Below are 72,089 nucleotides of genomic sequence, written 5' to 3'. Positions count from 1 at the left end.
TTTGCATAATTGGCCATGTCGCATGTCATTTTTATGGATGCTGTGTTAAGACAAAAAGTTTAAAAAATGTTTTTTGTTTTTTTTAATATATATAAATACATTTAAAAAAAGACTAAAAGTGAGCAAAAAACATGAAAAGCAAAACAGGTTTGTTCCATATGGGGAAAGGGCTCACAGCATGACCCGCTGCTCGTTGAGAAGAGCAATATGTGCGTTCGTCTCAGTCTCCAAAAGTGTCCTAAGACCGGTCGCTAAGCATAGCAACATAGTTGCTAAGTTGGCAACATGGATCCCTCCTGCTCCATCTTCCTATTCTCTGGCAGACCGGGTGCATACTACACCCTACTGTATGGAGCTGTAACAACAAGACACTGTACATTCTCACAGAGTCCCGTTATAATGTGTTTATGAGTGAAGGCAAAGTTTTGTTAAATATTAATATTATGAAAATATTATTACAGGTTAATTCTTAAATGCTAACCTCAATGAACCCAAAAATACCTTAAAATAAGTATATTCTCACTAATAACAACTGTACTACTATATGAGTACGCACTTTCTATTGTTTCATTGAAAATAAAGATGCATTGTCCATTTGGCTGTCATCTGTTTTAATATGAGACACAATTGTGTGAAAGTCATGATTTTATTTTTCATGCTTGAAATAAGAAATTATTACTATTATTATTAAACATTTTTCAAAACGCTTACAAAAAAGTGGGACCCCATTTTTATCATCATCATCATTTCTTTTTATTCCTTTCATGAAAATGCATTTTTACAAGCCATATACAGTTGACACTTTCATTGTTTTTTGTTTCTTACTAGGGATGTCCGATAATGGCTTTTTGCCGATATCCAATATTCCGATATTGACCAAACCTTTAATTACGGATACCGATATCAACCGATATATACAGTCGTGGAATTAACACATTATTATGCCTAATTTGGACAACCGGGTACCGGTATGTTGAAGATAAGGTCCTTTTAAAAAATAAAAAATAAATAAAATAAGATAAATACATTTAAAAAAAAATATTGAATAAAAAAGAAAGTAAAACAATATAAAAACAGTTACATATAAACTAGTAATGAATGAAAATGAGTAAAATTAACTGTTAAAGGCCTACTGAAATGCGATTTTCTTATTTAAACGAGGATAGCAGGTCCATTCTATGTGTCATACTTGATCATTTTGCGATATTGCCATATTTTTTCTGAAAGGATTTAGTAGAGAACATCGACGATAAAGTTCGCAACTTTTGGTCGCTGATAAAAAAGCCTTGCCTGTACCGGAAGTAGCAGACGATATGTGCGTGACGTCACAGGTTGTGGAGCTCCTCACATCTGCACATTGTTTACAATCATGGCCACCAGCAGCGAGAGCGATTCGGACCGAGAAAGCGACGATTTCCCCATTAATTTGAGCGAGGATGAAAGATTTGTGGATGAGGAAAGTGAGAGTGAAGGACTAGAGGGCAGTGGGAGCGATTCAGATAGGGAAGATGCTGTGAGAGGCGGCTCGGACCTGATATTCAGCTGGGAATGACTAAAACAGTAAATAAACACAAGACATATATATACTCTATTAGCCACAACACAACCAGGCTTATATTTAATATGCCACAAATTAATCCCGCATAACAAACACCTCCCCCTCCCGTCCATATAACCCGCCAATACAACTCAAACACCTGCACAACACACTCGATCCCACAGCCCAAAGTACCGCTCACTTCCCCAAAGTTCATACAGCACATATATTTCCCCAAAGTCCTCAAAGTTACGTACGTGACATGCACATAGCGGCACGCACGTACGGGCAAGCGATCAAATGTTTGGAAGCCGCAGCTGCATGCGTACTCACGGTACCGTGTCTGCGTGTCCAACTCAAAGTCCTCCTGGTAAGAGTCTCTGTTGTCCCAGTTCTCCACAGGCCAGTGGTAAAGCTTGACTGTCATCTTCCGGGAATGTAAACAATGAAACACCGGCTGTGTTATCCGGCACAACAGTCAAGGGGTGCATTCTACGGCGGGGGTGCGTTATCCAGCACAACACCTGCCGCAATACGCCGCTTCCCACTTACAGCTTTCTTCTTTGCTGTCTCCATTGTTCATTGAACAAATTGCAAAAGATTCACCAACACAGACGTCCAGAATACTGTGGAATTTTGCGATGAAAACAGACGACTTAATAGCTGGCCACCATGCTGTCCCAAAATGTCCTCTACAATCCGTGACGTCACGCGCAGACGTCATCATACCGAGACCTTTTCAGCAGGATATTTCGCGCGAAATGCCGTATTGGCATGTGTTGCAATGTTAAGATTTCATCATTGATATATAAACTATCAGACTGCGTGGTCGGTAGTAGTGGGTTTCAATAGGCCTTTAAAGGTTAGTACTATTAGTGGACCAGCAGCACTCACAATCATGTGTGCTTACGGACTGTATCCCTTGCAGACTGTATTGATATATATTGATATATAATGTAGGAACCAGAATATTAATAACAGAAAGAAACAACCCTTTTGTGTGAATGAGTGTAAATGGGGGAGGAAGGTTTTTTGGGTTGGTGTATTAATTGTAAGTGTATCTTGTATTTTTTTATGTTGATTTAATACAAAAAAACAAAAAAATAAAAAAAATAAAAAAATGATACCGATAATAAAAAAAACAATACCGATAATCTACTATATTACATTTTAAAGCATTTATCGGCCCCGATATTATCGGACATCTCTATTTCTTACCCAATTTTTATGACTTGATGGGTCCCTGGGACCCCATTTTGAAAATTCCTAGCGGAGAAAAAATGCTTTATTTAAAATAAATATATTATTTATAAAGCAAGTTTGAGTATCATTGGCAACATTTTCACCTAGTCCCGGCCTTGGCGTGCTGCCCGCCTTGGCACTCATATATGTGTCCTCTTTTTGGGATTTCACAATATGGTCATCCTACCAAAGTATTTAACATACATAACACTAGTAACACTAGCATAGCTATGTTAGCTACAGTGCTAACATTACCCTCACATTTTAACAGCAACATCACACTAGGTTAGAATATTTACTGAAGAAGAACAACATGATCAAACAACTATCTGGCTGATTGGCGGCGAGTTGGCAGAAAAATGTGGTAAGTTAATTCACTTCAGTATGACATGTTGCTAACTCAGTGGTTCTCAAACTTTTTTTGTCATCCCCCACTTTGGACAAGGGGGAGTTTTCAAGCCCCACCTGCCCCCATCGCTCCAACAGAGCGCTAATGCCAAGCTTTAACATTTTCAAATTTATTGAACATCAAGTTGTATACATTCAAACTCAATAACATAAAATAACATCAAGTTCAATGATAAATAAAATAACTGTGCAGCTGTGGTACAACTTGCATCAAGTTCAATAATAAATAAAATAACTTCCATCAAGTTCAATAATAAATAAAACAAAAGTGTTATAATTTGCATCAAGTTCAATAATAAATAAAAAAAAGTGTTATAACTTGCATCACGTTCAATAATAAATCAAAAAAAGTGTTATAACTTGAATCAAGTTCAATAATAAATCAGATAAGTGTTATAACTTGCATCAAGTTCAATAATAAATAAATAAAAAGTGTTATAACTTGCATCACGTTCAATAATAAATCAAAAAAAGTGTTATAACTTGAATCAAGTTCAATAATAAATCAAATAAGTGTTATAACTTGCATCAAGTTCAATAATAAATAAAAAAAAGTGTTATAACTTGCATCAAGTTCAATAATAAATCAAAAAAAGTGTTATAACTTGCATCACGTTCAATAATAAATAAAAAAAAGTGTTATAACTTGCATCAAGTTCAATAATAAATCAAATAAAAGTGTTATAACTTGCATCAAGTTCAATAATAAATCAAATAACTTGCATCAAGTTCAATAATAAATCAAAAAAAGTGTTATAACTTGCATCAAGTTCAATAATAAATAAAACAAAAGTGTTATAACTTGCATCAAGTTCAATAATAAATCAAAAAAAGTGTTACAACTTGCATCAAGTTCAATAATAAATCAAATAACTTGCATCAAGTTCAACAATAAATACAATAAAAGTGCCACTTTGCAATCTTTTAAAAAAAAAAGGAGGAGCTATGCATTTGGCAAGACAGGGCAAGTGACAGCACTTTTCCCCGGGAGAGCCACCTTGCTTCACTGTGAAACAGCACGGCTGTATGATCAGCTCCCATTTCCTCACACAGTGCAGAGAACAGTCGCACTTTCAGTGGTCGTGTTTTGATCAAATTTACCGCGCTCACAACATCTGTTAAAACCTCATTGAGTTCGGGGCTGAGCTGCCTTGACGCGAGTGCTTCCCGGTGAATGACACAGTGTGTGCCCGTCACATTTTTGTTTCTCTGCAGGCGCTGGCTCTGGCTCGACGACCTTTGAGGTGCGAGTCACAAATGTATATATTTGTGTAATTGTGGTCCACACATTAGCCTGCTACCAATCCGCGCGAAAGTTTGTTCCGCTTAGCCACGCCCCCATTAGTTACTGTTGCTATGTCTGTCAAACTTTCGCTCGTACCGAGAAATATAAAGCCTACAGTAAAAATAAGTACCGGTAATTTCCATTTATTTATATAGCGGATTTCACAGACAGAATCACAAAGTGATTTACAGTGTGTATAGAAAATGAAAGCATAGTAAAAAAAAATAATCTAAGAATATAATAATAAAAAAAAATTTTAAAGTGAAATTTCCTCCCGTTCCTCGCGCCCCACCTGTCATGTCTCTATTCCCCACCAGTGGGGCGCGCCCCACACTTTGAGAAACGCTGTCTAACTGCTCTGCTAACAAAAGAGTAGCAACTACCAAAACATGTAAATGTACTTATTATTAAAATGTGGAGTCTTACCAGCTGCCAGCAAAATCCCAACGTGGTATTTAAAATAATCTTATGATATGAAGGGGTGGTTACATTTTGGTGTTGGCTCCCCAGTGTTGTGTGCATCAATGTTTATGTCCCAGGGAACTAAGCAATATATAATTGGTTCCACCATGTCTGCCTAGTTCCTAGGGCTGCGAATCTTTGGGTGTCCCACGATTGATTGATTGATTGAAACTAGGGATGTCCGATAATGGCTTTTTGCCGATATCCGATATTCCGATATTGTCCAACTCTTTAATTACCGATACCGATATCAACCGATACCGATATATACAGTCGTGGAATTAACACATTATTATGACTAATTTGGACAACCAGGTATGGTGAAGATAAGGTACTTTAAAAAAAAAAAAAATCAAATAAGATAAATAAATTAAAAACATTTTCTTGAATAAAAAAGAAAGTAAAACAATATAAAAACAGTTACATAGAAACCAGTAATTAATACAAATTAACTGTTAAAGGTTAGTACTATTAGTGGACCAGCAGCACGCACAATCATGTGTGCTTACGGACTGTATCCCTTGCAGACTGTATTGATATATATTGATATATAATGTAGGAACCAGAATATTAATAACAGAAAGAAACAAACCTTTTGTGTGAATGAGTGTGAATGGGGGAGGGAGGTTTTTTGGGTTGGTGCACTAATTGTAAGTGTATCTTGTGTTTTTTATGTTGATTTAATTAAAAAAAACAACAACAAAAAAAAAAACGATACCGATAATACAAAAATCGATACCGATAATTTCCGATATTACATTTTAACGCATTTATCGGCGGACATCCCTAAAAATCAGAGTCTGTTTTCCTTTTAATTGTCATTTGCATCACGATGTGAGACATTTGTGTGGGGTTAATGTACCAGTGGAATGCAGGTTTCCCTGTTCTTCAGAGGATTCTTCAGGAAAATCCCCTGAAGAGCAGGGAAACTTGCGAAACAGGCTTGTCGGGATGAAATAGCCTCTGTGTTTTTTCCTGACCTAACGTATATTTCGCTCTACTCCGGTATTGAGCACTGTCTAACAGCTAAACTACATTAACCTCAACTATATATAAATATATATATATATAAATATATATATATATATATATATATATATATATATATATATATATATATATATATATATATATATATATATATATATATATATATATATATATATATATATATACTGAGATAGGCTCCAGCACCCCCCGTGACCCCGAAGGGAATAAGCGGTAGAAAATGGATGGATGGATGGATATATATATATATATATATATATATATATATATATATATATACACATGTTTATATATATATATATATATATATATATATATATATGTATTTGTTAGGCATAATTATAGCTTTTTTAAAATAATATATGATGAAGTTGCCAATGATTAAGTATCCGTGCTATAGAAAGAGAACATGGATCTTCTTTAGAGCAGTCAGTGTACAGCTTGTGCAGCGGTTTAGTTTTGCACAAATGGTTTCCGTGTCGATTCACTTTTCGTGAAAAGTGAATCTGCACTTGTACAAGTGTACAAAGCTGTACACTGACTACTCTACTTTCTTAAAGAACCGAACCAAGGCAGACTCTGCCCTCAGGCATACTTGCCAACCCTCCCGGATTTTCCGGGAGACTCCCGAAATTCAGCACCTCTCCCGAAAACCTCCCGGGACAAATTTTCTCCCGAAAATCTCCCAAAATTCAGGCGGAGCTGGAGGCCACACCCCCTCCAGCTCCATGCGGACCTGAGTCCGCTTTCCCACAATATAAAGAACGTCTACAGTAAAGCCGTCCGTCTGCCGTAAACAGCAATGTTGTGACACTCTTAAACTGGACAATACTGCCATCTAGTGCATTTGATGAAAGCACTTTTGTGCGTGCCACACAGAAATGCAATCAGAGAGGGTATTCAGCATGGTTAGAAAGATAGTGACAGAGAATAGAACAAGGATGGACAATTCAACCCTTAACTCAACAATGAGTAGATGAGTGTTATGTGTGTGTATATATGTAAATAAATGAACACTGAAATTCAAGTATTTCTTTTATATATATATATATATATATATATATATATATATATATATATATATATATATATATATATATATATATATATATATATATATATATATATATATATATATATATATAAAATAAATACTTGAACACTGAACACTGAAATTCAAGTATTTCTTTTATATATATATATATATATATATATATATATATATATATATATATATATATATATATAAAAGAAATACTTGAATTTCAGTGTACTGAACACTGAAATTCAAGTATTTCTTTTATATATATATATATATATATATATATATATATATATATATATATAAAAGAAATACTTGAATTTCAGTGTTCATTTATTTACATATATGCACACACACATAACACTCATCTACTCATTAAGGGTTGAATTGTCCATCCTTGTTCTATTCTCTGTAGCTATATATATATATATATAGCTAGAATTCACTGAAAGTCAATTATTTCTTATATATATATATATCCATCCATCCATCCATCCATTTTCTACCGCTTATTCCCTTCGGGGTCGCGGGGATATATATATATATATATATATATATATATATATATATATATATATATATATATATATATATATATATATATATCCATCCATCCATTTTCTACCGCTTATTCCCTTTGGGGTCGCGGGGGGCGCTGGAGCCTATCTCAGCTACAATCGGGCGGAAGGCGGGGTATACCCTGGACAAGTCGCCACCTCATCGCAGATATATATATATATATATATATATATATATATATATATATATATATATATGAAATACTTGACTTGGTGAATTCTAGCTGTAAATATACTACTCCGCCTCAACCACGCCCCCCGCACCCACCCCCCACCTCCCGAAATTGGAGGTCTCAAGGTTGGCAAGTATGCCCTCAGGATGCTCTCCGCCGCGTTTGCTCTCCTGTCTGCCGGCTAACATTTTACTGCGGCATCCAAGGGTGCAACACTTGTTGTTTTACTTGCGCACGTACACGCACTCAAGCGGACAAATCAATAAAAACTGGACAAGAGCGTGCTCAGTCAATGGAGACACTCGTAGGACAGTTAAGAGCCTGCTGTAATTTATGCCCTCCCGCCCCTTTGAAAACGTCAGCGGTGGCACCAGTTTTTGGTGCTACAGCTGTTTTTACTGTCACGGCCATAAAGATCTCCTGGGAAGGACGAGAGAATGGAAGACAGGATTTGTAGACGAGTAGGGGTCATGCTTGTGTGTTTTCAGAGGGGGAGGGGCGGGGTCACGGCTTTAAGTGGCAAAAGGCAGTCAAACTGTAAACATCAGCACCTCCATTGTTGCTTTTCTACACTCCAAAGGCACATTAACCTGATTATAAATCCTGTCACATTAAGGGAAGCCGCCAAAATCCGAGCGAAAGATGACTCAAGTCTGCCACCTCATCCAGTAGCTATCAAAAACTAACTAAAAAAGCTCTAAAACAGGGGTCCCCACACTTTTTGACTCGGGGGCCGCATTGGGATAAAAAAATTTGGCAGGGGGCCGGGCTGTATATATATATATCTATATATATATATATATATATATATATATATATCTATAGATATATATACAGTCATGGTCTAAAGTTTACATACACTTGTAAAGAACATAATGTCATGGCTGTCTTGAGTTTCAGAGTGATTGGAGCACATACTTGTTGTTGTTGTCACAAAAAACATTCATGAAGTTTGGTTCTTTTATGAATTTATTACGGGTCTACTGAAAATGTGACCAAATGTGCTGGGTCAAAAGTATACATACAGCAATGTTAATATTTGGTTACATGTCCCTTGGCAAGTTTAACTGCAATAAGGCACTTCTGGTAGCCATCCACAAGCTTCTGGTTGAATTTTTGACCACTCCTCTTGACAAAATTAGTGCAGTTCAGTTATTTTTGTTGGTTTTCTGACATGGACTTGTTTCTTCAGCATTGTCCACATGTTTAAGTTAGGGAAGGCTATTCTAACACCTTAATTTTTTATACATTAAAAAATAAAGCATAAAATTAAAAAAAATACTTTAAATGAAAAACACTGTACCAATTTTGTACCAATATTGAACCAATAAATGACAATACAATTGCCTTGAAATAGTCATGAGATTTTCAGGATAATTTAAAAAAAATTATGAGAATTATCAACTTTTTTTCTTAAAAAATGATCTAAACTAGGGATGTCCGATAATGGCTTTTTGCCGATATCCGATATTCCGATATTGTCCAACTCTATCAACCGATACCGATATCAACCGATATATGCAGTCATGGAATTAACACATTATGCCTAATTTGGACAACCAGGTATGGTGAAGATAAGGTAGGTACTTTTAAAAATAAACTAAAAAATAAGATAAATTAAAAACATTTTCTTGAATAAAAAAACAAAGTAAAACAATATAAAAACAGTTACATAGAAACTAGTAATTAATGAAAATGAGTAAAATTAACTGTTAAAGGTTAGTACTATTAGTGGACCAGCAGCACGCACAATCATGTGTGCTTACGGACTGTATCCCTTGCAGACTGTATTGATATATATTGATATATAATCAGTGTTGGGTTAGTTACTGAAAAACAGTAACTAGTTATAGTTACTAGTTACTTCATTTCAAAAGTAACTCAGTTACTAACTCAGTTACTTACACCAAATAGTAATGCGTTACTTTGAAAAGTAACTATTTAGTTACTTCTTTTTTTCTTCTTTTTTTTTAAAGCTCCAATTAATGCCCTTTTAGCCTTCATGTCAGTACTGTTATTGCACTGGAGAATAATACAATCTGTTGATCAACTTGAGATACATTTGTATCACTGAACTCTGCTAAGCAATGTGGTCGACATACAACACACAAAGACAAAGATATGTTACAAAGGCCAATTTGTTTCTGGCCAGAACAAATTGACAAAACTATGTTAAATAGCTGCAACATAACATACATAAGTAACAAACAGCATAATAACAGCATAGCTGTAAAGCAAGAAAGGCACACATACACAAAGCCTAACCAGGCATTTTTTCCTCAAGAAATTCTGACACAAAATCATGTCTGAAGCCCAGATCACTCTACACAGTTTTAGTTTAGAGATAAGGAAAGATTGGCCTGGCCCACTAGGATCCCTCTTTATGTTTGTGAACTTTATAGTCTATACATTTAGAGTGATGTGATAATCAAACACTAGAAGTCTAGAATGAAAGAGTATATAAGAGAATTGACAGCAACGTTCCCTCTCAGGAGCGCACCTGTGCAATTGCGCACTGCTCAAGTGTCCTCTGCGCACGACAAATCTATGCCATGCACAAAATCAAATAAAAAAATAAGCGCATAACAATTTTCGACACGACACGGACACGACAGAGAAAACCATTTTCGTCATCATTGTTCAAATATTGTAACGTCTGTCGAGACGCTTTGAGGACATGAATTCCATCCATCACTTTACTGAGCAAAACTCTTTACTGTCGGCCATAAACACATCACCAAAACATTAGTAAAAAAAATGATATCTAGCAAAACTGGTCATTTTCTGCAGTACAAACCAGACCAAAAGCAACTTTGTTATATCAACAGCAGCCGCTCGCTCTCTCACATGCGCCAACACTTGCACATATGGCACTTAGCCAGTGATGCGTTTACAGCCACACAAAAAGTCGGACAACTCCAACACCACACATAAAGTGTCATTCCAGGTCGTTACACTATGATTTACCAATCAAATGTGTGCTTATTCTAGTGTCATTTATTAGGAATCTTAATTTATAAATATTAATCATTAAATGCTGTTAGTATATTAAATAAATATTTTTTACAAACAGGAAGTTGCAGGAATGTACACATGATCCCCTGCTTACATCTCATTGTGCAACATGTGAATGTTTTAATGGGAACTAAATGCAATGTCTGAAAGGGGTACAAATTATTTCCAAAGCAGGACCTCCACCCAGACAAACAATACAAGTACACAGTTCATGAAAAACAATATTTTTTGTTATTGTCATTATAAGTGGGCCTAAACACTTATATTAGAAATGGAAATGACTGCTGTCATTTGATTATAATAATAAGAGAATGTTGTCTGTCTATCTGTGTTGGCCCTGTGATGAGGTGGGGACTTGTCCAGGGTGTACCCTGCCTTCCGCCCGAATGCAGCTGAGATAGGCTCCAGCGACCCCGAAAGGGACAAGCGGTAGGAAATGGATGGATGGATGGAGATGTAAGTTGTTATTTAGTGAGGTTTGGGACAGGTGTGCTGCTGGTGTAGCCACAGTGTGCACGTCTAAAGTTGCTCACATGGACTCCACTCAATGCTCAGGGAGTTTTTGCGTTTGCTCACACATGAACAATTAGAGGGAACATTGATTGACAGAGTGTGTGTACCTTCAGCGGTGAATGGTGGTGGTGGAGGAGGTGAAGTGGCATCAGAGTCTCTGTCTCTCTTTACTAGCTTCGTCGAAGCATGTTGCTATGTAGCTTGTTTCAGCAGATTTGAATTGCTGTTTTGGGCAGTAGATGGCATCTTTGATCCAAAGCACAATTTACATTTAACTAAAATGTTATTTTCTTTGTGCTCGACAAAAGAAAAGTAGTGAAAATATCTCCATGTTAGCAAACTCGGCTCCTGGCTCCGCCATGACCAGACACGCCCCCCCCCCTCGCTCCCCACACTCACACTCAGACACACCCACACAGAGCGCATGTCTCTCTCTCTTCTCCGGCTTGTGACACAAGAAGAATCAGCTCAGCGCGCCGATAAAATACACTTTATACTACATAAAAAGTAACGTAAAATAACGCAGTAACGCATCATGTAGTAACGGTAACTGAGTTACTGAATATAAAAAAATAACGCGTTAGATTACTAGTTACCGCCGAAACTAACGGCGTTACAGTAACGCGTTACTTTGTAACGCGTTAGTCCCAACACTGTATATAATGTAGGAACCAGAATATTAATAACAGAAAGAAACAACCCTTTTGTGTGAATGAGTGTGAATGGGGGAGGGAGGTTTTTTGGGTTGGTGCACTAATTGAAAACAAAAAACAAAAAACGATACCAATAATAAAAAAAACGATACCAAAAATTTCTGATATTACATTTTAACGCATTTATCGGCCAATAATATCGGCAGGCCGATATTATCGGACATCCCTAATCTAAACATAATGTATGCTAATATAAAATACCCAACATAAAAGAAGACAGAATATATAAATCAAGCAAAACTAATTAAAACGTAAATTTAAAATATAGAATAGGTTAATATAGTCACACGACATTTTCAGGGTAATAAAAATATTTTATATTTTTGCTAAAAAGAGGATTTTAAAAAATTGTCTGAAAAAAATATGGTAAACAAAACACAAATATTAAAAAATACAAATATTTTAAGGAAGCAAAACTCAAACATTATTGAACATTTGATATTTTTGCAAAAATTGAGGATTTAAAAAAAATCTAAATATAATATACAGTGTGCTAATATAAACTATATATTTAGTAAGCAAAAGTATATAAAACTTGTACTGTATTAAATACAGTGAAAATCTAACATTGCTGTAATAAACCCCGTAAACTGAGCCAATAAATCACAACTGAAGTTTTTGAAAATATTTTTGTTTATTCCACATGAAAATTTCACATTAGTCATATTTATCAAACATTTTTTTTATATAATCTTCTATTTATTTACATATCATACACTTGTGTTACTTACACATGTACAAAAAAAAAAAAAAAAAAAGTCGGTAGCAAGTTTTTATTTTTTTGCTTTTCTTAAAAAAAAAAAAAACCTAAGAAAAACTTCATTGGTCGGCATTTGTGTTGTGCTTCGTTGTTCCCGCCAGCCTGTTAGGGGATGATGCGGATGTAGATGCTATGGTCAAATTAATAATCTAAATAGTGGGGATAGCTTATAATTTTTTTTTAGCTTTAAAAAAAATAAAAAAAATCAGCCAACAAAGAGAGAAGGCCAGCCTCTCTGTTTAAAAAAAAAAAAACACAAGTCAGTGTTTACTTTTGGCAGTAATACATTTTGTCTTACCACAGCTCCCACACACACACACACAAACACACACACACATCCGTATGTTGGTATTTACAGTAAACCTCCCAAATGTCATAACTTATCTTCACATCACGTTTAACAGGTTTTTCTAAGGGATTCAGCTGATGATGCGTTTCTTTCTCCATGTGTAGTGCTACAGTATTGATGGTTGTTGCCATGGCAACAGCTTCCAAGTCTGCTACATAAAAATAAAAAAAAGTCATCACTTATGATGTCAATGCCACGTTACAATAATAATAACAAACACGAGTAGTACACAATAGTGGTGGGTGGATTTAGTGTACAAGATGGAGAGATGACCAATCTTTGGCTCAAAAGAGTTTGATCGAGTCCTTTTCCGGGGTTATCTCATTCAGTTCTTGATTGTTCTTCAGGCAGGGTCCTCAAAAAAAACAAGTGTCCCTCAAGCACGTCCGTCTATTCTCCGCCCCGTGGCCGGCACTGGGCGACATAAACTTTTTTGTTGTAGTCCAGTGGTTTGGTCCCCACAGGCGGTCTTCATGCTGCGCCCCAACATCAAGTCCTAGTGCAGCAGGAGCAGTAAGGACAAGGGGGAGAGTAGCCACAGGATGCAGAGCGAGGACGGCGCCGTCGCCGACGAGTTGGTCCGCACGCTCTTCTGGACCTCGGGGAGGCTGACCACCGGGTCGTCTGCTGGAAGGCGGAAAAGAAGAGCGGGAAGTTAGCGCCACGCAGGTAGTATGGTACAGTTTGGTTTACACAGGTGATGCAAAGATTAGTAATCAGTAATTGTAGATTTGTTATGCATGGACGGCAACTGTGGCACAGTGGAGTGCAGTACTGGGCTGTGACCAGCAGAGGCGCTGACAAGCAAGATGCTTTGCATTTTCTACATTACACCAATTTGTCTTATCATGGGCCTGCTGCAATGCATTGCAAGCAGCCCATATTATTATTGCTCATACTTCAACTTTTATTATTATTATTTTTATTGTTCTGCTCATTTTTCTTATGCCTAATACGAGACGAACCGAGCAACAAACCCCCACATATGTCATACCAGGGGTATCCGGCCTGCGGGGGCCGCATTGGGTAAAAAAATTAAATTAAATACAATTTTTTATCATTATTTTTAAAATCTATCCTTTCATATCCATTTTCTACCGCTTGTTATTCTCTGTGTCCCCCGGCCATTTTTTTTTTAACCCAAAGCGGCCCCCGAGTCAAAAAGTTTGGGGGTGTGTTATACCGCCGGAAAGGTCCCGTTCCATTTTGGTCTAATTCCGCAGCCATACACCTTACAGTCATACAACTTGGTATTTCAAACATGCTAACTCTATGCATGTTTACGTTAGTATGCTAGCACGCTAACATTAAAGTGCTAGCTTTTTGAGCTAATTTTGCAATTGTTTACCCTAGAATTCGGCCCACAAGTGCACAAAATCTGGCACACGTGAAGTACCAAGTTGAATTAAAAAAAAAAAAAAAAAAATTATATATATATATATATATATATATATATATAAAATTATATATATATTATATAAAATTATATATATATATATATATAAAATTATATATATATATATATATATATATAATTATATATATATATATTATATAAAATTATATATATATTATATAAAATTATATATATATATATATATATATATATAAAATTATATATATATATATAAAAAATTATATATATATATATATATAAATATTATTATTAAAATGGGCAGCACGGTGGTAGAGGGGTTAGTGCGTCTGCCTCACAATACGAAGGTCCTGAGTAGTCTTGGGTTCAATCCCTCTTTCTGTGTGGAGTTTGCATGTCCTCCCCGTGATTGCGTGGGTTCCCTCCGGGTACTCCGGCTTCCTCCCACTTCCAAAGACATGCACCTGGGGATAGGTTGATTGGCAACACTAAATTGGCCCTAGTGTGTGAATGTGAGTGTGAATGTTGTCTGTCTATCTGTGTTGGCCCTGCGATGAGGTGGCGACTTGTCCAGGGTGTACGCTGCCTTCCGCCCGATTGTAGCTGAGATAGGCTCCAGCGCCCCCCGCGACCCCAAAGGGAAGAAGCGGTAGAAAATGGATGGATGGATGGGATATATAATATTATATATATATATATATATATATATATATATATATATATATATATACCGTATTTTTCGGACTATATATATATATATATATATATATACATATACCGTATTTTTCGGACTATAAGTCGCAGTTTTTTTTTCATAGTTTATGAAAGTTGCATAATATTTTTTTCCTTCTTTATTATGCATTTTCGACAGGTGCGACTTATACTCCGGTGGGACTTATACTCTGAAAAATACGGTATATATATATATCCACACCTCTTATTTGTAAATTAAATCTGTACAGCAGATATGGGCATCTACATCAACAATATGATTTGCCTAAGAGGCTGGACAGGACAAATAGAAAAAATAAAAAAAAAAGGTTTTTGATTAAGAATCGTTATAAATAAGAATTGCAATTCATTGGAAAATCGTTTTCTTTTTTTTTTTTTACACTCCTAGTAATCGCGTAAGTGCGTTGTTAAGTTTTACTTTGGTTTCAACGTACGACATTGCCATTGAAATAGGAATTCAAAAAGTTCAGACAGAGAGCAACACTTAAAGTAAAATCACAAAAATAAACTATCCTATGAAATCCTAATGTGGTTTGTGTTGACCTCTATTGTTCCGAACAGTAAGGTGTGTGGCTAGCACCAAAAAATTCTGAATATTTCAACAAAAATCTGACTTTAATTACAAAAAGTTAACACCTTAGTTCTACGACCGAAAAACTAAATGTGGGCGAACAAATTTGTTCCAATCTGGCTTTTCCAGTTGGAAGACGAAAACATTTAACGTGTATTTATAATCGGAAAACGTGACATAGGATATAATGTTTTAAAAGAGAATGTGGCCGACAACCTGAAGTTAGCACGTTTTGATGCGTAGTAATAGTTTAACTGGAATGCCTAAAGAAGCTTAACGAGGGTATATCGACACAAAGTGTCGTGGAAGCAAATATTTTGACTCGGGGGTCAAATTTAAAGAAAAAAATGTGTTTGGGGGCCGATATATCAATTTTTAGGATTGATGTCTGATTGAATGCTAAAAACGTTATGACAGACCACCCTAAAAATACGGAACATTTGAATTTTTTTTAATGAATGAGACACCCACAATGTCCATTAAAATAAAGAATGTGGGATTTACAACATTAACTACGAACGATAAAACACTGAATATTGACAACATATGAACGTCACACTCCCTCTCGATCGACATATTTTACAATCAAGCGAAACGCAACAAAAATGCAACAAACACAGCGAAATATAAACGCGAAGGGTAAAAAATAAACCCACCTACAATCTGATATATCACTAAGCTTTCAAACTTTGCTGTAAAAATCTCCGTCCACGTCTGTCCTGACACCCGCATTTCAGGCTGCCCGCTCTGGAAACACTCTGTGGAAACGCTCCCCACCCACACTGCTTGGTGCCTTGTCTGAGCTGCCGTGACTTAGATCACCATAGTAACTAGTATACCGTATTTCCTTGAATTGCCGCCTAGAATTACTGCCGGGTCAAACTCGTTTCGCAAAATAATTAGCGCATGCTTAGCATTACCGCCGGCTCAGGATTAACGCCGGGTCAAACTCCTTTCGCAAAATATTATACTTATTAGCGCATGTCTAGAATTTCCACCTGTCATCATTTTCAAAATGGAGGAGGCTGATTTCAATACTTTAAAATCGCATAAAGGGAAGAAGATTAAGAGCTATTCAGTAGGATTTAAGGTCCAAGCTATTGAGTATGCTAAAAAGAACAGTAAGCAGCTATGTTTTATTAATATACCGTAGCTTGTTGTGTCAAATATGAGTCATTAAATGACTCCCGCCTCCTGGTGGTAGAGGGCGCTAGTGATCCTTCTTGAGACTACTCGGCTGCAGAAGAAGTGACAACAAGCAGCAACAGTTAGCAGCGATCGTTTATTTTTTCCTCTCGCTTGCACTTTTAAGGATTACATATCTAAAATAAAACAGTTTTCTAAACTGGACTTTCAATCGAAGCAGGAGGTAATAATTAAAGGAAGATCTCCATCGAGACAGAGAGACTTTTAAAACTGAAGAAAGATAAGGAAGACTTCTATAAACAAGTTATCGATGCTTTTGGTCAGTAGGAGCTGCGCATGGACTTCATTTATAAGTAAAGGTAAGACCATAATAACGTTTTTTTTTATTAAATGTGCTTTTCATGATTGTATCCTTACATCACACTCAAAGCGCAGGCCTAAATTTACCGCATGCCTTTGGTAAGCGCCGGAGTGAGAAGAGGTTTTAAATTAATTACCGCCCTGGCGCTAATTCAAGGAAATACGGTATCATGCAAAAGCGCAGACTCCAACCACTGAAATACTTTGTATAGTTCAAGACTTACGGTCATTTGAAAACATCACTGCACATCATAATGGCGGCTACAGTTTCCATCTTAAAGATCTAAAAAAATAATTTGGGAATGTCCGGCAGGCCTTAATCTGCCCAGGTCTGGAGTAAGGTAAGCCTCTGGTAAATGTGTGTAGAATTAAACTTGTTTTGATGTTTCTTTTATCGCTTTGGACAATAAAACCAAACTGCTTGTTGTGTTTTTTTACACCTTAGCGCTGCTGTGAGTGGACCAATATTGCCCTACATTTGGGAGGTAATGACAAAGGGGTCACAGGGTCGATCTCCATACCTGCAGGCAGTCTGTTAGATGGGTTGTGAACGCCACCTCCAGCTCCAACTGTAGCCCCACCTGTGCCCCCTTTGGCCACTCTGGCCTCCTGAGAGCCTGGGAGAGTGAGAGAGAAAGAAAGGCATCAATTATTCCAACTGGGTTTTGCGAGGCTGCACCCTTATTAGGCGATTGAGGGAGTTAATGCTCACCGTCGGCCGCCACGACGTCCACCCTGAGTCGCAGGCACTCTTGCCCATGGTGGTGTAAAGGTTTAGCTAAGGGGGGGGGAAACACATGCGTTAAAACTAATGCACTTATCCACTCCTGGCTTCTTAATCCATCTTCATGCACGCGTGCATACCCCACACAGACACACACTAAGTGTTGGCAACAGACAAAGCTTTAGGGAGCCATCTGTGACCAGGCGAAGCGCGTCTTGTCCTGCCGCTTATCTAATTACAGCCGTGGTCAGGGTGACAAGCTAGCTTGATGCGTGCGGTTACACTCGGCTGACACAAGTATGCACAAAGTGAGCCAACACCCCAACTCGGGGCTCATTTTAAGCTTAGCACGTCACCAAAAAGTGGGAATGGTTTCCCTGGGAAAACACGGAACATCCAAAATCAACACATGAAGGCCTGAGTGGGACAGTTAGAACCCAGACCTAAATGCGGATAAAATTCTGTGAAGTGCTCTGGCTATGCAACATTTCTTTATTTTGTATTTAATGAATATTTAATATTTAAATTTTTGAACATTCATTGTATTTTTTTATGTATTTTGTATTCATATATGTATAGTACAGGCCAAATGTTTGGACACACCTTCTCATTTCAACGCGTTTTCTTTATTTTCATGACTATTTACATTGCAGATTGTCACTGAAGGCATCAAAACTATGACACCTGTGAAGTGAAAACCATTTCGGGTGACTACATCTTCAAGCTCATCGAGAGAATGCCAAGAGTGTGCAAAGTAGCAATCAGAGCAAAGGGTGGCTATTTTGAAGAAACTAGAATATAAAACATGTTTTCAATTATTTCACCTTTTTTTGTTAAGTATATAACTCCACGTGTGTTCATTCATAGTTTTGATGCCTTCAGTGACAATCTACAATGTAAATAGTCATGAAAATAAAGACAACACATTGAATGAGAAGGTGTGTCCAAACTTTGGCCTGTATGGCACACACACACACACACACACACACATATATACTGTATATTGATGTACATATAAATGTTTTATTATCTAATATAACAATTACTATTTAAACATTCAAACTATTTTCCTCACACCTCCAAAGACATGCACCTGGGGATAGGTTGATTGGCAACACTAAATTGGCCCTAGTGTGTGGATGTGAGTGTGAATGTTGTCTGTCTATCTGTGTTGGCCCTGCGATGAGGTGGCGACTTGTCCAGGGTGTACCCCGCCTTCCGCCCGATTGTAGCTGAGATAGGCTGCAGCGCCCCCCGCGACCCCAAAGGGAATAAGCGGTAGAAAATGGATGGATGGATGGATATTTAAACAATAATTTATTTCATTATAAATAATACTATTTGGACACAGGAAAGGGATTGGTAGCTCTCAGTGCAATATAGGCATTACATTTATTATCATTTACAAGTGGAGATTATTTTTTATATATATATATATATATATATATATATATATTAATTTATATATACATTTTTAAATATTTATTATTGCAATTACTATCTAAATAATAATTAATGTCATTATAAATAATACAATATTAATTAGGGATGTCCGATAACATCAGACCGCCGATATTATCGACGGATAAATGCGTTAAAAAGTAATATCGGAAACTATCGGTATCGGTTTCAAGTTTATCTGTATCGGTTTCCAAAAGTAAAATTCGTGACTTTCTAAAACGCCGCTGTGTACACGGACGCAGGAAGATGTACAGAGCGCCAATTCATCCTTGAAGGCGCTGCCTTTGCGTACTGGCCCAGTCACATACTATCTACGGCTTGACACACGCACTAGCGAATGCAAACATACTTGATCAACAGCCATACAGGTCACACTGAGGGTGGCCGTATAAACAACTTTAACACTGTTACAAATATGCGCCACACTGTGAACCCACACCAAACAAGAATGACAAACATCTCGGGAGAACATCCGCACCGTAACACAACATAAACACAACAGAAAAAATACCCAGAATCCCTTGCAGATGCTTGTTTTCATTCAAAAAAATCTACCACTCACACGTGATGACAAGGAGAAAAATAATTAGCCTACTCTTTGAGCTTCATCTGTTGCACAAATAGACTAATAGTCTGGACTGAGTGAAGCCGTTTTATTTATGTTTTGTTCCTTTTTTCCCCATGCACTTTAAAGGATGGCTGTGTTTTCTACTAGTCTAGACTGAAGCAGTTTTATTAATGTTCATGCACTTTAAAGGATGGCTGTGTTATCTACTAGTCGAGACTGAAGCAGTTTTTTATTTTTGTGCCTTTCTTGTTTTTATTTGCACATTTTTGTTACTCATACGAATACGTTAAGAACAGGGCAGATTGAGCCCAGTTTATAGTATACTCTGGACTGAAGCTGTGTGCCTTCATTGTTTTTGTAGATGTTGTTTTGAGGCATGTTTAAAAAAAAAAAAAAAGCACTTTGTGAAAGTCAAAGTTAAACAGTGTTTCCCATAGTTGTAGTGGGTATCAGGATTATTTCAGGGAGAGCATGTCCCACATTCCAAGCTGCTGTTTTGAGGCATGTTAAAAAAATAATGCACTTTGTTACTTCAATAATAAATATGGCAGTGCCATGTTGGCACTTTTTTCCATACCTTGAGGTGATTTATTTTGGAAAACCTTGTTACAATGTTTAATGCATCCAGCGGGGCATCACAACAAAATTAGGCATAATAATGTGTTAATTCCACGACTGTATATATCGGTATCGGTTGATATCGGTATCGGTAATTAAGAGTTGGACAATATCGGAATATAGGATATCAGCAAAAAAGCCATTATCGGACATCCCTAATATTAATGTAATATATTATATTTAATATAATATAAGTTAATAATATACTTTAATTTAATATATAATATAATATGATATAATAGAACAATGATTACGGTGCAAAGGGCACTCCGAGGATAAATATTTATTCTAGTTTTATTATATAGTAGTGAACTTCTTTTTATACTGTATAAAATGCAACACTTACAGATATAATAGTAGCTTTCTCCCTGGCGGAACTCCTTCCCGAGGGTAAAAGGTGTAAACCGCTGGAACTTTTCGGAGAACTTCTCGGGCCCGTGCGGCGCAAACGGGTGTCCGCACTCCCAGCGCATCTGGTCGTACGACTGCGGCTTGCACGAATCGTAGTCCTCCTGCTCCACCATGTAGAGCACGTAGCGCTCGGCGTCCAGCAGCAGCACCTCGCCCTGTGGGTAATGTGGGCACACGATGTCCAGGTAGTCGTTAAGCCTCACCTCCACGGTGTAGTCGTCCCACAGAAACCTGCAGTGGGACAAAAGGAGACATTCGATAAATAAAAGCCGCATAATGTGCAATTATATATTGATCAAGTCCAAGAGGGAAATCAGGCGGACATGAATATGGATGCACATGAAGAGTGGAATAATGCTGCTGCTCGAGTGCGCACTCCATCGGGATTGGAGAGCTGTTTACTGAGAAACATTAACTTGTCTAGGACAGGAGATGAGTATTGACATCAGCAGGTGGTCCTCTCTTCGAATACATACATTTTAAAAATGTTGGGACATCCATGTTGGACCTGACTTTGCTCCAATCTCTGTTCTAGTCCATTCATGTGTAAACATTAGGACATCCCATGTAAATGTCTTTTATAGATCCCCCTACAGGTTTGGTCAAAATGCTTATGTTCATGTCAAAAATGGAAACAAGATGATACGATAATACGGGACATATTTACAGTGTCACACAAAGTTCAACATGTCCAAAAAGGAGTAAGAGGAAGCGGAGCTCATTTAATCCTACCCATTCTCCAATTTCACAGCAATTACTAATACTTTTGTTTACTTCCTGTATTCAATATGTAACTTAAATATGTCCATACATATTTAATAATAAGGGTGCTCAATATTCATTCAATTGATATCTGAATCGTGACTCTTACTAAGTCTGATTCTAAATTGATTCATCATTTTTAAACATTTATCATTAGTCAATTTAAAAATATATATGTTCTTAGCCAATCTCTGCGCTTAGTCTGTTTTAAAAAGCTGTTATATTTTTTATACCAAATAATTTATTGTCAGAATTGTGTTAAATCAACAATTCTGAATCAAATTATCACTACCAGAATCGGAATCGATTTGTGAGTTATTGTGCGATTCCCAACCCTAACAAATGATAAACACGTTCACTTAAATAAAATGTCTAGGAGTTCTAAACCACATAAACACAAACATGTATAGTCGATGTTTGCATATACTTGATTTATCTGGTTAAATGGTTTGGAAGACATGCTCGCAAACATGCAAATACAGATAATCATTAGACAACTGCTCAATGACTTATTAATCAGTGGGTTTTTTTTACCCCTTGGCTCTCCAAATACGACCATAATGACCTACATTACAATACAGTAGCGCGTAGCCCTAAGTAATCATTAAAACAAGGCAGAGGTTTTATTTGATCATATAAGTATATTTAATATACTTTTTGACTCCGGGACCACATTGGATTAAAAAATTTGGCCGGGGGCCGGGCTGTATGTATGTATGTATGTATGCAGAGGTGGGTAGTAAGGCGCTACATTTACTCCGTTACATCTACTTGAGTAACTTTTGGGATACATTGTACTTATAGAGTAGTTTTAATGCAACATACTTTTACTTGAGTATATTGAGAGAGAAGAAACGCTACTTTTACTCCGCTCCATTTATCTACATTCAGCTCGCTACTGATTTTTATCGCTCTCTTAATGCATGCTTTGTTTGTTTTGGTTTGTCAGACAGACCTTCAAAGTAGGATCTATCGCATACCTGCGTTTCACCAATTAAATACAGTCACTGGTGACGTTTGACTCCGTTTCACCAATCAAATACAGTCACTGGTGACGTTTGACTCCGTTTCACCAATCAAATACAGTCACTGGTGACGTTTGACTCCGTTTCACCAATCAAATACAGTCACTGGTGACGTTTGACTCCGTTTCACCAATCAAACAGAGCCAGGCGGTCACGTGATTAACTGCACATAAAGTTTCAGCGGCAAACAAGAAGTGTAAGCTTACATGAACTCAACGTAAAATTTGAAGAAGCACATCGCGGCAAGTAACGTTAGTAGATATTTTGGCTGTCACCGTGGGTTGATGTTAGCTTCCCTGCTATGAATCACTGTCAAATGTACATCGTGTGGGGGGACATTTATTATCGCACTGCAGCCACACACACACACACACACACACACACACAGACACACACACACACACACACACACACACACACACACACACATACATAGAAACACCAATCAGTGTGTTCCCAGGTGCAGCCCACACCTATCAGTTTATGGTTTGCGTAAAGGCTAACTTGTTATTTTCCTTTGTAATCTCTGCCTACTGAGCCTATGGTGCTGTTAAGTTATTGTGACTCAATTTGCCTTAAAAATGTTTATGTTAATGTATTATTATGTAATATATATTATTGTTTTAGTTGCTTAAGAGATATTCCTGGCTCTGAATTTGCTATTTTTATGTTTTTGTGCATTATTTGTTGCCGTCATCATTAAACGAACAGGTTACTCATCAGTTACTCAGTACTTCAGTAGTTTTTTCACAACATACTTTTTACTTTTACTCAATTTGGGTGACTACTCCTTACTTTTACTTGAGTAATAAATCTCTAAAGTAACAGTACTCTTACTTGAGTACAATTTCTGGCTACTCTACCAACCTCTGTATGTATGTATGTATGTATATATATATATATATACATATATATATATATATATATATACATACATATATATATTAGAGATGCGCGGATAGGCAATTATTTCATCCGCAACCGCATGACAAAAGTCGTCAACCATCCGCATCCACCCGAATTAACATTTTAATCAACACCGCACCCGCCCGTTGTTATATATCTAATATAGACGATGCAAGGCATTAGTGAGGTTATAAAGCTTTTGCCTGTTAAAGAAAGGCGACTGATCCAATGCAGCAATCATCTGGGAGCCGCACTGAGCGCACCTCTAAGCGCGTGGAGGTGCGATGTCCCTCGCACCCGGGCTCGCGCCCGAGGCTTCAGCGCGCACCGCGGCGCCCATCCTACTCGTCGCGGCCTAGCCCTAGCGGCTCTCGCTGCCGGCGACGGCCGGGTATGGGCCCGACGCTCCAGCGCCATCTGTTTTCAGGGCTAGTTGATTCGGCAGGTGGGTTGTTACACACTCCTTAGCGGGTTCCGACTTCCATGGCCACCGTCCTGCTGTCTATATCAACCAACACCTTTTCTGGGGTTTGATGAGCGTCGGCATCGGGCGCCTTAACCCGGCGTTCGGTTCATCCCGCAGCGCCAGTTCTGCTTGCCCCACCCCTTTCATGAGCGCACTGCGCGCGGAGTGACCCCTGTTACGCGCCCCCGGCAACGGGGGTGGCGGGCAGGTAAGCTGCGCGGGCGGAGCGCGCGGAGTGACCCCTGTTACGAGCCCCCGGCCACGGGGGTGGCGGGCAGGTAAGCTGCTTACCTGCTGCGCGTGACGCCGGCCGCGGCGAAGGCGGACGAGGCGGGGTGTCGTGCGGTGGGCGCGGTGGTGACCCTGGACGTGCGTCGGGCCCTTCTCGCGGATCACCTCAGCTACGGCTCCCGGTGGGGCCCTCTCGGGGGAAGGGGCCTCGGTCCCGGACCCCGGCGAGGCGTCCCTTCTCCGCTCCGTAAAAGTGTCCATCTCTTTTTTTTTCTTCTTCTTCTGTTGTGGCATATGCTGCAGGTGCCTGCTCGTTTTTCATATGTGGGTAACAACATTTAACTATGTATATATATTTCCGAATTGGTTTAACTGCCACCCGCCTGAATCTATTTAAAATCTAATTTTTTTTTATTTCAACCGCCCGACCCGACCCGCGGATAAAATCTAATTTTTTTTTATTTCAACCGCCCGAACCGCGGATAATCCGCGGACTCCACGGTTGTGTCCGCAAACCGCGCATCTCTAATACATATATACACACACACACACACACACACACACACACACACACACACACACACACACACACACACACACACACACACACACACACACACACACACACACACACACACACACACACACACACACACACACACACTAGCCTCTGTGTTTTTTACTGACCTATTACATCCTTACAAGCCTGTTTTGCAGGTCTCTCTGCTCTTTGGGGGATTTTATTGAAGTATATACAATCCCCTGAAGAGCAGTGAAACCTGCAAAACAGGCTTGTAGGGATGAAATAGCCTCTGTGTTTTTTCCTGATCTAACGTATATTCCGCTCTCCCCCGGTATTGAGCACTGTATACCGGATAAACCACAGAAACCTTGACTAAATTATATATATATATATATTCCGAGCGCGATGATGTCACGTTATTGATGGGAAAATGCAATTTTAGACAATATGAGCGTTAAGGAGACACAGAGAGTAACAAGCGGTAGAAAATGGATTAGAAAGAACAGATTAAAAAAATATATAATTAAAAATGTATAAATAATTAAAAAAATAATTTTTTAACTTGGGATTTCCCGCGGGTCGGATTTTGGACGCCGGCTGGCCGGATCCGGCACACTGGCCGTAGTTTGGGGACCCCTGCTCTAGATGAAGCCCGCCTACCACTACAGTTTGAGAATCACTGACTTAGAGACAAATGGTTGCTAACTAACAATATTTTGTTTGATGGTGGCCATGTTTTTCAACCAACATTGCTCAAATTTTTCACACACACATGCGACGCGTGTTAGTACCCTAAAAGTGTGTACTAAATTATGTGGCGATTGGCCAAGACAGGCTAAAGTTACTGTGGGTGTGTTGTAGAACAGCGTGAGAACTTTGCAACTTTCAGTCCGACTTACGAAGTTTGATAATCAGAAAAATAATAGCGCAGGAAACGCAGTAAGGGTTTCCGGAGGGAGCACGTTTTTCACATGAATCTCCTGATTTTTGTGTAAGAAGTGCATTGCTTAACCCTTGCACAGTCCCTGTCATTACAAATACAGAGGGCCAGAAAACAAGCAGAGACAGACAGACTGCCTCCTTGGACTCCTCCACCCATTTTACGATGTAAACTAATCTTCCTCCCTCCTGTCTTGGACCGGGGTCAAAGAGAAGTACCTAGTTTACGGGGGAAAAAAAATTTGAAAGGCGATGCCATTTTTGGCTAACATTTTACTTGGCTTCCTGCAAGGAGATATTATGTGTTTATCTGAGGGGATTTGTCACTTGAAGGTATTTGGGGCTTCCTCCTTCCTGGTCTTGACTGAGTGACCGCTCTCCTCCCACAGCCTGTCATCTATCAGCACCACCGAGCTGCACACACACTTCCCACTAAGTCCCATCTATCAACAACCCCAAGCAGTAGCTACTACTATTTGCACACAATGAACCCTCACACACACGCGCGCACACACCTCCTCCAGAGCGATGCCTATCAGTTTACCGTCTCCTACTGTACTGGACCACCAGGGGTTCCCAGAGGGTCGACGAATTGGACAGACTTAAATATTTACACAACACGCACCGGGCGGGGATGTGTGTGCAATACTGGGTTCTGTTGCTCTTGCAATGAATACGTGCACGTCCGTGTCAGTCAGCAGTCCAAAAGGAGCGCAGGCTACATTACTCACTGTGTTATTTTATCACGTTTTTAGATCTTTAAGAGCTTCTTGAGCAAGCCCGCAGCAGTCGCGGGTCAGTTTTTACTGGGTTGTCAAACATAATATGTGTTGTAAAAAATTAAAGCATGTCCCATGTATGGCACTAGAAGCAGGCTTTTGACCACATTTACTGGACTGTTTTGAAGAAAAATGGTAATGGTATAAAAAGGAGACGGATTCTAGGGGCCCATGATGGAGGGGGGCCCAGAGAGGCCCCTAATGATGATGAAATTATAATACAGAAAAAATTATGACACTGTGTTGGGGGCCCTGTAAATATTCTTTTCATGGGGCCCAAAATCCCTAGCGGCGCCCCTGGGCATAAATAACCAACTGAGAACGTGCCTGGTATGTTAACGTAACATATTATGGTAAGAGTCATTCAAATAACTATAACATATAGAACATGCTATACGTTTACCAAACAATCTGTCACTCCTAATCGCTAAATCCCATGAAATCTTATACGTCTAGTCTCTTCCGTGAATGAGCTAAATAATATTATTTGATATTTTACGGTAATGTGTTAATAATTTCACACATAAGTCGCACCCCCGGCCAAACTATGAAAAAAACTGCGACTTACAGTCCGAAAAATACGGTATTTTAAATTTTAATGTATGTGAGTGTAGGGCAGCACGGTGAGACAGGGGTTAGTGCATGTGCCTCACAATACGAAGGTCCTGAGTAGTCCTAGGTTCAATCCCGGGCTCGGGATCTTTCTGTGTGGAGTTTGCATGTTCTCCCCGTGACTGCGTGGGTTCCCCCCGGGTACTCCGGCTTCCTCCCACCACCAAAGACATGCACCTGGGGATAGGGACGGCGTGGCGCAGTGGAAGAGTGGCCGTGCGCAACCCGAGGGTCCCTGGTTCAATCCCCACCTAGTACCAACCTCGTCATGTCCGTTGTGTCCTGAGCAAGACACTTCACCCTTGCTCCTGATGGCTGCTGGTTAGCGCCTTGCATGGCAGCTCCCGCCATCAGTGTTGTGAATGTGTGTGTGAATGGGTAAATGTGGAAGTGGTGTCAAAGCGCTTTGAGTACCTTGAAGGTAGAAAAGCGCTATACAAGTACAACCCCATTTATAGGTTGATTGGCAACACTAAATTGGCCCTAGTGTGTGAATGTGAGTGTGAGTGTTGTCTGTCTATCTGTGTTGGCCCTGTGATGAGGTGGTGACTTGTCCAGGGTGTACCCGTCCTTCAACCCAAATGCAGCTGAGATAGCACCCCCCGCGACCCCAAAAGGGACAAGCGGTAGAAAATGAATGGATGAGGTATGAAACGATAAACAACTTTAAATTAAAATGATCATAAAATCGAGTTTGGTAACACTTTGATAAACTCACAAACCGGCAACACTGCTCATTTACTGGCGCTAGTGTTAGCTTAAATGCTAACATGAATAGAAGAGACATTAACTTGTATCCCCATTAAAAAAAGGACATTCCCCAATTTTAAACATATCTGTCATAAAACTGTGATTGGTAACTCTTTTATGAACTCACCGACCGGTGACTGCTCATTTACTGGAGAAGCAAGCTGGCGCTAGCTTAAATGCTAACATGACTGAGAGACATACCCCAATCTAAACTTGTATAAACAAATTACCGTCGTAGTAAAACCGTGATTGGTAACGCCTTGATAAACCCACAGACCAACAACACTCCTCATTCATGTTAGCTTAAATGCTAACATGAATAGAAATTAACCTCTTTCCCCATAAAAAAAAAAAAAGACAATCTAAACTTGTACAAACTTTCTGAGCAACTAAGATATTCAATTGTGCGCATTAAACCGGATGTGATGCACCCAACACGTTTTATTCTTTGTCTTTAAAAAACACTAAACCTTATCATAGTGTGTACACACTAGTCCAAGCACTTTTTTTTTACATTCCAATTAACGTGGAATTGAGCGCACATATTTGTGTGGCTGGGTAGCCCCAGGCCCTGCCCCAATTTAAATACCGTATTTTCCGCACTATAAGGCGCACCTAAAAACCACAATTTTTCTCAAAAGCTGACAGTGCGCCTTATAACCCGGTGCGCTTTATTACGATTCATTTTCATAAAGTTTCGATCTCGCAACTTCGGTAAACAGCCGCCATCTTTTTTCCCGGTAGAACAGGAAGCGCTTCTTCTTCTACGCAAGCAACCGCCAAGGAAAGCACCCGCCCCCATAGAACAGGAAGCGCTTCTTCTTCTACCCGCCCCCGGAAGAAGAAGAAAAAACGCGCGGATATCACCGTACGTTTCATTTCCTGTTTACATCTGTAAAGACCACAAAATGGCTCCTACAAAGCGACAAGGATCCGGTTCATAAAAAGACGCAATCTCTCCATCCGCACACGGATTACTACCGTATTTCACAGCAACTGATATTCCTGTGAACCGCACTGTGGAACGGGAGCACGTACGGTGAATATTCGCACCACAGGGAATGAGAAGTCATCCTTCACTGTGGTTCTAGCTTGCCATGCTAACTTCCACCCATGGTGATATTCAAAAGGAAGACCTTGCCAAAAGAGACCTTTCCAGCCGGCGTCATCATAAAAGCTAACTCGAAGGGATGGATGGATGAAGAAAAGATGAGCGAGTGGTTAAGGGAAGTTTACGCGAAGAGGCCGGGTGGCTTTTTTCACACAGCTCCGAAGGCGAACACACCTTCACTAAGACGGGCAGACAGTGCCGGACGACATACGCCAACATTTGCCAGTGGATCGTAAATGCCTGGGCAGATATTTCGGTCACAACTGTGGTCCGAGCTTTCCGGAAGGCAGGATTCACAGAACTGCTGCACAACAACAGCGACACTGAATCCGATGACTTCGACGAGACGGAGCCGGCCATTTTTGGATCCCACGCTTGCGCAACTTTTCAATTCGGACACCGAAGACGAAGAATTCGAAGGATTTACGAATGAAGAATAACTTCAGAAGGTGAGCGCTATGTTTATTTTGTGTGTTGTGACATTAACGTTCGAGCAACATTATGTTGCTTTTGCTCTACACCATTTTGAATTTTACTATGTTTGTGATTGCACATTTGCGTACATTTTGGGACAGAGTTGTTAGAACGCTGGTTTTCAATATATTATTAAAGTTTGACTGAACTATCTGACTGTTTTTTTGACATTTACTTTAGCGCAGCGTTTTTTTGACATTCACTTTAGCGCAGCGTAGGCGCGGCTTATAGTCCGGGGCGGCTTATTGGTGGACAAAATTATGAAATATGTAATTCATAGAAGGTGCGGCTAATAATCCGGTGCGCCTTATAGTGCGGAAAATACGGTACGCAAATCATACTGAAATTAGCTATGTGCCTGAGATCCCACACTCTGCCCAATACGAATTCACCGCCGAGCAATAGGAGGTGTTTCTTTCTGGCGTTCCCAACGAACAAAAAAATGAAGTGCATTTTGTGCCCTCGACTCAATACTGTTGGCAAAGAACAAACGACCACATGTGTGCGTCGCCAAAGTACCTGCAGCCTGTAGAAATGTGCTACCTGAATCATGGAGTTGGCGTGAGGAATAGCACATTTCCAGGTTTAGTTCACTCAACTTTGCTGTGAAAAAGTGCATACGCACTTTCTCATACATGAGGCACCTATTATCGGTTTTTGACAAGAACAAGAAAGTTTGATCATATTACGCCTATACTGGCTCACCTGCACTGGCTTCCTGTGCACTTAAGAAGTGACTTTAAGGTTTTACTACTTACGTATAAAATACTACACGGTCTAGCTCCGTCCTATCTTGTCGATTGCATTGTACCATATGTCCCGGCAAGAAATCTGCGTTCAAAGAACTCCGGCTTATTAGTGATTCCCAGAGCCCAAAAAAAGTCTGCGGGCTATAGAGCGTTTTCTATTCGGGCTCCAGTACTATGGAATGCCCTCCCGGTAACAATTAGAGATGCTACCTCAGTAGAAGCATTTAAGTCCCATCTTAAAACTCATTTGTATACTCTAGCCTTTAAATAGCCCCCCTGTTAGACCAGTTGATCTGCCGTTTCTTTTCTTTTCTCCTCTGCTCCCCTTTTCCTTGAGGGGGGGGGGGGGCACAGGTCCGGTGGCCATGGATGAAGTGCTGGCTGTCCAGAGTCGGGACCCGGGGTGGACCGCTCGCCTGTGCATCGGCTGGGAACATCTCTGCGCTGCTGACCCGTCTCCGCTCGGGATGGTGTCCTGCTGGCCCCACTATGGACTGGACTCTTACTATTATGTTGGATCCACTATGGACTGGACTCTCACAATATTATGTCAGACCCACTCGACATCCATTGCTTTCGGTCTCCCCTAGAGGGGGGGGGTTACCCACATATGCGGTCCTCTCCAAGGTTTCTCATAGTCATTCACATCGACGTCCCACTGGGGTGAGTTTTTCCTTGCCCGTATGTGGGCTTTGTACCGAGGATGTCGTTGTGGCTTGTGCAGCCCTTTGAGACACTTGTGATTTAGGGCTATATAAATAAAGATTGATTGATTGATTGATTGATTAATTTGTTAGCAGGTTACTTCCGGGTTCATGGAGAATGAAGTGAACAATTATTTTGATTCTTGTATCTACACATTTACTCTGCGCTTCATCAAAATCAAATAAGTTCTTGGTAGGCTTTTAAAAAGTTGATGTATGGATCGGGTTTGTAGTTTTTCCATAATTTACCCTACGATTGACCATTTTACTATGTAAAAATGACTGCTGAAATACTACTACTATATGCCCCTGACACATACGTCCTCTACAGTCATCATCATCATCGTATCAGGCCTGTTTGCAGGCATGGATGATCAGGGCTCTCCAGTCGTCTTTGTCGTCCGCTCTATGTATGAGTTCTATAGTATTGATATTTCCGATCAAATTTTGTAGTTTGTTGATATATGTTGTTCGTTGTCGACCTGGAGCTTTCTTTCCTACTAGTTTTCCTGTTAACATCAGTTTTTCTAAGCTGTGTTTTCTCGTGAAATGTCCTAGGAATTTCAGCTGCCTATTTCGAATCGTTGCAATTAGAGATCTTCTTGTTTTTGCCTTTGCCAATACCTCTTCATTACTTTCCTTTTCAGTCCATGATATGCGGAGTAATTTTCTGAAGAACCACATTTCGGTTGCCTCCAATTTCTCTCAGTTGTTGATTGTTTAATGTCTAGCATTCACAGCCGTAAAGTAGGACAGACCATACATACGTTTTGAGGACTCTGAGTTTGGTGTCAATTGAGATATTTCTATTCTTAAATATAAGACTCATTTTGTTGAAGCTGTCTCCTGACATGGCAATCCTTTTGTTTATTTATTTTTCACACCTACAATCAGATGTTATTGGGACACCCAGGTATTTGAATTGATCCACTTGTTTTATTTTGTTGTTGTTGCATGTAATGTTGCATGCAGGTGGATGTGGTTTCTTGGAAACTGTCATGCATTCGGTTTTGTTGCTGTGGGCTACGACTGTGTTCAGGATGTTCTGTAGTTTTTCTTCAGAGTCTACCACTAGCACAGTGTCATCTGCATATCTGAGGTTGTTAACATTAATTCCTCCAATTGTTATACCATCTTGATGATTGATGTTGCGTAAGATAATTTCTCTGTAGATGTTAAAGGGGAACATTATCACCAGACCTATGTAAGCGTCAATATATACCTTGATGTTGCAGAAAAAAGACCATATATTTTTTTAACCGATTTCCGAACTCTAAATGGGTGAATTTTGGCGAATTAAACGCCTTTCTACTATTCGCTCTCGGAGCGATGACGTCACAACGTGACATCACATCGGGAAGCAATCCGCCATTTTCTCAAACACATTACAAACACCGAGTCAAATCAGCTGTTATTTTCCGTTTTTTCGACTGTTTTCCGTACCTTGGAGACATCATGCCTCATTGGTGTGTTGTCGGAGGGTGTAACAACATGAACAGGGACGGATTCAAGTTGCACCAGTGGCCCAAAGATGCGAAAGTGGCAAGAAATTGGACGTTTGTTCCGCACACTTTACCAACGAAAGCTATGCTACGACAGAGATGGCAAGAATGTGTGGATATCCTGCGACACTCAAAGCAGATGCATTTCCAACTGGACTGGACAGATCAGCTTTCAGGAAAAGAGAGCGGATGAGGGTATGTCTACAGAATATATTAATTGATGAAAACTGGGCTGTCTGCACTCTCAAAGTGCATGTTGTTGCCAAATGTATTTCATATGCTGTAAACCTAGTTCATAGTTGTTAGTTTCCTTTAATGCCAAACAAACACATACCAATCGTTGGTTAGAAGTCGATCGCCGAATTCGTCCTCGCTTTCTCCCGTGACGCTGGCTGTCGTGTCGGTTTCGCTTGCATACGGTTCAAACCGATATGGCTCAATAGCTTCAGTTTCTTCTTCAATTTCGTTTTCGCTACCTGCCTCCACACTACAACCATCCGTTTCAATACATGCGTAATCTGTTGAATCGCTTAAGCCGCTGAAATCCGAGTCTGAATCCGAGCTAATGTCGCTATAACTTGCTGTTCTATGCGCCATGTTTGTTTGTATTGGCATCACTGTGTGACGTCACAGGAAAATGGACGGGTGTATATAACGATGGTTAAAATCAGGCACTTTGAAGCTTTTTTTAGGGATATTGCGTGATGGGTAAATTTTGAAAAAAACTTCGAAAAATAAAATAAGCCACTGGGAACTGATTTTTAATGGTTTTAACCCTTCTGAAATTGTGATAATGTTCCCCTTTAAACAGATCAGGAGATAGTACACATGAATAACAGGGCGATTTGTAATAACAACAAAATAAACTGAATAACCAATGTCAATGGCAGAGGATGGCTCCCATGACAGTGAGGACACATTATATCATTTTGTAAGTCTCGAGGTTCAAACCGACACCTCTACATGATCCCACCCCCACCAGTGCCCATGTGACAAGGTCCAGATGCATGACGAACGATCAAAGTGTGCACGGCTCCTGTGCCTCGTTAGCTGCTGTTTTTGTTTGTTGCCTGGGGTCTCCCAAGGGGTGCCCCTTTGGTGGGACAAGCACAGACGCCGTGGCTCCAAACCAACCGGGCTGCCGACGCGCTTCATTCTCGCCGCTTGACTGCGCTGCCTTCACGCCGATGATCAGATTAGCCCCCTTCAGACTGGACCGCGTTGTACTTGATGATAGTCTGGCCCCGCACAAACTCGGGAGCGGCGCTGTAATGATCATTTTGTTATGGTCGGGTCTGCTCGGCGCTTATCTGCCGCCACGCTCTGTTTACCAGATTGGCGCTGGAGTGTTCTGACCGCTGCCACTTTCAATTCCAGTGGAATCGATAACGCGATTGAACAAACACTGTCGTCTGCTCTCGCCTGACAAGGTTATCATCTCCCTACAAATACTATGAACACACAAACACCCTGCCCTTCTTTCCTTTCAGTCCTGATTTCCAGGGGTATGCTTTCAATGTGTTTCACAGAGGGGGGGTGCAATTAAAACACAAAAAAAGGGCATTAAAGTTGCCCTGGAGGGGGTAATTATGCCCTCTTGCTCACCACTTCCCAGCCCCTTTAGGGTGAGTGTTTTGTGGGGACAAGCACGGGGGGTCAAAGGTCTCGAGTTAGGGAATGGCTTTTGAAGTTTCTCAGTGGGACTTTTCTGTGTGTGAGTGCTAGTTATCAGTGCCACTGTTTCATACGGTGACTCACTTAGGGCACAATACACACATTAAGGCGGCCCCTCCTCTTTATTAACGGCAAATAAGTTTAATTAGCCGGCTGCCTTTTGTTCCCCTCTATAACGCCGCGCCATTGAAGCCCCGCATCATCAGCTTAATTAACTGATCGGGGTAGCGCACTTCAAAAGGGGAGGCTTAGCTTTTGTCAAAGGGTTTAAGCTAACAAATGTAAAGCCACTCCGCGCGGCGGAATCTGGAGGGGGCGAGTATCCGCCGTGATAAGTTGCATAATAACGCGGAAGGAATGTCAGGTGGTCAAGTGCGCGTAAGCCGCGGTGCAAATTTGGTAAACGGATGCAAGGCCTCTGTTCCTCCTCCGCGAGGAAGGAATTTCTGATTTACTGGATCCTCCACGGGAGCAAAGAGAGTCTAATCTCTCTTCTTTAATCTCGGCGGCCAGCTTTTCGCTTTCTTGTTTCGCCTCTACTCCGCTCTTTTCATCCATCCATCACCCTCTGGTCTGACTTGCGTGGATCAAAAGGTCGACGGCCGCCAAGTCAGCACTGGAGAGTTTCATACCGACTGGAACCCTATGGAAGGATCAATTCTTTATTAATCTACAAGAGCGTGAAGGCCACGTGAAGGCCACCGAGCACAAACATGATTGTTTTCATCCCGGCTTTTACACTTGCCACTAATGTGATTTAAAAGGTGACTGGCCTACATTGTGGATGAGTGAACCCGGAATGTAGGTGGGGGCAGGCGATGGGGGGACCCTCCTAATCGTCTCATCCAAGCCTGGATTACTGGCTGGACCAGAAGCCAGGCTCAGCCCATTGAACAGCACCAGACCCTGCTTAATGCTGAGGGAGGGGGCTTAGAGTGGACCAGGGAGGCCCAATGAGGGTATAGGAGGGCGAGGGGTGGGAAAAGTAGGGTGGTGCTTTTATCTATCGCTAATGTACACGGACTTCACAGCCGAGTTTGTGTTGAAAATGACAACAAACAAAGTAAAAACAAGGTCTGACATAAAACAGAGCTGAAAAAACAAATAAAAGTGCGGTAATTTACATGCCAGACCACTAGTTGGCAATCTAGAGTAACACTAAAAAGGCACTTATTATTTGTATATATGTTTTTTCTATACATTTTGTACAAGTTGCACTACATATACAAATGACAAATGGTCCTCGTTAACACTAAACTACAAAAAGTACACTGTGATTTACATGCCAGGCCACAAGCTGGCGATGTTTTTCCACATGAAGAAAAAGGTATGTTTTAAGACGGGAACTGTTTTTCTTCATGGTTTTTAAAAAGTTTCACTTCACTTAAGGATTGTCAGGTTGTCAAAATGATTATTTACTTTAACCAGTACAAAATTGTGGCAAAAACCCTGTGACATTGGGGCGGCATAGCTCGGTTGGTAGAGTGGCCGTGCCAGCAACTTGAGGGTTCCAGGTTCGATTCCCGCTTCCGCCATCCTAGTCACTGCTGTTGTGTCCTTGGGCAAGACACTTTACCCACCTGCTCCCAGTGCCACACCCACACTGGTTTAAATGTAACTTAGATATTGGGTTTCACTATGTAAAGCGCTTTGAGTCACTAGAGAAAGGCGCTATATAAATCTAATTCACTTCACTTCACTTCACATGCATGACGGGCCATTCGTTGGCGACAAGGACGTGCACATGATTATAGAGGGGCAGGGGCTCAAAGTCAGAAAAGGGCAGGAAATTTTTTTTTGGTCCTTTACACAATATGGAAATTAATGTAAAATTAAATTTGATAATAGGAAGCTAACTACTTAGCTGTGTGTCCTTTGTAGGTAAAAGTGATTGCCATTTCTTTTGTGTCAACCAATTATTGTCATAATGAGTTAATTCACATTATCATAGGCTTGGAAGACATGAAAAGCAACAAAACACTGGTTTATTATTAGGCTATTTATTGTTAAAGATAAACACTTTAATATTGAACATTGAACAGTGCAACATGAACTTTGAAAAAAAAAAATACAAAAATAAATACCCAAATGGAAAAAACTTCAATGTGAAAATCTGTCCTTCTTCCCTTAACTTGATGAAAACACCATCAAGTTGTAACTTATGGTCTTTCTCACTTAATGTTCAGACTAAACAACTGAAACGCAATACAGGGCCAAAAATATGGACCAGGGGCCAGTAGAGGGCTGTAGGATAGAGGCCACCCATACCCAAATATGCTCCTCAATGTAAATTCAGGGCTTCCATGAAATGCTGTGAAATCAGTGCACAATCAGTAGTAGTAATTACTGCACGTTAATATGGATAATAGCAAACACATTTATTTGGCACAAAATATATTTATATTCGCTCAAACAACCCGGTATTACAAGAAAATGTGGAGTTTTGTACTGCTGTTTTTTTGTTTTTATTTTTTTTTACATCCCTGACAGGAATTTATTAATGTTGTTTAAAGAAAAAAACAAACAAAAAACAAAACAAAACACACACACAGGCAGAGGGCACTTTTTAAGACGAGGCAAAAAAGGGCAGGGGCTCAAGCAACCATAGGGCCCTATGTGTGCACGTGCCTGGTTGGTGATGCCACTTTGTAAAGAAAAAAACTGTTTTGAATACGTTTTGTCGCTTTTTCTGGGAGTTACACATTTGTAAAGTAAATAAGAAGCATTGAAAGCACGAAAGGAGAAACATGTTTTCTTGGTTGTGTTCAGCAAATATGGTAAAAAAATAAGTGTTTATGACAAAGGGCAACTGTTTTCAGTAAAGTGGCCATTAGAGATTGTATTTTTCCCCATTTTGAGTTGATTAAGTGTGTAGTGTTAACAGCCCCTGTGATTGTTATTAATTGGACACAAGGGAGCAGTTTATTTGTGGATGTAATCGCTGTAAAGGACGTGCCATCTGAGAGAAAAAGTAGAGCTATCCTGAAGGCCGCTGCTGTTTAATGTTCCTGGTCTCCATCCATCACTGCCACTCATCTCCTCCCACTCGCTGTCCTGCTTTCATCACTCAATAAGCACACCAGATCCCCCCCAACTTGTCTCAACTCACCCCCCACGCCAGACCCGCTGAGCCAATCACAACCCGACCCGGCTGGTATTCCAAAAATGCAACTTTCTTCTGCCCACTGTTTGCAAAGGCAAGCCAACAATGTGACGTGGGCCTGGTCGCCATGGGAACAAATACGCTCTTTTGACTTCCTCTTTTAACATAATATTGTGCGACTTCCTGCGATCGATTTCAATCTGGTTTCGCTCTGCCTGTCGTTCCACCTTTGCCTGATAGGATCATCAGTCATCCCGTCCGCGAGTCGGAGTCCAAATACGGGAGCTCACTCCGCAGACAAAGCTTTAGGGACGGCAAGGAAATAATTGGCTGAATCTACAGGATCTAAAGGATGCTTAGGTTAATACCCGTGCTCTTTCCAACTGTGTCACAGTCCCCGGAAACATTTGTAGCGGAAAGGTCAGCATTGCTCAGGAAGCAAATATATCGATTTGGCTGGGTCGATTTGCTCGAGATAAAACTTGCCTACTGTCTGCACAAACACAGACTCAGCCTGCGGCACTATGATGTGCATGTAACAGTATTAAAAAGGTTCTACTTTGATGTACTGTAACAGTTGGTTAGCAGAATCACACAAAAAATTGCTGTAGCAACGGGCTGTTGTTCCGGTAGTACAGGAAACCAAATTAAGTTTATCTTGTTGCTACAACACTTGCCATTGCTATAGTTATGCAAATCAATTAGGACGACTCTACATTCTTTCCTGTGCTACTACCGTATTTTCCGCACTATAAGGCGCACCGGATTATTAGCCGCACCTTCTATGAATTACATATTTCATAATTTTGTCCACCAATAAGCCGCCCCGGACTATAAGCCGCGCCTACGCTGCGCTAAAGTGAATGTCAAAAAAACGCTGCGCTAAAGTGAATGTCAAAAAAACAGTCAGATAGTTCAGTCAAACTTTAATAATATATTGAAAACCAGCGTTCTAACAACTCTGTCCCAAAATGTACGCAAATGTGCAATCACAAACATAGTAAAATTCAAAATGGTGTAGAGCAATAAATAGCAACATAATGTTGCTCGAACGTTAATGTCACAACACACAAAATAAACATAGCGCTCACCTTCTGAAGTTATTCTTCATTCGTAAATCCTTCGAATTCTTCGTCTTCGGTGTCCGAATTGAAAAGTTGCGCAAGCGTGGGATCCAAAAATGGCCGGCTCCGCCTCGTCGAAGTCATCGGATTCAGTGTCGCTGTTGTTGTGCAGCAGTTCTGTGAATCCTGCCTTCCGGAAAGCTCGGACCACAGTTGTGACCGAAACTATCTGCCCAGGCATTTACGATCCACTGGCAGATGTTGGCGTATGTCGACCGGCGCTATCTGCCCGTCTTAGTGAAGGTGTGTTCGCCTTCGGAGCTGTGTGAAAAAAGCCACCCGGCCTCTTCGCGTAAACTTCCCTTAACCACTCGCTCATCTTTTCTTCATCCATCCATCCCTTCGAGTTAGCTTTTATGATGACGCCGGCTGGAAAGGTCTCTTTTGGCAAGGTCTTCCTTTTGAATATCATCATGGGTGGAAGTTAGCATGGCAAGCTAGAACCGCAGTGAAGGATGACTTCTCATTCCCTGTGGTGCGAATATTCACCGTACGTGCTCCCGTTCCACAGTGCGGTTCACAGGAATATCAGCTGTGAAATACGGTAGTAATCCGTGTGCGGATGGAGAGATTGCGTCTTTTTATGAACCGGATCGCTTAGTAGGAGCCATTTTGTGGTCTTTACAGATGTAAACAGGAAATGAAACGTACGGTGATATCCGCGCGTTTTTTCTTCTTCTTCCGGGGGCGGGTGAAGCGCTTCCTGTTCTATGGGGGCGGGTGCTTTCCTTGGCGGTTGCTTGCGTAGAAGAAGAAGCGCTTCCTGTTCTACCGGGAAAAAAGATGGCGGCTGTTTACCGAAGTTGCGAGACCGAAACTTTATGAAAATGAATCGTAATAAAGCGCACCGGGTTATAAGGCGCACTGTCAGCTTTTGAGAAAAATTGTGGTTTTTAGGTGCGCCTTATAGTGCGGAAAATACGGTATATATTTACCAAATTCTACCCAAATGTAACATCTGAAAAAGATTGGTCTTTGCAGGGGGCAGGGGTGGGACTTAGCACTTAATTAGCCTGAAGTCATTGACCATTTGTCTCATGATTATAAAACTTTTAAGCAACGGTGTTACATGTATGCTAACATGTCTTCAAAAGCATTTACAATGGGGTGATTTTTCATTTGGATGTACCTAAAAACGACTATCAGTCAATCAATCACATTTTATTTATTTTGCCCTTAATCACAAGTGCCTCAAAGGGCTTCACAGACCACGACATCCCCTGATCTGAACCCACATTCGGGCAAGGAAAAGCTTCAAAAGTCTGAACTGGGCATAAGAAGAAACCTTGGGAAGGGATCGCAGATGTGGAGACCCCCCTCCAGGTTGACCGAAATGGATGCTGAGTGGGGACAATTATTGAATTGTTACTAGGGGTGTCAAAAAAATAAAATAAATAAACATTTAATTCAAATTAATGGTGATTTTTATTTCTAACAAAACTTAATCGATTAAAAAAAAAATCCAAAATTTAAATAAAAAAATAAAAATTAAAGAAATTCCCTCAAATCTGTCCTGTCCAGCGACTTTAGCACATGTTTGGGTAGGATTTTATCACACAAAATCGCTTTTATTTTAAATAACATAGAAATGTATTAGAGCTGTTTATTTAAATTATGGAGGAATGTTGTTTATCATAGAACTGGTACCCAATGTTATTAAAAAATAAGTGATTTTGAATCGAGAATAGATTCTGAATCGAATCGTTACCCCCAAAAATCGAATCGAAACCTAATTGTTACAATATAGATAATGTGAGAGTCCAGTCCATCGGGAAGCCAACAGAGGGTTGTGGGGGGGAGCTTCTTCCATGTAGACAAGTCATCAATGCAGACTATGTGAGGGGTTGTCACGATCCAAGGATGAAACCATTACATTTTGTTGCCGTTATTGCCATTTCATCACTGAACAATGCAGAAATCAAGCATATTAGGTCCTTGGTGGAGGTCTAAGCTTCACTGAGCCTGAGTTGCTATTACTTCCAGATGGCAACGATACACTTTGCCTCTGGCAGCTCTATGGATGTCACGTTTACTCAATAGCCAAAACAATGCCTGTCTTTCTATTTACGCAACAAATACAAGATAATATCTGAGCCCGTCTGTATAATTCTAGATTAGTACCACAATCATATGGCTGTTTACAAACTGGGAACCCTTCTTGTGGTCTTTCTCTGTAGGACCGACCCGCTGTCAAAGCTTAGAAGGGAAGTCTGGTGTCTAGATAAGAAGGAGACAAGAGGATGGGCGAGTAGACAACCAAAGAGAGACAAGACGGATTTGACGGCAAGAAAGGCGGATTCCAGATCAGACTTAAAAAAAACAATTAAAGTCTATGAATCACTGCTAATCTACTTATTACTCCCTGAATGCAGGGTTTAAACTACTTGGGAAATTGTTGCTCGACTTTTATGGACTTGCCAAATGTGTGAGAACGCTATTGTTTACGCCACAGACAGGATACGCAGTTTTCCCGGGAAAAGACGTGGACAGGAAGCGCCTTACAGGGAAACACACAACAGACTTTTGCTACGGCTGCAAGGAACAACCTTTGGCCTGATTCGCTACCTAGCAATACAATACCTGATGCATTGGAATGATTAAAAAGCATTAACATGGCCACCAATTTCATTCCTACAAATGTTTACTGATAGGAAAACAACAACATACAGTACATCAATGGCCACTGAGCCCATAAGAGACGATTACATCCGTTTCGACAATCTCCAGCCCAGATTGAATTCATCAGACAGATTGCAGAGGCAGATTAAGCGTAGCGGGAGGGGAGTGGGACAGACAATGCAAAGCAAAAGATGAAATAGTCTTCGGAATTTGCAGAGAGAATGGCGAAGGAAGGGGGAGGTGGGGGTGCAGCCAGGGAAGTGACGTCAAAAGACATTTTTTTGACGCACATAGCTTAAGGTTACTTGGAAATCCATAGTGTCCACCTAATCACAAATCAAATCACTGCTTCCATCTTATCTTTTATCTTTACAGGAAGTAGGCACACATGCATCGAGGGCAAGTAAGTCTTTTGTATTCCCAGACCATCTCTACCTCATATGTAGACGGGACAATTTGCAGAGAAGGACTAGAGTGGCTTTTCAGAGGATGGAAGTTGAAAAGCCCGAGGGGGAAAGTGCCTTGTGACGGATCACCACGGGTGCCAAGAACTGCTAAGAAAATTCCACACCTCTTAGACCGCTTCCCTTCGTTCCCCGCTCTCACAGAGGCGGCCTCGGGTGCAAGGAAATAATAGACTGAAAAGGGACAGCTTGTAAGGTGCAGATAAAAGCTGGCAAAAGGGTGGCGGAGATGGCGGGGCTGTGGGGGACGGCGAGGACCAGGAGACTTTCCCAGGGACCACCGCCGAGCCCGAATGACTGACAGACTGATAGAGGCTGAGCCACTTCATCACATGCTGACCCTTGACCTCCAATCAGTCACAGCAGTTAGCATTCTCTTTCTGGGGCGCACTGTGAAGACCGCTCCCTAATTTGTATGGGAGGAATCACAAAAAGCGTCCATATTGGGTGGTTAAATGCCAAGATAATCCGTCAGAGGGTCGAAACATACCTGAAATAACTCCCTTGTTTGGGTCAACACCGCTAAAATACTATAGGATAGCACTCAGCAGACAGCAAACCTCCAAAGCTACAGAAATATCTTAGTAAGATACTTAGCTTAGATCGAGAGTAAGCTAAAACACTCAAAAATCTTCAAAATCAACTGATAGAAAGCTAGTAAGGTAGCTACTATGCTTGTCACAATGGTAAGGATAAGGTTAATAGAAAAATGCAATGATTAATCCAAGCCGTTATTATAATAGCTAGGTCGCTCGTTAGCTTGTTAGTGTGGTAGCTCAGTAGTTAAAGGGGAACATTATCACCAGACCTATGTAAGCGTCAATATATACCTTGATGTTGCAGAAAAAAGACCATACATTTTTTTAACCGATTTCCGAACTCTAAATGGGTGAATTTTGGCGAATTAAACGCCTTTCTATTATTCGCTCTCGGAGCGATGACGTCACATCGGGAAGCAATCCGCCATTTTCTCAAACACATTACAAACGGTGTGTTGTCGGAGGGTGTAACAACACGAACAGGGACGGATTCAAGTTGCACCAGTGGCCCAAAGATGCGAAAGTGGCAAGAAATTGGACGTTTGTTCTGCACACTTTACCGACGAAAGCTATGCTACGACAGAAATGGCAAGAATGTGTGGATATCATGCGACACTCAAAGCAGATGCATTTCCAACTGGACTGGACAGATTAGCTTTCAGGAAAAGAGAGCGGATGAGGGTATGTCTACAGAATATATTAATTGATGAAAACTGGGCTGTCTGCACTCTCAAAGTGCATGTTGTTGCCAAATGTATTTCATATGCTGTAAACCTAGTTCATAGTTGTTAGTTTCCTTTAATGCCAAACAAGCACATACCAATCGTTGGTTAGAAGGTGATCGCCAAATTCGTCCTCGCTTTCTCCCGTGTCGCTGGCTGTCATGTCGTTTTCGTCGGTTTTGCTTGCATACGGTTTAAACCGATATGGCTCAATAGCTTCAGTTTCTTCTTCAATTTCGTTTTCGCTACCTGCCTCCACACTACAACCATCCGTTTCAATACATGCGTAATCTGTTGAATCGCTTAAGCCGCTGAAATCCGAGTCTGAATCCGAGCTAATGTCGCTATAACTTGCTGTTCTATCCGCCATGTTTGTTTGTATTGGCATCACTGTGTGACGTCACAGGAAAATGGACGGGTGTATATAACGATGGTTAAAATCAGGCACTTTGAAGCTTTTTTTAGGGATGTTGCGTGATGGGTAAAATTTTGAAAAAAACTTTGAAAAATAAAATAAGCCACTGGGAACTGATTTTTAATGGTTTCAACCCTTCTGAAATGGTGATAATGTTCCCCTTTAAAGGTAAATAGGTCTACATTGTTTCTAAAATGTTGAGTTTTTAATCATGTAAAGCACCTTGTGTATGAATTGTGCCATTAAATTAAAACTGCCTTGCCTTGCCATACACAGTAGTCTTGAAACTCTTAATAAATAGGGTTACTAAGATAGCTCATTTTCAAGAGCCGCCAAACTAATAAAAGAATCTTCAAAATTATAGCAATAAAATGCTAGTAAAAAAAGCATCCCTGCTTGTTGGATGGCTGAGTGGCTAGCTAGCTGGGGACCCTACTCGTTAACACTTTGGGGCGACATAGCTCGGTTGGTAGAGTGGCCGTGCAAGAAACTTGAGGGTTGCAGGTTCGATTCCCGCTTCCACCATCCTAGTCGCTGCCGTTGTGTCCTTGGGCAAGACACTTTACCCACCTGCTCCCAGTGCCACCCACACTGGTTTAAATGTAACTTAGATATTGGGTTTCACTATGTAAAGCGCTTTGAGTCACTAGAGAAAAGCGCTATATAAATATAATTCACTTCACTTCACTTTTGAAATCCACACAGAAATCTACAGTATCTGTACAGCTCGATGGCTAAGTTTCTAAGTTAGTGAGTTAAATACAGAATATTGAACAAAGGGGTGTTTGCATCTTGCTCAGATATATTTTCCTAACCAAAACATATACCGTATTTTCCGCACTATAAGCCGCCCCGGGTTATTAGCCGCACCTTCAATGAATGGCATATTTCAAAACTTTGTCCACCTATAAGCCGCCCCGTGTTATAAGCCGCGCCTACGCTGCGCTAAAGGGAATGTCAAAAAAACAGTCAGATAGGTCAGTCAAACCTTAATAATATATTAAAAACCAGCGTTCTAACAACTCTGTCCCAAAATGTACGCAAATGTGCAATCACAAACATAGTAAAATTCAAAATATTGCAGAGCAATAGCAACATAATGTTGCTCGAACGTTAATGTCACAACACACAAAATAAACATAACGCTCACTTTCTGAAGTTATTCTTCATTCGTAAATCCCTCGAATTCTTCGTCTTCGGTGTCCGAATTGAAAAGTTGGGCAAATGTGGGATCCAAAATGGCCGGTTCCGTCTCGTCGAAGTCATCGGAGTCAGTGTCACTGTTGTCCAGCAGTTCTGTGAATCCTGCCTTCCGGAAAGCTCGGACCACAGTTGTGACTGAAATATCTGCCCAGGCATTTACGATCCACTGGCAGATGTTGGCGTATGTCGTCCGGCGCTGTCTCCCTGTCTTAGTGAAGGTGTGTTCGCCTTCGGTCATCCATTGTTCCCACGCCGTTCGCAGTCGTGATTTGAATGACCTGTTGACACCAATATCCAGCGGTTGGAGTTCTTTGGTTAATCCACCCGGAATGACGGCGAGTGTTGTATTTGTGTGCTTCACTTGTTTTTTGACACCATCTGTGATGTGGGCGCGCATAGAGTCGTATATCAACATGGACGGAGCTGTGTGAAAAAAGCCACCCGGCCTCTTCGCGTAAACTTCCCTTAACCACTCGCTCATCTTTTCTTCATCCATCCATCCCTTCGAGTTAGCTTTTATGATGACGCCGGCTGGAAAGGTCTCTTTTGGCAAGGTCTTCCTTTTGAATATCACCATGGGTGGAAGTTTCTGGCCATTAGCATGGCAAGCTAGAACCACAGTGAAGGATGACTTCTCATTCCCTGTGGTGCGAATATTCACCGTACGTGCTCCCGTTGTATCAACAGTGCGGTTCACAGGAATATCAAAAGTCAGTGGAACCTCGTCCATGTTGATAATGTGCTCTGGCCGGATCTTTTTTTCAGCTATCTTGTTTTTACAATATGCACGGAAAGTAGCCAGCTTTTCTTTAAAGTCTTTAGGCAGTTGCTGTGAAATAGTGGTCCGTGTGCGGATGGAGAGATTGCGTCTTTTCATGAACCGGAAACACCAAGAAGCACCACCTTTAAAATCATCCAGGTGAAGTTCGCTTGCTAGCGCTGTTGCCTTCATTCGAATAGTGATGGTGCTGACACTTCTGCTTGCTGCTCTCTGCTCAACAACCCACTGTTCGAGTTTGTCCTCCAACAGTAGCCATCTTGCTTTGTTCCCTCGGAAACTCTGTTTTGTCTTCTTTACCTGGCGCAGGTCATCTTCTTGCTTCCTCCACCTACGCACCATTGATTCATTTATGTTATATTCTCTTGCTGCTGCTCTATTTCCGTGTTCTTCGGCATGACTTATTGCCTTAAGTTTAAATTCTGCGTTATACGCGTGTCGCTTAGTAGGAGCCATTTTGTGGTCTGGTCTTTACAGATGTAAACACACAAAGGAAATGAAACGAAAATCCGCGCGCTGCTTCTTCTTCCGGGGGCGGGTGGTTGCTTACAGTAGAAGAAGAAGCGCAAAGTTTGATCATATTACGCCTATACTGGCTCACCTGCACTGGCTTCCTGTGCACTTAAGAAGTGACTTTAAGGTTTTACTACTTACGTATAAAATACTACACGGTCTAGCTCCGTCCTATCTTGTCGATTGCATTGTACCATATGTCCCGGCAAGAAATCTGCGTTCAAAGAACTCCGGCTTATTAGTGATTCCCAGAGCCCAAAAAAAGTCTGCGGGCTATAGAGCGTTTTCTATTCGGGCTCCAGTACTATGGAATGCCCTCCCGGTAACAATTAGAGATGCTACCTCAGTAGAAGCATTTAAGTCCCATCTTAAAACTCATTTGTATACTCTAGCCTTTAAATAGCCCCCCTGTTAGACCAGTTGATCTGCCGTTTCTTTTCTTTTCTCCTCTGCTCCCCTTTTCCTTGAGGGGAGGGGGGCACAGGTCCGGTGGCCATGGATGAAGTGCTGGCTGTCCAGAGTCGGGACCCGGGGTGGACCGCTCGCCTGTGCATCGGCTGGGAACATCTCTACGCTGCTGACCCGTCTCCGCTCGGGATGGTGTCCTGCTGGCCCCACTATGGACTGGACTCTCACACTATTATGTTGGATCCACTATGGACTGGACTCTCACAATATTATGTCAGACCCACTCGACATCCATTGCTTTCGGTCTCCCCTAGAGGGGGGGGGGTTACCCACATATGCGGTCCTCTCCAAGGTTTCTCATAGTCATTCACATCGACGTCCCACTGGGGTGAGTTTTTCCTTGCCCGTATGTGGGCTTTGTACCGAGGATGTCGTTGTGGCTTGTGCAGCCCTTTGAGACACTTGTGATTTAGGGCTATATAAATAAAGATTGATTGATTGATTGATTCCTGTTCTATGGGGGCGAGTGCTTACCTTGGCGGTTGCTTGCGTAGAAGAAGCGCTTCCTGTTCTACCGGGAAAAAAGATGGCGGCTGTTTACCGTAGTTTGCGAGATCGAAACTTTATGAAAATGAATCGTAATATTAATCCATATATAAGGCGCACCGGGTTAAAAGCCGCACTGTCAGCTTTTGAGTAAATTTGTGGTTTTTAGGTGCGGCTAATAGTGCGGAAAATACGGTAACAAGAACACCAATAGCTTATGTTACCATTAGTGGTCTAACAAAACAAAATGTTTTTTTTAATATTTTTCTCAATTACCAATTAAAATGAAAACAACACTCTGCTGTGCCAATAATTAGCCTGGATTTTAAGCTCATCATTCGGCGCATCATACACGCCATACAGTGCTTGCAAATACAAAAACACATGTTATTGTTATGATAGAATATACATTCAATGATAGCTAACGTCAGTAGCTAAACTTTGCTAAATCGCTATCATTAACTGACCACACACAGTGCTAATGAGCATGGGGGTGTAGTTTTCATAAATTTGTGTTAAAACCCGGAGGCGGGTGGGGTACAACACAAGTTATCATCCCCTCGGGATCTGCGTAGAGGTTGCAAACAGCCCCTTTAATACATAGCTATCGTAAACTAGTAAGATAGCGATTTTGCTTGTTGTATGACTGGGTGGCTGGAAGGTAAATATAGAAGGTAAATACATTCTAGAATCTTGAAATTCACGTAGATAAAGCCACTTGGACGCCAGGTAGTGTTTTTTGTTAAGTGAGCTATAGAGGCTAAAATTTTGCTGATCGTAAAACCGTGCTTGATTACCACACTTTGAAAAACTTAACGCTGATATTGCTCATTTCCTAAAGAAGCATCTAGTGCAAAAATTGATAGCAAGCCAATGATGCTTTCCATTTACCTCGGAAGTCGGAGCTGGGAACGAGGTCACAGCCGAATTGTAAGGGTTCCAGCTACGAGGTTGGAAATCAAGATGGCCACACCTTGTCTAAATATAAACAACGAATGGGAAAAAATGGAGGATGGCTGTGGATGAAGAGGAAAACAAAGCCGCTATCACTAGCAATGTAGAACCTAAACACCACATGAAATAAATGTTTACATTACTGTAACATAACCATATATAAACGTCCAACAATACATGGTATTTAGATTTACAAGTGCTAATAACGGATAATATAGCAGTGCATATTAGGGATGTCCCGATCCGATATTTGGATCGGATCGGCCGCCGATATTTGCAAAAAAATGCGTATCGGCAAGGCATGGGAAAATACCAATCCAGATCCAGTTTAAAAAAAACTCCGGTCCGTGTTTTCCAACGCACCGATTTAAAAAATACATTCCACTTTTCTGCTGCTCCCTAATTTCCGTTACGCATTTTCCAGCACACCTTCAACACATCCACAGGTCTGTGAATTCTCACGCAGTTGTTTTTAGCTGCTGGCATTACACGACAGGCTCTTCTCACTCTTTCCTGTGTCTCCCTCTTACAGACAGCGAGCGCACCTTCTTACACACGTCACATACTGTCACGTCATACATCACATACGTATACGCCCTCTCCCAGCAGAGAGGTAGCAGCATGGCTAACGTTAGCTGTGATGCTAGCGCAGCCGCTAAGGTGCGCGCCTGCTCAAGCGTCCTCTGCGCACGGCAAATCTATGCCACGCACAAAATCAAATAAAAAAATAAGCGCATAACAATTTTCGACACACGGACACGACAGAGAAAACAGTTTTCGTCATCATTGTTCAAATATTGTAACGTCTGTTGAGACGCTTATCTCCATTCGGTGCCACACGCCCACACCATCAAAATGCCGAGGCAAACATTTCCACATCAACACCGTATGAAAAAAATAGTGATTTTTTTTAGTTGTGATTTCCCTCTCTGCATGAAAGTTTAAAAGTAGCATATATTAATGCAGTATGAAGAAGAATGTTTTAATGTAGACACATAGAATCATCATACTGCTGTGATTACCGTATATGCATCAAGTGTTCATTCAAGGCTAAGGCAAAATATCGAGATATATATCGTGTATCGCAATATGGCCTTAAAATATCGCAATATTAAAAAAAGCCTTAGTTCAATGATGCCATTTCTGTTTGTCATGTATAATTTTGTCTATTTTGTGTTTATCCTTGAATAAACAGGTCAGTTTCTTGTTACCAACCATTGTGTATTATTCAAACTCCCCTAATTCAGCTGGCTAGTTGTTATCAAGAGTACTAAAACCCTTTTCAACATGATTCTGACAACTAAGTAGGCTAAATAACTTTAAACTTTAATACATGCTCGGATAGGCCAGTATCGGTCAGTATCGGTATCGGTCAGTATCACTATCGGATCGGAAGTGCAAAAACAATATCGGTATCGGATCGGAAGTGCAAAAACCTGGATCGGGACATCCCTAGTGCATATCATTGTTCACAATAAGCGCAGTCATCTTTGAAGCTAATGCGCCGACTTTCCGAGTGGGAAGTTCGACCTCTGGGGGCGTTCCGGTTGAACTTTCCGACTAGGAACTTAGAAATTCCAAATTCCCAGTACAAATGGAATGCACCATTAAAATGCTGAATGTTAAACTAAAACCTTGTTAAAAGATTTCAGTGTGTATAAGTACTTTTTGAGCACATTCAACAATAACTTGATCATTTTGGTCACAATAACCGTGATAGGAAATGTTTATACCGTCTCCCATCTGGCTAGATTCATACAGATTAGTTGGTCATCAGTAAACTAACCCAATAACACAGCACGTTGCAAAGGGAAGCTGGCCAAGAAGATAGCAAGAAGGGAGTTTGGGAGGGTTCCGGGGTGAAGGACAGAGCGGTACAAAGAGGATGAAGATGAGGAGGAGGTCTACTGGTGCTTGGTCAGCAGGAAAAAAAAAGTGGAAGAAACAAGCTGTGAATGAGCAGATTATTGCTTCACACTGCACAGTCCAGAAGGCTCAGCAGAGGCCAGTGTGTTAATGTGTATGAGGGCCGGTGAGTCATTGCAATCAGCTGAGGCACTCCTTCACACGTTGGTGAGCCTCTTTCTGGGAACCAGCAAGTGCCGCTGACTAAAAAGTTCCTGGTCAAGCACAAAGGAAGTGCGGAAACACAGGATTTGGCCAAAACAACGTAGTCATTAAGCAAGGCTCGACCTTGGAAGTCAGCGGCGGGGTCCAAGCGGGCAATTTGTGGCGAGGAAGCCAGCTGCGCCTCTCCACGAAATGCGTGTGTGTGTGTGTGTGTGTGCAGCTAAAGGGAAATGAGGCCCAAAGAGATCAATCTGACATCAGTTAGATGGATGACAGCTCTCATGTTCGGGGATGAAACCATCCACTTGGGAGGAGGTGGGGGTCGGTGGAGAGAAACGTCAACACACTGTATCAAGTAACAGGTCAAAAGAGAAAGTGATTGCTGGATTTAATGAAAGCGGCAAATTAAAAGTCATGCTTGCTTTTCAGCGAATACGCGGGATTAAAAAGTGCTCCAAGAGTAGTGGATGATGGGGGATGGGGTAGAGTCATCTAGGAAAACAAAAATAGCAAAGCGACAGATTACAGTCCCCAAATTCCATCTGGGATTTGGATTTTCACTGAATGCTTTTCTGGGAAGTGCAGGTGGGAGAATATTGTATTAAAACCCCAAAAGGTCCTCACGCATTTGACCCCAATGGCAAAAAACTGCAGTAAAAATATATTTTCATATTCTTTTCATTTTAAGATGCGTGTATTTTTCTATCTTATCCCTCAGGCGACAAAAGATTACTTTTTTGCCCTTTCAGTAAATTTCTACACTATTTCTGGCCATCATTCGTCTTGTGTTACTCCATTATACATGAACACAGCAGAGCACCGAAGAAACCACGGCGGTGTATGTGGCTGTTAAAATAGGTTTTTGTTTGTTCCGCTCTGATATGTATATGCATAGTCTAATGGTATATGTGCAATAAGTATTATTATTGCTAATCTTTGGGGAGTTTTCGTTGTTTTACTTTGTAGCTGTATGTAGTAATGGAGCCGCTGAAGTGGCAGCTGGTTGCATCACCTCTGTTCTCTTTTAATATATTTATGTCCTTTGTGTTCTTTAATATTTCCCTCTTGTTTCTCAAACCAAGATGGTGCCTTGAATGGCAGCTGGTTGCATCACCTCTGTTCTCTTTTAATATATTTATGTCCTTTGTGTTCTTTAATGTTTCCCTCTTGTTTCTCAAACCAAGATGGCGCCTTGAATGGCTGCTCTCTTAGTTGTTGCTTTTTTCTTTTTGTTTTACACTGAACAAAGAGAGCACAGTCCACTGAGTCAAATTAATTCTGTGTTAAATGTACTTGGCCAATAAAGCAGATTCGGATTTTGTTCTAAGGGGTTTTTTTGTGTTTCCATCCATCCATTTTCTACCGCTTATTCCCAACTAACTGCCAGTTAGTTGCCCTTTCATTTTTTAAAGGGCATAAAAACATTTATAGTTTCATCCTTCTTTGCTCAAAACCCTCAATCATCTTTAGCCCTAAACAAAATAACGTTTTTATTTGTATTTTATTTAAAGGCCTTTAGATTAAAATTATGTCACAGTCGGCAATTAGTATAAACTTGTATAACATGAGTTAATTTTATTTAAACCTGTGACATTATCCGATCAAAAGGCATTTATCAATAAAAAAAACAAAAAAACATTACATTTGTGTAATTGTTTAGGATTGAAGTCTATTAAGAAACTAGAGCAAAAAAAAAAAAGTTTTCTAAATGTTTTTATGCCCTTCAAAAACTTAAAGGGGAACATTATCACCAGACCTATGTAAGCGTCAATATATACCTTGATGTTGAAGAAAAAAGACCATATATTTTTTTAACCGATTTTCAAACTCTAAATGGGTGAATTTTGGCGAATTAAACGCCTTTCTATTAATCGCTCTCGGAGCGATGACGTCACGTCGGGAAGCAATCCGCCATTTTTTCAAACACATTACAAATACCGAGTCAAATCAGCTCTGTTATTTTCCGTTTTTTCGACTGTTTTCCGTACCTTAGAGACATCATGCCTCGTCGGTGTGTTGTCGGAGGGTGTAACAACACGAACAGGGACAAATTCAAGTTGCACCAGTGGCCCAAAGATGCAAAAGTGGCAAGAAATTGGACGTTTGTTCCGCACACTTTACCGACGAAAGCTATGCTACGACAGAGATGGCAAGAATGTGTGGATATCCTGCGACACTCAAAGCAGATGCATTTCCAACTGGACTGGACAGATCAGCTTTCAGGAAAAGAGAGCGGATGAGGGTATGTCTACAGAATATATTAATTGATGAAAACTGGGCTGTCTGCACTCTCAAAGTGCATGTTGTTGCCAAATGTATTTCATATGCTGTAAACCTAGTTCATAGTTGTTAGTTTCCTTTAATGCCAAACAAACACATACCAATCGTTGGTTAGAAGGCGATCGCCGAATTCGTCCTCGCTTTCTCACGTGTCGCTGGCTGTCGTGTCGTTTTTGTCGGTTTCGCTTGCATACGGTTCAAACCGATATGGCTCAATAGCTTCAGTTTCTTCTTCAATTTCGTTTTCGCTACCTGCCTCCACACTACAACCATCCGTTTCAATACATGCGTAATCTGTTGAATCGCTTAAACCGCTGAAATCCGAGTCTGAATCCGAGCTAATGTCGCTATACCTTGCCGTTCTAACCGCCATGTTTGTTTGTATTGGCATCACTATGTGACGTCACAGCAAAATGGACGGGTGTATATAACGATGGTTAAAATCAGGCACTTTGAAGCTTTTTTTAGGGATATTGCGTGATGAGTACAATTTTGAAAAAAACTTCGAAAAATAAAATAAGCCACTGGGAACTGATTTTTAATGGTTTTAACCCTTCTGAAATTGTGATAATGTTCCCCTTTAAGGACTTTCTGTTTGGTTCTGAAAATAATTGATATCGAATGTCCCCAGAGGGTTATAGATGGATTTATTTCCAAGTGTCAAAATTATTCCAAATATAAATAAATATTCTTATTTCAGCAAAAAAATACTAACAAAAACCGTAAAGGTTGTATCAGTTTGCTGCATGCTTTGAATAGGAAAATGTAGTGCCATCTGGTGGACACATAACTACAAATGATAGAGCAGTGGTACTCAATAAAACCTTAACATAAAGATAAAGTTGCTTATGTTAACTGCAGAGTAAAACATGTCCCCAGTATGCTTTCAGGGTTAAACTAGCACGTGTGTGATAAACCAGCTGTCTAGCAGTGATTGTTTGCATTGTCAACTTAAAAACACCGCCAATCCACAACTAGTCTAATTGACCCCCACTTATTTAGAGTGGCCCCCAACTTGGATAATTTGGACTCCAATTTCTCCTCCCCTCAGCATCCATCTCCCTTTACTCGCCTCACACGGCGTGACCGACCCACTGGGCAGGCCTCAAGTTACCTACTCGGTCTCTGTCACGCGCCATTATTGCTCGTCTTGTCACCTGAATTGTGATAGCTCTTGGTTTAAAGGGTATTGGGGGTTGCAGGTGAAGAGGATATTGCAAAAGATATTTCATCACACTCTATTGTGAGTCACGTGGGTAACACTGAAAATATGAAGCAATTCACCTTTAGGGGTCCGTCACACTAATGTAAACACAGCAGCAACATAATGACACATATGCACATCATTATATGTGTTGGGGGGAGGGGGGCACATGTTGCAAATAAGCACCAATCTCATTGTGAGATGTTTAGTGGATGTGGTCCAAGAACTAAACAGCAGCAACATTACACCCAATGAACACAGAACCACCCTAAAGAGGCTTTGAAGTCTTTGAAAAGCACACGTTGCAATCTAATATATGCGTGGCGCACATAAAAATCTGATTTTGCTCGAATTATGTCGTAAATTACATGTAAATGCACCTATAATCATCTCATTTTTAACTACCACGTGTAAACACAGAAGCAACACAGCGTAATGTATGATTACTAAAAAGACAATATTTTTAAACGTTGAATGCACCCTAACATATAAAATGTACAATAGACGACACATACAGGCTTCAAACATCTTAACTATGACCTGGAATTCTGCTGTGTAGTATTCCATCTAATGAATGTAAACACCATAACTGTCATAAAATGCACACAATGTAATGGCATTTTAACATGTTTAATGCATCCAAACATCTATTACCATTAACTAGAATGCTGAATAATGCACATGCTTCATGACTTTTTGAAGTAAGACATATATGCACATACAATATGCAATGTATACGCCATACATAAGCTAAATAATGCACATTTATCACGATGTATCATGTACCGGTAAAAGACACACATGCACTTACCATATGCAATGTAATGTAAACACCATCCAACAATGGTACACAATTGTCCAAGAAAAATGTACATGATCACCGCATTCAAATAAATTGTGCGGTGTGCACACCAAATAATGCTATTTTAACATATTTCGTGTATCCCAACATCTGTTAACATTAAAGAAAATGCAGAATAACATATTTTCCATGATTTATGAGGTAACACACAAACAGTACAGGCCAAAAGTTTGGACACACCTTCTCATTTCGATACATTTTCTTCCTTTTCATGACTATTTACATTGTAGATTGTCACTGAAGGCATCAAAACTATGACACCTGTGAAGTGAAAATCATTTCAGGCAACTTACCTCTTGAAGCTCATCGAGAGAATGCCATGAGTGTGCAAAACAGTAATTAAAGCGAAGGGTGGCTATTTTGACGAAACCAGAATATAAAACATGTTTTCGGTTATTTCACCTTTATTTTGTTAGGTACATAACTCCACATGTGTTCATTCATAGTTTTGATGCCTTCAGTGACAATCTAGAATGTAAATAGTCATGAAAATAAAGAAAACTCATTGAAACGACTTGTCCAAACTTTGGGCCTGTACTGTATGTGTGTGTTACCTCATAAATCAATCATGGCAAATGCATTATTCTGCATTTTATTTAATGTTCACAGATGTTAGGATACACTAAATATGTTAAAATACACACCATATCATTTTATTTTAATGCAGTGATCATGTACATTTTTCTTGGACAATACACATACAACATGCAATTTGAACATCATACTTGAAAGACTCTTTATTGTACATTCCTCCCTTCATGCAAGAGTAGTTTGTGCACCAAATAATGCCTTTTTAACATGTTTAACAGAGTCTATCGTCAGGTAAATATAAGCATTTTGCGTATGAAAGCTGAATTAAAAGTCAACATCTCAGACAGGGGTGTCAAACGTACAATCCGGCCCGCGGGATGAGTTTGCTAAGTATGAAAATGAGCCGACATTTTTAAATGTGTCCACTAGATGTCGCAATGGCAATTATTTGTATCTTGGTAGATTATGCTACATATGTAAAAAAATAAACCACATGACGTTAGGGCACCAGTCAAGGAAAACTACATAAATAACATCATGTAATTTGATTTTTATATTTTTTTATCTTGATATATTGAAAATTAACACCAATGAGTTGACTGATGAACATATATCACATAATGTATTCAGAAAGTATAAATAACGACAAATAAAGGTAGCATACCATTAACCGCAACATGTAAGTGTAAAAAACCCCAACCGCATTATGATTTGTACATTTTCAGAATGTGCCTGTTCTATTTGTAAACAAAGAAAACATTCTGAAGTTGTCTTCATTTTTAAGTTATCGTGCCGTGAGTTTACCAGTCCGGCCCACTTGGGAGTAGATTTTTCTCCATGTGGCCGCCGAGCTAAAATGAGTTTTGACACCCCTGATCTAAGGTCAGAGTAAAAATAATGACAACCCTGCTAAAAACGTTGCATGAGTACCGCAGAAAACTTTAGACTTAGATTCCCTGACTGTCATTCAAATTTGAACTTTACAGTACAGATAAAATCAACATTTTGTTGCATTAGCTCGTTGTAGTGCGGGATAAAAGAGCAGTAAGGTGCAGACATAAATACATTTAGTCTACAGATAAACATATTGCACTTTTGCATATGCACCCACGTTTACTGAAGTCTGTTATGTTGTCTTTATGGTCCAGCGAGAAAAGACTTATAAAGACTGCAAAAAATGCGAATTATCTCCCTATGACTATAAACACCACCACCACCACACAAAACACACTAAAAGACACACAATAATCCAATTGTTACAATGTAAACCATGACCACCCTGAACTTCAACACTCCCTCTCCACCCACACACACATACATACTGGTTATCATTTGGAATGGGGACCAAGTTTTTGATCATCACTTGTGGGGACCACCCTTTCTACAGGTTGTGGAGGCATAAAAAAGATTAGGTAAAATGTCCACTGCCCAGTTAGCTCATACACGTCTTTAAATCTCTGGATTGATGAAGTAATGTGCTGATCATTCTTACTGGGGACCCCGGGGAAAAAGGGTTAATAAGGTTCATGGGGACCAAATTTAAATAATTTTGCATAATTCACACAAATTTGTACGTGACTACTGAGGACCATTTAAAAAAAAAGTTAAAATTAAATATGACATGATCCTCAGAATACAGCACTACAGCTGTCCTCTTATAGGAAGTTTCACCACTTAAATGTTAAAGCAAATCCTGCATCTTTTGTGACATTACTGAAAACTGCTATTTAGCAGTAATGAAGTTAAGGATGGAAAATTCTGAATGTGAATCATACTTTAAGGTAATAATGTTTTATAATCATGCTGTATGAAAATGTCATCCAAAGGAACACTAAACCAGGTTGTGTTTTTGGACAAATATATTAGTTTTAACCAAGGATGGATACCATACAGAATCACGGTACTATTAATGCCAGGATAACAAATGTTTCACTTTTCAAGAAAATGTATTTTCTCTTTTACCAATATATGAAAGACTTAGGCATCTTCAGAATGGATCTGACTATCATTTTAAAAAGTTTCCCTTTAGGGACCTGATTTTTTGTCCCCATACCGTCCGAGGTCCCCTAAAGGTGACTGTGTAAACCAGGGGTCCCCAAACTTTTTGACTCGTGGGCCGTATTGGGTTAAAAAAATGTGTCCGGGTGCCGGGCTGTGTTTATGTATATATATATATATATATATCCATCCATTAACTACCGCTTATTATATATATATATATATATATATATATACATACACACACACACATTAGGGCTGCAACTACCGATTAATTTGATAATCGATTAATCTGTCAATTATTACTTCGATTAATGGATTAATAATCGGATAAATGAGTCAAACTACATTTCTATCCTTCCCAGTATTTTATTGAAAAAAAAACAGCATACTGGCACCATACTTATTTTGATTATTGTTTCTCAGCTGATTGTACATGTTGCAGTTTATAAATAAAGGTTTATTTTACCGATTAATTTGATAATCGATTAATCTGTCAATTATTACTTAGATTAATGGATTAATAATCGGATAAATGAGACAAACTACATTTCTATCCTTTCCAGTATTTTATTGAAAAAAAAAACAGCATACTGGCACCATACTTATTTTGATTATTGTTTCTCAGCTGATTGTACATGTTGGAGTTTATAAATAAAGGTTTATTTAAAAAAAAAAATATACAAAAACATTTAAAAAAAATAATAAATAAAATTGCCTCTGCGCATGCGCTTAGCATAGATCCGACGAATCGATGACTAAATTAATCGCCAACTATTTTTATAATCAATTTTAATCGATTAGTTGTTGCAGCCCTAATATACATACATATATACATTGTCTTTTTAATCCGTTTTGACATTTAACATTGTCACGTTATCGATGGGAAAATTAATTTTTAGACAATATGATTTGCCTGAGCGGCTAGGAGACACCGAGAGTAACAAGCGGTAGAAAATTGATTAGAAAGGAAAGATTAAAAAATAAATAAAAAACACTTTTTTTTTTTAAACTTGGGACTTCCCGTGGGCCGGATTTTGGATGCTGGGGGGGCCGGATCCGGCCCGCGGGCCGTAGTTTGGGGACCCCTGGTGTAAACAGAGCGATGTCCCCATTAAAAAACAGCATACTGGCACCATACTTATTTTGATTATTGTTTCTCAGCTGATTGTACATGTTGCAGTTTATAAATAAAGGTTTATTTTACCGATTAATTTGATAATCGATTAATCTGTCAATTATTACTTCGATTAATGGGTTAATAATCGGATAAATGAGACAAACTACATTTCTATCCTTTCCAGTATTTTATTGAAAAAAAAACAGCATACTGGCACCATACTTATTTTGATTATTGTTTCTCAGCTGATTGTACATGTTGGAGTTTATAAATAAAGGTTTATTTAAAAAAAAAATATACAAAAATATTTAAAAAAATAATAAATAAAATTGCCTCTGCGCATGCGCTTAGCATAGATCCGACGAATCGATGACTAAATTAATCGCCAACTATTTTTATAATCAATTTTAATCGATTAGTTGTTGCAGCCCTAATATACATACATATATACATTGTCTTTTTAATCCGTTTTGACATTTAACATTGTCACGTTATCGATGGGAAAATTCATTTTTAGACAATATGATTTGCCTGAGCGGCTAGGAGACACCGAGAGTAACAAGCGGTAGAAAATTGATTAGAAAGGAAAGATTAAAAAATAAATAAAAAACACTTTTTTTTTTTTAAACCTGGGACTTCCCGTGGGCCGGATTTTGGATGCTGGGGGGGCCGGATCCGGCCCGCGGGCCGTAGTTTGGGGACCCCTGGTGTAAACAGAGCGATGTCCCCATTAAGTAAGCATTGCCAGAACACACACACACACACACACACACACACACACACACACACACACAACTCCATCAGTCTTAAGCAGCTTTCTTCCCTCCAAAGTGTGGCTTGTTTTTGCAGACGTGAGGCAACTTATCGCACATTGTGAAAGGGATTAAATCTGAACAGGTTGGGCAACGCTGTGCGGGAAAACAACATCATAATAACAGGTTGGAGCTTAAAAAACGGCAAAAAAAAAAAAAAAGAAGTAGAAAAAAAACTAATCAGAGGAGGGAGGGGGTAGAAGGAGTTGAGAGGCTCCCTACAGATTTGTATTATCATGACAACAGCAGCCTATTGCATATGCAGGACGCGGCGTGGAAATGTGCAGCGTATGTGCATGAGGTAAAGTTGAGTATGAAAAATAGTTTAAAAAAAAATAAAACACTTACTTTGGGTTTGTGCTGTTCCAGAACACGCTGTGGCGCTCGGCAGAAGCGACCCAGGCGCACAAGCTCACCAGGCAGCCCACAATCCACACCAAATCCATGGTGGACGCGGCACACACACACACACACACAAACACACACACCACGTACACAACTCAGGTACGGTTGTGCGAGGACGAAAACAACAACTTTACCGTGAAATTCTACGCGGTTTACTAAGAAATAGTCAAAGAAAAGCCAACAAATCGCGTCACAGAAACAGGAAGGTTGTGTCAGTCACACAAAATCCGTCGTGAATGAGTTCTCGTGTCGGCGTGGACGGTGGTTTTGTTAACCCCCCCCGCCCCCCGCCGCTAAGCCCGCCCCCTGCCGGACGGGCGACCAATCAGAGGCCGGTCCGAGACTCGCGAGCGCCTTTACGTTTACACTTGAAGGACAGGAGCTTGGATGGAGCCAGTAAACAGCGTTTAAATAAAAATAAAAAATACTATATTACATGTTTTTTTTTATATGCGGAAGTAAATCCGCCACAATATCTGCCCTTTTAATATTGTATAATCGAGTTTGTACGGTTGAAGACTGCTCTTTGATGTCAGGCAGTTGGAACAGGGAGGTGACACCAGCCACAGTTACGGTGTCAGAGATGAAAGAGATAAAAGAGCGAACGTGTTAAAAAGGTACACAAAAGCACGGGAACAGGCTGACTTGACGTGGAAGATACAACAAAGCAACTTAGAAAATCAAAACACCCAAAATTCAATCAATCAATCAATAAAAGTTTACTTATGTAGCCCTAAATTGTGAGTGTCTCAAAGGGCTGCACAAGCCGAAAAGACATCCTCGGCTCGGATCCCACATCAGGGCAAGGAAAAAAAACTCAACCCAATGGGATGACAATGAGAAACCTTGGAGGGGAACGCAGATGTGGGGACACTTCGGTCTCCCTGAATTGGTTATTGCTCCTCCGCGTGGACTGGATGTTGGTCGTGGGCTGGTGGGCAGCCTAGGACTTAGTTGGTTCTCTTTTCCTGTCTTTTGCTGTGCTGCCCCCCCACAGCAGAAGCCACCACGGTGTATGTGGGTGTTGAAATGGGTTTTTGTTTTGTTCAATTGTTTGTGAAGTGAAGTGAATTATATTTATATAGCACTTTTCTCTAGTGACTCCAAAGTGCTTTACATAGTGAAACCCAATACCTAAGTTACATTTAAACCAGTGTGGGTGGCACTGGGAGCAGGTGGGTAAAGTGTCTTGCCCAAGCACACAACAGCAGTGACTATAGGATGGCGGAAGAGGGAATCGAACCTGGAACCCTCAAGTTGCTGGCACGGCCACTCTATCAACCAAGCTATGCGACTCGTTTGTCTATGCATGATGCAATCATATGTGCGAAATATATAATATTTGTTGCTATTTCTTTTGTTTTATTTGTTGTGTTTGACTTTGTAGCTCTATGTAGAAATAGCTCTGCTTGAAGTGGAAGCTGTTTGAACCAGCTCTGTTCTCTTTTAATGTCTTATATGTCCTTTGTTTTCTTTAATGTTTCCCTCTCGCTTCTCATACCAAGATGGCGCTCGTAGTTGCTGAGTTTTTCTTTGTTTCTTACATTAAACAAAGAGAGCACAATCTACCAAGTCAAATTCCCTGTGTGTTAAACATACTTGGCCGATAAAGCTGATTCTGATTCTAAACAAGACGATACCAACCAGTATCATGGCCACTGATTGGCTCAGCATTCGGGCAGCGCTACTATATTGGATTAAAGGAGTGTAGAGGTGACTCTGTGTGTTATTTCATGTCTTGATTGCTCTCATCCATCCATTTTGTACCGCTTGTGATTGCTCTCATAATGGTTAAAAACATATTTAGAAGTCTTAATGCTCCAGCTACAAAAATATTTGATTAATAATTAGGGACCGCAATGTCCCTTTGGGACAGAGGACCCTATTGTATTTTTAAGGTTTTATTATTATTATTCCGCCGCCTCTTTGAGCTGTAATTTGACCCCCTTAACATGCTTCAAAACTCACCATATTTGACACACACATCAGGACTGGCGAAAATTGCCATCTAATAAAAAAAACAAACCCCAAAACTCAAAATTGCGCCCTAGCGCCCCCTAGGAAGAAAACACAGACACAACTGCTCCTCGGAAGAAAACTTAAGACGAAACTGCCTGTAACTTCCAGTAAGAAGAGACATGAAACAAAAACCTCTATGTAGGTCTGACTTAGACCTAGATTTCATACGTTGACATCCTTCAGCAAAAATCAACAGGAAGTTGGAAATTCCCCCTTCAAAACAAATGTTTTGTAAAAACAGTCACTTTTGCCTCTTTGAGCTGTAATTTAACCCCCTTAACATGCTTCAAAACTCACCAAACTGGACATACACATCAGGACTGGCAAAAATTGCGATTTAATAAAAAAAAACAAGCCCAAACTCAAAATTGCGCTCTAGCGCCCCCTAGGAAGAAAACACAGACACAAATGCTCCTAGGAAGAAAACTCAAGACAAAACTGCCTGTAACTTCCAGTAGGAATGTCATAGAGATATGAAACAAAAACCTCCATGTAGGTATCACTTAGACCTACATTTCATACACTGACAACCCCCAGCAAAAATCAACAGGAAGTTTGCAATCCCCCTTCAAAACAAAAGTTGTTATTATTATTATACCGCCGTCTCTTTGAGATGTAATTTGACCCCCTTAACATGCTTCAAAACTCACCGTATTTGACACACACATCAGGACTGGCAAAAATTGCGATCTAATAAAAAATTCTAGCCCCAAAACTCAAAATTGCGCTCTAGCGCCCCCTCGGAAGAAAACACAGGCACAACTGCTCCTCGGAAGAAAACACAGACAAAACTGCCTGTAACTTCCAGTAGAAATGTCGTAGCGACATGAAACAAAAACCTCTATGTAGGTCTCACTTAGACCTAGATTTCAAACAATAACATCCTTCAGCTAAAATCAACAGGAAGTTGGCTATTCTCCATTCAAAACAAAAGTTTTGTAAAAACAGTCACTTTTGCCTCTTTGAGCTGTAATTTGACCCTCTTAACATGCTTCAAAACTCACCAAACTGGACACACACATCAGGACTGGCGAAAATTGCGATCTAAGAAAAAAAGCAAACCCCAAAACTCAAAATTGTGCTCTAGCGTCCCCTAGGAATAAAACACAGATAAAACTGCTCCTAGGAAGAAAACATAGACAAAACTGCCTGTAACTTCCAGTAGGAATGCCGTAGAGACATGAAACAAAAACCTCTATGTAGGTCTTACTTAGACCTACATTTCATATATTGACAACCCCCAGCAAAAATCGGCTACTGCGCATCAGAAATGGACAACAAAACGTTGATTAGGTGGCAGATATATATTTGCAAGGCCATTTTCAAGGATATTTAAAGAGAAACTACATCTTGTGAGACGATGTCGGCCAACCTTGGAAGCTAGCTCAGCTGTTCTGGCGATGAAATGGGGAAACGTCCGCCATTTTCACTCAAATAAGCCAAGGACGAGGGCTTATACAGCGTCGAATAGGTACTACGAATTGTGAGTCCAAATTTTTTTTTTTTCACTTTTAATATGTTTTTATTTTGACAGTACCCCATAAGATATGTTTTAATTGCTGATGTGTTTTAATTTAATCTTAAATGCACCAGAAAATTGTTGAGGTGATTCAATGCTCAGTAGAGCATAAATGTGTTTCTGTATAGTATTTCTCCAGCAATGGTCATGTGGTGACATAGATTATGGTATTTTGAGAGGTAATCTTTGTAGTAGTCCATATCGAGAGGAGCCAGATGAGGTGGTTCGGGCATCTGGTCAGGATGCCACCCGAACGCCTCCCTCGGGAGGTGTTTCGGGCACGTCCGACCGGTAGGAGGCCACGGGGAAGACCCAGGACACGTTGGGAAGACTATGTCTCCCGGCTGGCCTGGGAACGCCTCGGGATCCACCGGGAGGAGCTGGACGAAGTGGCTGGGGAGAGGGAAGTCTGGGCTTCCCTGCTTAGGCTGCTGCCCCCGCGACCCGACCTCGGATAAGCGGAAGAAGATGGATGGATGGATGGATGGATCTTTGTAGTCGGACATCACTGAAGGCCGAGGTGGGAAACGCACAGCCCGTCACTGGTTTTTTGTATCATCTTCCAATCCAGGATATGTTTATTTTGTATGAAGAATGTGTCGTAGGCCATGAAAAAAGAAGCTGTTGGGTGCCATACTTGCCAACCTTGAGACCTCCGATTTCGGGAGGTGGGGGTGGTGGGAGCGTGGTTAAGAGGGGAGGAGTATATTTACAGCTATAATTCACCAAGTCAGGTATTTCATATATATATATATATATATATATATATATATATATATATATATATATATATATATATATATATATGTATATATATATATATATACATATATATATAAGAAATACTTGACTTTCAGTGAATTCTAGCTATATATATATATTTATTATATATATATATATAGAAATATATATACAGTATATATATATATATAGACAGTATATATATATATATATAAATAAAATAAATACTTGAATTTCAGTGTTCAATTATTTACACATACACACACACATAACACTCATTGTTGAGTTAAGGGTTGAATTGTCCATCCTTGTTCTATTCTCTGTCACTATTTTTCTAACCATGCTGAACACCCTCTCTGATGATGCATTACTGTGTGGCACGCACAAAAGTGCTTTCATCAAATGCGCTAGAGTCTGGAATCTTCCATCTCTCTCTAGCATGGCCCAAAACCGGTCAATCTTTGCTTCCTGAGGAAGATCTTCACTGCCAAGCACTTGGTAGTCCACTACTTCTTCCCGGAGGCTATCCAGGTCCAGTCGCAGCTGCGGCTTGGAACTTACAAGCGTATTTCTTCATCTTACTCGTCGTCGGCGTCGCCACGGCTGTATCTTCCTCGTTCTTCTGCTTCGTCTCCTTGTTGTGTGCGCAGTTGTGCACTGCACTCTCTAAAAGCCCTAGATGTTATTGTCACATATGCATGTACAGTAGATGGCAGTATTGTCCTGTTTAAGAGTGTCACAACATTGCTGTTTACGGCAGACAAACTGCTTTACGGTAGACGAAAATGTGACTGCTGTTGTTGTGTGTTGTTACCGCGCTGGGAGGACGTTAATGAAACTGCCTAACAATAAACCCACATAGGAAACCAAGAACTCGCCCTCGATCATTCTACAGCTATAACGTGATTGGGCAGGCACGCTGTTTATATTGTGAGAAAGCGGACGTGAAAACAGGTCAGGTCCGCATGGAGCTGGAGGGGGCGTGGCCTCCAGCTCGGCCTAAATGTCGTATGTTGCTGTCTACTGTGTCACAGTGTGATGGTGCCTATTTGATATCAAGTTCATTTTAGTGCGGTGCTGCTTGTTGCTTTCACGAGTAAAACGATATTTCCTGCATCGAATTTACTGCACGTATGACGTTGTCTTGTGACATAAAACCACATCAAAAGTAGCGTGCCACGTTACATTAAACAATCGCTATCGGCATTGTAATGGACCTAAAAAATAATTCATTAGATTACTCGTTACTAACACCGTTACTATATAATCCCGTTATTAGGAACGCTGTTAATGCGTTTCTTAAAAAAAAAATATATATATCTGGCATATGCAGTTGAGAGACGTTTCAAGAGAGCAGAGTGTGTGTGTGCCTTTAAAAGGCGGTGCCTGTTGCTAAGTGACGTGTGACATCAGCGAGAGGGCGCTCAGAGCAGCATTTTAGCTCTGCTGGGTTTTTTAGCTTAGCAGCGGCAGTTTGCCGTCGGTGATGGCAGCTGTGTTGAATCTATTCACTGGATTGTGTTAGCGCTAGTTTATAAAGAGATTGAATGTGCTTTGATGGCTGTCTTGCCTCCTTGCCCACTAACAAGGTAATGCAGGATTGCAAGCTTGTCACTTCAGTCATTGATTTGTTGTTCATTATTCACTTGTAGTAGTAGTAGTAGTGTGACTGTATGCTTGCATTTCATGTTGTTTGCTGTGTGATGTTGCCTCCTTCTATTTGATATCAATTTCATTTTAGTGTGGTCCTAGTTGTTGCTTTCACTAGTAAAAAGTCGCTCCCTGCATTGAACTTGCTGTGCTTCTAACGCCGTCTTGTTGACATACAATAACGTGAGAAGTAGCGTGCGACGTCACATCGAAAACATTGGTAACGGCGTTATAACGTACGTAAAAGTAATCAATTATATTACTCATTACTATTAAGAGCAATGGAGGTACTAACACCGTTACTTTTAAGGTTTTCCTAACACTGAGAGTCACAAACATAGATTTATGAATATCTATTAAGAAAATAGTATACTGTGCATCACAAATACAGTAAATGAGTTGGCACGTTGTGTAAATCGTAAATAAAACCAGAATACAATGATTTGCAAATCCTTTTCAACCTTCATTCAATTGAATAGACTGCAAAGACAAGATACTTAACGTTTGAACTGGAAAACTTTGTTATTCTTTGCAAATATTAGCTCATTTGGAATTTGCAACATTTTTGCAACATTTTTCCAAAAAAGCTGGCACAAGTGGCAAAAAAGACTGAGAAAGTTGAGGAATGCTCATCAAACACTTATTTGGAACATCCCACAGGTGAACAGGGTAATTGGGAAAAAGTGGGTGCCATGATTGGGTATAAAAGAAGCTTCCATGAAATGCTCAGTCATTCACAGACAAGGATAGGGCGAGGGTCACCACTTTGTGAACAAATGCGTGAGCAAATTGTTTAAGAACAACATTTCTCAACCAGCTATTGCAAGGAATTTAGGGATTTCACCATCTACGGTCCTTAATATCATCAAAAGGTTCGGAGAATCTGGAGAATTCACTGCACGTAAGCAGCAAGGCTGAAAACCAACATTGAATGCCTGTGACCTTCGATCCCTGCATCAAAAACCGACATCAGTGTGTAAAGGATATCACCGCATGGGCTAAAGAACACTTCAGAAAACCACTGTCAGTAACTACAGTTTGTCGCTACATCTGTAAGTGCAAGTTAAAACTCTATGCAAAGCGAAAGCCATTTATCAACAACACCCAGAAATACCGCCAGCTTCACTGGGCCCAAGCTCATCTAAGACCAATTTTTGAAGCTTTTCAGGTGGGATTCTTTCCTATTCTTGCTTGATGTAAAGCTTAAGTTGTTCAACAGTCCGAGGTCTCCGTTGTGGTATTTTAGGCTTCATATTGCACCACACATTTTCAATGGGAGACAGGTCTGGACTACAGGCAGGCCAGTCTAGTAACCGCACTCTTTTACTATGAAGCTCCGCTGTTGTAACACGTGGCTTGGCATAAGCAGGGGTGTCCATCATAATGTTGCTTGGATGGCAACATATGTTGCTCCAAAACCTGTATGTACCTTTCAGCATTAATGGTGCCTTCACAGATGTGTAAGTTACCCATGCCTTGGGCACTAATACACCCCCATACCATCACAGATGCTGGCTTTTGAACTTTGCCCCTATAACAATCCGGAGGGTTCTTTTCCTCTTTGTTCCGGAAGACATGACATCCACAGTTTCCAAAAACAATTTGAAATGTGGACTCGTCAAACCACAGAATACTTTTCCATAGGGATGTCGGATAATGGCTTTTTGCCGATATCCGATATTCCGATATTGACCAAAACTTTAATTACCGATACCGATATCAACCGATATATACAGTCGTGGAATTAACACATTATTATGCCTAATTTGGACAACCAGGTATGTTGAAGATAAGGTCCTTTTAAAAAAAATAAAATAAATAAAATATGATAAATAAATTTAAAAAAAATTCTTGAATAAAAAAGAAAGTAAAACAATATAAAAACAGTTACATAGAAACTAGTAATTAATGAAAATGAGTAAAATTAACTGTTAAAGGTTAGTACTATTAGTGGACCAGCAGCACGCACAATCATCCCTTGCAGACTGTATTGATATATATTGATATATAATGTAGGAACCAGAATATTAATAACAGAAAGAAACAACCCTTTTGTGTGAATGAGTGTAAATGGGGGAGGAAGGTTTTTTGGGTGTATTAATTGTAAGTGTATCTTGTGTTTTTGATGTTGATTTAATACAAAAAAAGTAAAATAAAATAAAAATAAAAATAACAACTGATACCGATAATAAAAAACCGATACCGATAATTTCCGATATTACATTTTAAAGCATTTATCGGCCGATAAAATCGGCAGGCCGATATTATCGGACATCTCTACTTTTCCACTTTGCATCAGTCCATCTTGGATGAGCTCGGACCCAGCGGTGTTTCTGGGTGTTGTTGATTAATGGCTTTCGCTTTGCATAGTAGAGTTTTAACTTGCACTTACAGATGTAGCGACAAACTGTAGTTACTGACAGTGGTTTACTGAAGTGTTCCTCAGCCCATGCGGTGATATCCTTTACACACTGATGTCGGTTTTTGATGCAGGGATCGAAGGTCACAGGCATTCAATGTTGGTTTTCAGCCTTGCTGCTTACGTGCAGTGGTTTCTCCAGATTCTCTGAACCTTTTGATGATATTAAGGACCGTAGATGGTGAAATCCCTAAATTCCTTGCAATAGCTGGTTGAGAAATGTTGTTCTTAAACAATTTGCTCACGCATTTGTTCAACAGCACCACAATGCAAAATAGACACAAAAGTACACTTAAAAAACACTGCACTATAAAAACAAATGTGCACGCACTACAAAGACATTTAACATGTTCATACTTGCCAACCTGGAGACCTCCGATTTCGGGAGGTGGGGGAGAGGGAGTCGGGGGAGGGGCTGGGGCGGGGGCGTGGTTAAGAGGGAAGGAGTATATTTACAGCTAGAATTCACCAAGTCAAGTATTTCATATATATATATATATATATATATATATATATATATATATATATATATATATATATATATATATATATACTGTATATATATAATATATATATATATATATATATATATATATATATATATATATATATATATATATATATATATATATAAGAAATACTTGACTATCAGTGAATTCTAGCTATATATATATATACATATATATATACATATACATATATATATATATATATATATATATATATATATATTTAAAATTAGAGAAATACTTGAATTTCAGTGTTCATTTATTTACACATATACACACACATGACACTCATCTACTCATTGTTGAGTTAAGGGTTGAATTGTCCATCCTTGTTCTATTCTCTGTCACTATTTTTTTAACCATGCTGAACACCCTCTCTGATGATGCATTCTGCTTCGGCTCCTTGTTGTGTGCGCAGTTGTGCACTGCACTCTCTAAAAGCCCTAGATGTTATTGTCACATATGCATGTACAGTAGATGGCAGTATTGTCCTGTTTAAGAGTGTCACAACATTGCTGTTTACGGCAGACGAACTGCTTTACGGTAGACGAAAACGTGACTGCTGTTGTTGTGTGTTGTTACCGCGCTGGGAGGACGTTAATGAAACTGCCTAACAATAAACCCACATAAGAAACCAAGAACTCGCCCTCCATCATTCTCCAGTTATAACGTGATTGGGCAGGCATGCTGTTTATATTGTGGGAAAGCGGACATGAAAACAGGCTGTCGACACGTCACTCAGGTCCGCATGGAGCTGGAGGGGGCGTGGCCTCCAGCTCCGCCTGAATTTCGGGAGATTTTCGGGAGAAAATTTGTCCCGGGAGGTTTTTGGGAGAGGCGCTGAATTTCGGGAGTCTTACGGAAAATCCGGGAGGGTTGGCAAGTATGCATGTTTAAAGTTAAAGTACCAATGATTGTCACTGTAGCGGCCCACTTGGATTAATGACACAAGATGCAGAGAGCTTCGACTGGTGCAACTTTAATTCTCTCCTCTTTTTCTCCTCACAATTTTGACACCGTGAAAACTATGAAGATGGACAGAAAATACAAATGCCATCGTACCATATTTCCACAAACAATACATAAATCATGTTTACATTTTCAAACTTATAAACAAATCTTTTTAGTAAACTTAAATAATGAATTTTCACATGAATTAAGCTTAAAGGGGAACATTATCACCAGACCTATGTAAGCGTCAATATATACCTTGATGTTGCAGAAAAAAAAACATATATTTTTTTAACCGATTTCCGAACTCTAAATGGGTGAATTTTGGCGAATTAAACGCCTTTTTATTATTCGCTCTCGGAGCGATGACGTCACAATGAGACGTCACATCGGGAAGCAATCCGCCATTTTCTCAAACACATTACAAACACCGAGTCAAATCAGCTCTGTTATTTTCCGTTTTTTCGACTGTTTTCCGTACCTTGGAGACATCATGCCTCGTCGGTGTGTTGTCGGAGGGTGTAACAACACGAACAGGGACGGATTCAAGTTGCACCAGTGGCCCAAAGATGCGAAAGTGGCAAGAAATTGGACGTTTGTTCCGCACACTTTACCGACGAAAGCTATGCTACGACAGAGATGGCAAGAATGTGTGGATATCCTGCGACACTCAAAGCAGATGCATTTCCAACGATAAAGTCAAAGAAATCTGCCGCCAGACCCCCATTGAATCTGCCGGAGTGTGTGAGCAATTCAGGGACAAAGGACCTCGGTAGCACGGCAAGCAATGGCGGCAGTTTGTTCCCGCAGACGAGCGAGCTAAACCCCCTGGATGTCTTGGCTCACACCGTCCCTTATGCCACCGAAAATGATCAAGAGAAGAATATCGACCCTAGCCTCCCTGGCCTGCTGACATCATCTCCAAAACTGGACAGATCAGCTTTCAGGAAAAGAGAGCGGATGAGGGTATGTCTACAGAATATATTAAATGATGAAAATTGGGCTGTCTGCACTCTCAAAGTGCATGTTGTTGCCAAATGTATTTCATATGCTGTAAACCTAGTTCATAGTTGTTAGTTTCCTTTAATGCCAAACAAACACATACCAATCGCTGGTTAGAAGGCGATCGCCGAATTCGTCCTCGCTTTCTCCCGTGTCGCTGGCTGTCGTGTCGTATTCGTCGGTTTCGCTTGCATACGGTTCAAACCGATATGGCTCAATAGCTTCAGTTTCTTCTTCAATTTCGTTTTCGCTACCTGCCTCCACACTACAACCATCCGTTTCAATACATGCGTAATCTGTTGAATCGCTTAAGCCGCTGAAATCCGAGTCTGAATCCGAGCTAATGTCGCTCTATACCTTGCTGTTCTATGCGCCATGTTTGTTTGTGTTGGCATCACTGTGTGACGTCACAGGAAAATGGACGGGTGTTTATAACGATGGTTAAAATCAGGCACTTTGAAGCTTTTTTTAGGGATATTGCGTGATGGGTAAAATTTTGAAAAAAACTTCGAAAAATAAAATAAGCCACTGGGAACTGATTTTTAATGGTTTTAACCCTTCTGGAATTGTGATAATGTTCCCCTTTAATTACAAGTTACAGCTCTTATTTAAATAAAACATAATGACATTTTCCCGTTTGTTTTAAATGAAATGAACCACTTGTTTTACAATAAATAAAACCATTAGTCTCCTCCTACCTCCTTCCGCTTCCGAGGGCGCTAAGTTTGCTCAGCTAGTTAGCTTAGCTTCCACACACAGCTCGTAGTGACTCTCCTTAAATGTGACATATAAACAACACAAACACGAGGCACAACAAAACAACCTCTCACAAATGTTCACACAGAATGTGAGAAATATATTTTTGTCAGCATGTTTTACCAGTCCTGGAGTAACGTAGGTATGCTGTTGAAGTCAGACGGAACGGCAGCAGGAAGTCAAGCATCAGCAATAAAGGAAGTAACAGAATAAGAGTGGGCTCTTCAAAATAAAGGCACAAAAAAAAAAAACGTAACATGACAGAACTGCATTTTTCTCATGAACAAAATTTGCTGCCATTTACAGCCATTTATTCTCTGTTGAATAAACAATTGTTGGCATGATTTCTGTAATAAAAGACACTTATGTGCATACTGTACACAATCCTGAGGCTATGACAGGTACAATAACATGTTTAGTGGATCCTAACATGGGTTGTCAGCCTATAATGAGCCCATTGAAGCTGTTGTTGTCCGATACCTGCAATTCACATTGAGACACGGTAACGCAAACCACCACGTGCCATGTTTGTGAAGTGAATTCTTGTCACATCGCAGACATGCCACTCCATGACACTTCATAAGAGGACCGCCTCTGTAAATGTTGGGAATGATTATCCTCCCGAGTGAGCCGTATCAAAATAGCAATAACGCAGAGTGAAATATGAGCATCGAGCCATTCAGTGGGAAGCGTGTAGCCTCCTCGCTCGCTGTCAGATACACTAGCGGGCCTCCTCGTTCTCATTTTCGCTTCCATTGACATGGGTAATGTGGAGCGAGAGCAGCTTGTTCAGCCTACTGAGCCGCACGGCCTTAGGGGGATGGAGGGGGTTTGTTTTTTTCTATATGTACTTCTGCTTGACATGACACTTTATTTGTTACGGCCGCTAAGCAGCGCGGCAGTATTGGAAGGCGACAGAGCAGACAACGACAAGGAAAAACATCAGAAAATGATTCTTATGAATACAATTTAGATGCACTGTCTCATAGGGAGGGCAATTTGCATCTCCGTGGGTCACAACTAGGGATGTCCGATAATATCGGACTGCCGATATTATCGGCCGATAAATGCTTTAAAATGTAATATCGGAAATTATCGGTATCGGTTTCAAAAAGTAAAATGTATGGACGTAGAGAGAAGTACGGAGCGCCGATAAACCTTAAACGCACTGCCTTTGCGTGCCGGCCCAGTCACAGAATATCTACGGCTTTTCATACAGACACACAAGTGAATGCAAGGCATACTTGGTCAACAGCCATACAAGTCACACTGAGGGTGGGCGTATAAACAACTTTAACACTGTTACAAATATGCGCCACACTGTGAACCCACACCAAACAAGCATGACAAACACATTTTGGGAGAACATCCGCACCGTAACACAACATAAACACAACAGAACAAATACCCAGAACCCCTTGCAGCACTAACTCTTCCGGGACGCTACAACATACACCCCCCGCTACTCCCCCCCCACCTCAACCCCCTCATACTCTCTCAGGGAGAGCATGTCCCAAATTCCAAGCTGCTGTTTTGAGGCATGTTAAAAAAAAATAATGCATTTTGTGACTTCAATAATAAATATGGCAGTGCCA

The 72,089-nt window shown here is 40.3% G+C and overlaps 1 protein-coding gene across 2 annotated transcripts; it reads right to left on the bottom strand.

Moving 5' to 3' along the window:
* Nucleotides 1–12,620: 12,620 nt before the first annotated feature.
* Nucleotides 12,621–59,180, bottom strand: LOC133577368 (ephrin-A1-like). Of its 2 annotated transcripts, none has more exons than XM_061931117.1 (5): nucleotides 58,872–59,180; nucleotides 20,987–21,282; nucleotides 17,982–18,047; nucleotides 17,791–17,886; nucleotides 12,621–13,712 (listed from the first exon to the last, which is right to left on the bottom strand). In XM_061931117.1, the coding sequence occupies exons 1-5, from the start codon at nucleotides 58,967–58,969 to the stop codon at nucleotides 13,582–13,584; spliced, it is 687 nt and encodes a 228-aa protein (XP_061787101.1). In that variant the 5' UTR covers nucleotides 58,970–59,180; the 3' UTR covers nucleotides 12,621–13,581. The 2 variants fall into 2 exon arrangements, with proteins under 2 accessions (XP_061787101.1, XP_061787102.1); XM_061931118.1 differs by having other exon boundaries at nucleotides 12,621–13,709.
* Nucleotides 59,181–72,089: the final 12,909 nt, after the last annotated feature.

Source organism: Nerophis lumbriciformis, linkage group LG37 (genome assembly GCF_033978685.3).
Source record: "Nerophis lumbriciformis linkage group LG37, RoL_Nlum_v2.1, whole genome shotgun sequence".
Classification (NCBI taxonomy): Eukaryota; Metazoa; Chordata; class Actinopteri; order Syngnathiformes; family Syngnathidae; genus Nerophis; species Nerophis lumbriciformis.
This window is presented reverse-complemented; position numbering and strand designations above follow the sequence as displayed.

What these genes read in the sequence shown, in the direction of transcription:
- LOC133577368 (XM_061931117.1), bottom strand. Translation starts at nt 58,969, where the DNA reads ATGGATTTGGTGTGGATTGTGGGCTGCCTGGTGAGCTTGTGCGCCTGG. An exon ending in GGACGTCGTGGCGGCCGACG is followed by an intron (nt 17,887 to 17,981) that starts GTGAGCATTAAC and finishes TCACTCTCCCAG; the next exon opens with GCTCTCAGGAGGCCAGAGTG. An exon ending in ATCTAACAGACTGCCTGCAG is followed by an intron (nt 13,713 to 17,790) that starts GTATGGAGATCG and finishes TCCGCCTTCCAG; the next exon opens with CAGACGACCCGGTGGTCAGC.